General features: G+C 50.8%; 1 protein-coding gene and 1 long non-coding RNA gene across 7 annotated transcripts; one reads left to right on the top strand and one right to left on the bottom strand.

The window, feature by feature from the left end:
• Positions 1 to 20,093: 20,093 nt before the first annotated feature.
• On the bottom strand, positions 20,094 to 26,841 carry LOC140900800 (uncharacterized). The gene is made up of 3 exons (XR_012155719.1): positions 26,763 to 26,841; positions 21,656 to 22,537; positions 20,094 to 20,666 (listed from the first exon to the last, which is right to left on the bottom strand). It is a non-coding gene; the product is annotated as an uncharacterized lncRNA (long non-coding RNA).
• A 124-nt stretch (positions 26,842 to 26,965) lies between these two features.
• On the top strand, positions 26,966 to 46,432 carry SMUG1 (single-strand-selective monofunctional uracil-DNA glycosylase 1). 6 transcript variants are annotated; one of them, XM_073318474.1, is made up of 3 exons: positions 26,966 to 27,020; positions 37,540 to 37,775; positions 43,619 to 46,432. In XM_073318474.1, exons 1-3 carry the CDS (start codon positions 26,972 to 26,974, stop codon positions 44,144 to 44,146), a joined length of 813 nt encoding a protein of 270 aa, XP_073174575.1. In that variant the 5' UTR covers positions 26,966 to 26,971; the 3' UTR covers positions 44,147 to 46,432. The 6 variants fall into 6 exon arrangements, with proteins under 6 accessions (XP_073174575.1, XP_073174573.1, XP_073174576.1 ...); XM_073318472.1 differs by having other exon boundaries at positions 37,540 to 37,826; XM_073318475.1 differs by having other exon boundaries at positions 26,972 to 27,016; positions 37,540 to 37,826.
• Positions 46,433 to 70,818: the final 24,386 nt, after the last annotated feature.

The following is a 70,818-nucleotide window of genomic DNA, read 5'->3' as shown; positions in this document are numbered from 1 at the left end:
AGGCACCCAGCATCGCCTGCCACAGATGAAAATCTCAGCCACGGCAGCCATGTTCTTAATATCAAAAAACCAGGACACGTTTGTGCTGACATTTGTGAATAGACACAGAATAGTGCTGCAAACGGCAAAAAACCCTTCACTTTTCAACTTGCACTCGTGTCACTGCAATTGGCCTCCAAGACTGCGGTGTACTGAAAACTGTGTTAAAATTACACGCCATAAATTCTATAGGGTTTCCTTGGCCTGCTTGGGGCTCACTAGGGAAGTGTGAGATCTGGGTCTTCAAAGCACTAGTCTGCAAAGAGCCAGCCTAGAGCAAGGTAGGGCGAGTTGAGTCTCTCTGCGTCTGGGAGCAGCCTGCTTTGTCTCTCTCTGCTTTTGATTCTTGTGTGTTAAGGTTCTGGATTCTAAACATTAAATAGCGTTACCTCCAGCAAGAGTATTTTATGTTTTTATCTAACTTCGCTGTGCATGAACATAACATATACATAGTGACGGGTATAATTCTTAAAGGGGAGGGTTTTTTCCAGTCATGTGAGTTTACCACAAAATCCTGAATAACTGTAAAGTTATGCTGAAAGATGTTAACAGGGTGGGAGCCCTTGGCTCCCAAGACAACCGCAGGCTTTGTTAAAGTCGATGAGTGGCCAAGCATGCTCTTTTGGGCTCAACAAGAGGAGCAAACCAGCCCCTTTGTGTAGTAAAGACTGAGGCAGACAATGGAGGGACTGCTCGAGGCACTTGGCTGCATGGCAGGTCAGAGCCAGGCTGTGTGGACTGCGGATTTTCCTTGACTAAAAATGCAGGAGACAGGAGATCAGTTGCAGGCTGCGCGTGTGTTGGCAGCCAGAAGCCCAGAGAAACAGTTGTGAGTGGTACCCTTAAAGGAAGCAGAAAGATGGAATTCTTGGGCACAGAGCTCACTGGAGGGGAGAGGTAGATAAGCTGGAGGGTAGGGATAGGGTCCAGAGTGACCTAGGCAAATTGGAGGATTGGGCCAAAAGAAATCTGATGAGGTTCAACAAGGACAAGTGCAGAGTCCTGCTCTTAGGATGGAAGAATCCCATGCACCGCTACAGGCTGGGGACTGACTGGCTAAGTGGCAGTTTTGCAGAAAAGGACCTGGGGATTACAGTGGATGAGAAGCTGGATATGAGTCAGCAGTGTGTCCTCGTTGCCAAGAAGGCTAATGGCATATTGAGCTGCATTAGTAGGAGCACTGCCAGCAGATCGAGGGAAGTGATTATTTCCTTCTATTCGGCATTGGTGAGGCCATATCTGGAGTATTGCGTCCAGTTTTGCCCCCCCGGAAAGGATGTGGACAAATTGGAGAGTCCAGCGGAGGGCAACGAAAATGATCAGGGGGCTGGGGCACATGACTTACGAGGAGATGCTGAGGGAACTGGGGTTATTTACTCTGCAGAAGAGAAGAGTGAGGGGGATTTGACAGCAGCCTTCAACTACCTGAAGGGGGGTTCCAAAGAGGATGGAGCTCGGCTGTTCTCAGTGGTGGCAGATGACAGAACAAGGAGCAATGGTCTCAAGTTGCAGTGGGGGAGGTCTAGGTTGGATATTAGGAAACACTATTTCACTAGGCGGGTGGTGAAGCACTGGGTTACCTAGGGAGGTGGTGGAATTTCTGTCCTTTGAGATTTTTAAGGCCCGGCTTGACAAAGCCCAGGCTGGGAGGATTTAGCTGGAGTTGGTCCTGCAGGGGGTTGGACTAGATGATCTCCTGAGGTCTCTTCCAGCCCTAATCTTCTATGATTCTATGTGGTGAGTTCTGAGCAAGAAAGCTGCTGCTGTTTGTTTCTGTGGTGCTCAGGAAAACTGGACTTTGGTGCACAATATTTTGGAAATAAAAAAAATATCACACTAAAGAATAGCCATGACTCCCATAGTCAATTTCTCCTCCTCATGGAAACAACCCAGCAAAGCCCCAAATATTGGCTAACCACTCAGGCCAAAAGAGGCCACACTTATGAATACGTGAAGCGGTGTAACCTAGTGGCTAGAGGACTGCATTGGCACTCAGAAGACCAGCGTTGTCTGCCATTGGTCGACTGGCTGTCCATGGGCAAGTCACTTGTCTGCTCCGTGCCTCAATTTCCCCAATTATAAAATGTTACTAGCCTCCTCTGTAAATAATTGTAGTAAAGTGCTTTGAGATCTATGGATGGCAAACCCTAGATAAGAGCTAGGCATTGTTATTATTAATTGCTGAGGGCCAAAGAACAGCTTTATTAGCACCTGAGTTCATCTGTTTTTTTCTTCTTCACTCCAGACACTGTTCATCGCACAGAACCCTCCTTCCATCATACGCTTGGCTCCTGGCAAGCCCAGAGCAAATTGGGCTCGGTGCAATGATACAGCTCGGACAAAAATTGTGTGCCTTGGAAAGACCCAAATGTTCTGTCCAATGGACTGAAAAATCAGAACATTTTGTGTGTCCTCAAAAACGTTCCCAGGACATCAGATGAAAAACTGGGACTGGCCCAGTAAAATGGGGATGTCTGGTCTTTTTGGGCCAGTTCCCCAAGTGCAATCATTTGCACCAGTGCAAAGTGAGTGTGAAACACAACTGTTGTGATCTAGTAGGATTCTACTCTGGTGTGCATGACAAACAAGGTGCAGCACGATGGGGAACCTGGCCCTTAATCTTAGCTGGCAGGAGGCACAGGGTTTCCAGGGGGTTTTGAGCTGTCTCTCTGAAGAAGTTTATGATGTCCCAGTCTCATTTGCCTGTGCATGGACTTCTCCCCATGTGACACTGACATTTGCTTTTCACTGACACTGCGGGAGCTTTGGGACACCGGAGCACCCCGGGATTGGGAGGATGCTCTGGAATGGTGTGCAGGGCTGGCTCAACGGCGACGCTGACTAGTAATTCGATAGCGATCTGATCAAATCACCACCGACCACCTTGTAACTGCCATTTCGATCGACCAAGCCAACGGAACCTGCCACCTCCCAGTGCCTGGCCCATATTGTGGCCGCGTGGGTAACTCGGAAGGGGTTGGATCCCAGCAGCTGGGGCCACCCAGCCCAGCTGACTACCAAGATCCACAGGTGGTGCTTTGCCCTAGCTCCTCAAGACTTTGCTTGCCTCCTGCATCTCAGTGCGGGTGGGTTGTTGCCCCTAAGGCTCGAGTCAGGAAAGTAGCTTGAGCAAGTAGTTCTAAAGCTAGTTTCTGGCCAAGGGAGCCACTGCTATGGCCCCCATGTACTCCCCTTCCCAATGGAGCCCCAGGTGAGGCCAAGAGATGGGGTTTGCAGCTGTGAAGAGTCACAAGAGCCTGCTGGGACGGGAGCAGTCAAGCTGATTTCTTAATATCTCTGACCTCCTTCTTGAACATGCTGCAAGCGGAAGAGACTGATGATGTGTGATGCAGGACCCAGCTCACTCTCCCATAGCCAGATTGGCTCTTGCAGGGCGGAAGGAATGTGTATAGAGTAAACGGATGGGATCTATCTATCGAGGTAGCGGGCTGGCCCCAATCGCCATAGGGTCTGAGTGCCTCACAATGGATTTTAGCCTCAACCCCTCTGGGCGAGGCAGAGAACGGTTATCCTCATTGTATAGATAAGGAAACTGAGCCAATTCCCTCTATGACTCAGTATTCAGTGCTCTGAGGTTTTGGGAATCCATAGGATGCATGATCCTGGCACGTACTAGACATTGTCTCTGGGAAGGGCTGCTTGTCTTGCTTCCCAGGACCTCCTGAATTGGGCAGGGAGGCCTTTGGCAGTGTTAAGTCTCATCAGAAGATCATTCTACTCTCCAAGAAGATGCCTCTCCTTCCCCTTGCAACCCCCGCACACTCAAGAGCCTGGAAGAGGCCTAGAGAAAAGCCTGGAAGAGTCTGGCAGGGGTGATAGAAACCAGGCAGATTGGGCGGGACACAGAACATATCACAGCAAGCCTGAGGAGGAGTTCCCTGACATTTGCCAGGAGAATCATCGAGCTGGCCAACTGTCCATCGTGAAGCCAAGAATAGGACAGCAGCCCTGAGTGTGGGGGTGGGGGCTGGTAGAATAAGCATGGGGATTTAGGAGGCCTGAATTCCCCACCCCGCTGTAAACTCACTCAGTGGCCCTGGGCACATTGGTTTACTCCTCAATCAGGCTTCCATCCATTGTGAAAATAGTGGTAAACCACCTGCCTCCCTGCGGGGCTGGTCTCAACACCTGGATGGTGTTTTGAAGCTATAAAGGAATGCAAAAATGCCTGTCACTGTTATTTTCTGATCAGCGGTTTGTCCACAACCCAAGCAGATTTCACCTTTATTATTATTATTTGCAGTGCAGCAGTTCCTGGGAGCCCCAGTCCTGGACCAGGACCCCATCGTGTCAGGCGCTGTACATTATTTATTAGGTGCTGGGACAGGGACACTCACCTCTTGAAGGTGCCTCTGTTGGCTGGGTGTGATGGTGCAAGCTCTCCTGCCCAGGTGCCTCCTGTAAGTTGTTGACCTCACTAAGTGGCTCTTCAGTGGCTCAGGTCACACCCTCTAAAATGGATGAACCCCTTCTGGGGGTAGGAAAGAGTTCAACACAGTCTGCCTTCACCAGGGTCTTCAACCCCATCTCTGGACCCCTTTAAGTGCTGCCCTTCACTTTGGCTTCCCAACAGAGCCTTGTCCCCTTCTTGGGTCTTAGACCGCTGCACTTAGACCACAGTGGGTGGGGGGAGGTACAACCCAGGCCGGCCCACTACTATGGGTCCCAACCCAGGGTCCCTACATACAGCAGCCACATGCAGTTTCCTTCAGTTTGCTGCTGCTCTTCTTTGGGCCCTTTCCCACATAGCCTCTTTCTCTTCACCCTGCCCTCTGGGCTGAAGTTCTCAAATCCTCTTCCTCCTTGCTGAATGCACGTACCACCAGAACCCACCTTCTGGGTCTCTTATTGAGCTCCTGTGACCAGCAATAAGCCCCCTTCCTTGCTCCTCTAGCCCCAGCCAGGAACTGACCTGGTGAGGCCATGCACCTCCTTTTAGAGGAGCCTGCTGGCTCCGATTGGCTGCTTCCACAAGGCCTCTCTAGGCAGGCCTGGAGGACCCACCTTCACTGTTCCTTCCTGGAGCAGGGTGTGGTAGGGCTGTGGGGCCTCCAGCAGGGGGCCTCAAAGGCCCTAGTACACCCCTTTACATACTCCCCTGCCCCTCCTGCCCGCCCGCCGCAGAAATAATTAGGGGTAAGTCTTCTTCCTAAGAACAGAGTCCCCCACTATTCGGGAAAGGATGTCTGTGCTCCCATGTCGGGACCCTGGGCGGTGCCTTATTGTAAAGGCAAAAGGTTGTAGCACCAGATACCACCATGTAATCCACAAGCTGGTGTCTTTCATTGCTTGCATCCAATTCATAGAATATCAGGGTTCGAAGGGACCTCAGGAGGTCATCTAGTCCAACCCCCTGCTCAAAGCAGGACCAATCCCCAGTTTTTGACCCAGATCCCTAAATGGCCCCCTTGAGGTTTGAACTCACAACCCTGGGTTTAGCAGGCCAATGCTCAACCACTGAACTATCCCTCCCCACAGTTCAAGGGAGTGTGGTTCATTAATAGTTCGAATGGGACTCCTAGGAGATAATAGCACAATGCCACCGCGGCCCAGCGACTAGCCAAGCATTCCCTTTCTGTGGGGCAGTACCTGCTTTCGCGTTGCTGGAGCTTCCGGCGCAAGCAGAGGATTGGGTGCTCTGTCCCTCGAAAGTCGTGAGATAGTTCAGCCCCCACGTCTAGGGTGGAAGCGTCACTGTGTAAAATAGAAGGCAGTGAAAAGCCTTGGCACCAGTTGCTACCCCAAAATGTCTTTTATTTTTTGCAATGCCTCCTGCCCCTCCTGTGTCCAGAGTAGAATAGTTGGTGCAGATGTCCTGGTGAGATCTGTCTAATGGTGCGGCTAATGTCCCCAAATGGGGAGTAAACCAAAGCTAACCACTGGCCCGGGCTAAAAAGGTCAATCCTTGTTTTTTTGTTTGCGGGACGGGAGTTTTTTCCAGTGCCTCTGTTTTATTTTGCAGGGGCTGTATTCTCCCATTCCCTTCAAGATAGCTCTGTGGTCTCCTGCAGGCCAAATTTACACATTTCTTTGGGTTCACCATGAGCCCAGCCTTCTCCAGTGATTGCAGAACTGCCGTTACGTGCCATAAACGTGATTGCCAATCTTCACTGAAAACCACTACATCGTTCAGATACGCAGCAGTAGATTGCCTGAGGTGACGACGTACATGACCGTTGAAAGTTGGCCGGTGCCTCATGCAATCCAAAGGGCATAGTTAGAAAATGGAACAGCCCTAATGAGGTGGCAAATGCTGTTTTTCCCCAGGAGTCAGCTGTAAGGGTTTATTTGCCAATACCCCTTGGTCAAATCCAGTGTCGTACTATCCTTCGCTTTCCCAAGCCGATTCAAGAGTTCATCAACTCTTGGCATAAGCGTCAAATTGTGAGGCTGCATTCAAGGCCTGGAAATCCACACAGAACCAGGTTGTGCCATCTGGGCACCAGTACCACTGGACTGCCCCAAGGACATTGGGATTCTTGAATGATGCCCAGTTCTGGCATTGCGTTAACCCCCTGTTATAGTGCTCCTTTGAGTTTCTTTGGAACATGGTAGGTCCTATTTTGGGGCTTTGCAGATGGGTTCATCTGTATGTGATGGACCAGGAGGTGGGTTTGACCTGGCTGAGAGAAGAAGAGATCACCAAAGTACCCAAACAGGTTCCCAGCCTTTCATCGCAGGCGTGGAGGGAAGCTCCCTGCTAGGGTACGTCTGCAGGGCCTAGGCGGTATGGCAGGTCTCGAGCAAAGGCAACGCATGGGGGCGGGGCATGCAGGGTCATGTGCCCCCCCCCGTTTACTGCTTGGCTTGTAGTGAGCATGCTTACTTAGACTGAGCATGCTCAGTAACACTGCTGAAGCCGGCTGCCCTCACTCTGTCGCCCCACTATCAGCAGACACGGGTCGTCTCTGGTCTTGAGGATGTATAAAGAGACACTTCTGTGCTTTCCAAGCCTTTAACAAGTTCACATAGATAATTTGTCTTTCCTTCTTCTTATCCAGGAAATGGGTCTCATAATCCACATTTCCTATTCGTCGTATGACCTTGTAGAGTCCCTGCCACTTGGCCAACAGCTTGCTATCAGTGCGAGGCACCAACAAGAAGACCTGGTCACCTGGATGGTAGACTCTTTCCTTGGCTCCTTTATTCTAATGTTGGGCCTGGGCTTGCTGAGCCTGCCCCAGATTCTCTCCAGTAAACCTTAACATGCAATTTAGTCGTTCACGTACCTGGACCACGTACTGCACTACATTTGGGGCTCAGGAAGCCTGCTCTTCCCATGTCTCCTTGAGCAGGTCCAGGATCTCCCAGGGTTGCTGGACATAAAGAAATTCAAAGGGGAAAACCTGTTGATGCCTACAGCAGCTTTCGTTCCACAAACATAAGATACAGCAGGAGTTGGTTCCAATTGCAGGTGTCCGTGTTTGCAAACTTTTTCAAGATGCTTTTCAGAGTTCAATTAAACCTCTCCGTTTCGGGGTGGTACATGGAGTTCCTGAGGGATTTAACCTTGAGGAGTGCCCAGACCTCCCTTAACAACCAGGACACAGAGTTTGTCCCGTGGTCTGTGAGGATCTCCATGGGCACGGCCACCCGAGAGAAAAGCCACAGCAGTTCCTTTGCTACAGTTTGTGCTGTTACCGAGAGCATGAGGATCACCTCTGGGGATCGTGTGACATTGTTAGTAAGTAGCCCTCTTCCTCCTCGCTGAATGCAAGTACCACAGGAACCCAACTTTTAGGTCTCTTCTTGAGTTCTTGTGACCAGCAACGAATCTGGTCAAGCCCTGCAGCTCCTTTTATCTGAGCCTGCTGGGTTCTGATTGGCTGCTTCCACAAGGCCTCTCTAGGCACACCTAAAGACCCCACCTTCACTGCTCCTTCCTGGGGTGAGGGGATCAGACTGTGGGGCCTCCAGCAGGGAACCTGAAAGGGCCTGGTACACCCCATCACAGGTGTGTTATGGTACTGCCAAGGAGCCCCAGGCATGGAGCTAGAAACTGTACATTATTTATTAAGTGTATAATGGTAGCTCGTAGGAGCCCCAGTCATGGACCAATATCCCATTGTGCTAGGTGCTGCACATTATTTATTAGATGCATTATGGTAGGTCCTAGACCGTGGTGCTGGGGGCTGCACAAACACAGACCACAGAGATGATCCCTGCTCCAAAGAGCTTCCAGTCTAAATAGACAAGTCCTACCAGGTGGGTAATACAAACAAGTGGGCAGAACCAAAACAGTCCTGCGGTGGAGTACAGACTAGCTCTGCACACCATGTTTAACCAGCCAGGACCCACAAGATCTCACCCCTCTCTAGCTGCTAGAGAATGGCAATGTCCTGTCTTACCAAGGTACCGATATGGTCCCGGTAACCGCAGCATCTGAGCCCCTTGCAATCTTCATGGTATTTATCCTCACCACTCCCTGGTGAGGCAAGGCAGGGCTGCCCTCCCCGCAGTACAGAGAGGCTACGGGTCCGGCTGAAGGTGTGATTTCCAGCTCGAGGATATAGGCACACGCGAGCGTGGATCGAGTTGGCACACAGCACTGGCAGCATGTACCTATGATCTCAGATGGGATTGGGCTCAGGGAGCGAACCTGGAGCTGCCCTGTCCACACTGCTATTTTTAGCACCCTGGCTCAAGTGGATCGACCTGAGCTGGGAGTTACACCTCTCGGCTGCAATGCAGGTATACCCTGAGAGACCTGTGTGAGGTCATGCAGCCGCGCCGGTCCTCTGGGCTCCAGACTGGGGCCTAACCATTAGGCCATGCTTTCCTGCATGCAGGACTCGAAGAAGACGGCAGAGGTCATGTTGTGGATTTCAACAGGGGCTTCCCCCACCACACAAGTGGCATCACAGGAAGGAACAAAGCGACTTGTGCATGAAGCAGAGCATCAGCTGAGCAAAGCTGGCTCGTTGGAGGAGGGAATTTTCCTCTCTTCACCCACCCCTGTAGCTGGGACTGAGCACCACTGTGCAGGAGCATTGTCAGGATTTCCACTCCGCTAAAGAAAAGCTGAGTTTGCTGTGCCTGGTGCGGCTGCGCTCCGCAAATTTCCCAGTGAGCGGATTTAAAGCAAACATTGGGCGGACAAATATTCCTTCTTTAGGTTGCCAGGGTTTTGTGGTAGGTCCCAGAAGGCCTCAACCCAGGCACTGCAGTCAACAGAGTGAGAGACCCTCCCTGCCCCACAGTCTAAACAGACAAAGGGTAGGAAGAGAAACTGAGGCACAGGGTGAAGTGGGGAAGTGATTTGCTCAAGGTCACCTAGCAGAGCCAGGAATAGAACCCAAGTGTCCTGAGTCTACTCACTGGGCCACGCTGCCTCTGACAGACATGGTGGGTTTGGCACTCAGCAGAGAATAAATAATGAACTCATCAAATAACACTAAATAACATTAATGGGAGGACAACATTAGCAGCTTTTTTCAACCTCATTCTTTGTAAGGATGCGGAAGAAGCTGAATACCATGTCTGAAAAGCAAAGCATAGAGGGTTGGGAGCATGTGACTGCCTATGTGGGGTGCTGTAGGCTAGGGTTAACTACACACCCAGTGACCATGAGGTCTAGCTCCCACGTCAACTCTTCCCATGACAAGCTGTAATAATGAAGTCTTCCTATTGCATTCACCCATCTTTACAGATAAGATGACCAAGGGCTTGCACCAAATCATATCAAGCAGAGCTAGGAGTAGAATGCAGGTTGCTAATGTAACAGCAAAGTCTCAGTCACGCTGCCTTTCAGAAGGAGCATGCCATACCCGGGTGCTTCTGTAACCCCCTTTTGTAACCTCCATGCTGCTCTCTAGGAGCTAGAGCACATATTGAGGCTTGTGACTGCCCTGCTACCTCCAGAGACCTGGTTCTTTACCTCAAGTGGTTCTTGCTTACATGCATCCCAGTGTCACGCCCAGCGGACAACCCAAACAGGGTGGTTGTTACATTTGGCTGCGCTTCTGGAAACCACTAGACAACACTGCTCCCAGAGCCAGGCACAGAGACCAGCAACAATCCCGATGCCCACTGTCCCACCCCTACTGTCTCACAAACTCATGTGTAACTGACCGCAATTTGTATATTGCATCTTCTCATATGGCCTGATCCAGGAAAAAATAATGGCATGCTGTCCCCTGCCAATTACTGCTGTAGCTAAAGCAGCAGACATCTGTCCTCTGGATTTAATGGTTGTGCATTCAGACTCTGCCATTTGCCCACTGGGCAACGTGGGAGATGCATTTATAAAAGCCAGACTTAGAACCCTGGAATAATGGGTGGGATGATTTTACCGGAATGAATTCGGATGTTCTGCTAATATTTGTTTGTTGCATTTATTATAATAATACCTGAGCTCTTCTCTAGCACCTTTCATCAGTAGATCTCAAAGCACTTTACAAAGATCAATATCATCCCCATTTTAGAGATGGGGAAACTGAGGCACGGAGAGGTGAAGTGACTTGCCTAAGGTTACCCAGCATGCCAATGGCAGAGCCAGGTCTCCTGAGTTCCAGTCCAGTGCTCTCTAATGTTTTTGTTTTGGTTAATGGGCTCTTTCCCTTTAACAACAGGGTGGGGTAGATATTTGTAGCGCACAGAATCATAGAACTGTAGGACTGGAAGGGACCTTGAGACAGAGTCTTCAAAAGGCTAGAACTTGATTTAGTAACCTGATCTTTCTGGAAAACAGACTCATTCTTCAAGGTGGGACATCAGTGCTAGTGGGGACTGGCTACCGCAGGCTGTCACTAAATAATGAGCCATGGACCCTTTCACATGTAGGTCACCAGTTTTTATCCTCCCCAGCATAGCACGGGTTGAAAGTTGTTCCCGTCTAATGGCTGTTTGATGGCCCTGATATGAGATGAGTTTGGTAGGTTCCAGTCTCAGCTCTCACATGACCAGCTCATCACTAGGCTCTGCATTGTACCGTGAGCTCTCTGGGGCAGGGATTCTCTCTGGGCAGCGCTTGGCCCGGTGGGGCCCCATTCTCATTTGGAGCCTCGATTAAGAGCTCCAGTAGTAGAGTCTCCAACCACATTATTTGTGAGAGCTGGCAACATTGTGATTATCACACTCACAAGGGCGAGGAGGTCAAAAGTCAGAAGACAGGCCCCAAACAGGACTTAATATTTTTTTAAAAGCTCCTGAGTTGTGGGCCAATTTCATGAGTTTTGGGGGCGGGGTCTGACTCACGATTTTTGAATGTCTGTAGTGAGCAATACTGCACATGCACACACAGGCACATATGCACAAACGTGCTCACACATATACACATGCATAAACACACAAGTACAAACATACATGCATGAGCACACACATGACCATGCGTGCCCAAACATATGCTAATGCATACATGCACACACAAGCACAAACACATGGTAACACACATGGGCAGGTGTGCACACGTGTAAAAGCACACGCTAATACATGTGCGTGTGTGTGTACACGCACAAGCAAACACATGCACCTGCATGCACAAATATACGTGAACACACGCACGCACGTACGCACGAACACACAGTCGCATGCACGGGCGTGCACGCACAAATGCAAAATCACACACTAATACATGTTTCAGCGTAGCAGCCGTGTTGGTCTGTATCCGCAGAAAGAAAAAGGAGGACTCGTGGCACCTTAGAGACTAACCAATTTCTTTGAGCGTGAGCTTTCGTGAGCTACAGCTCACGTCATCGGACGCATCCCGTGGAAAATACCAATAATACATGTGGGCACACACATGCACCTGCATACACAAACATCCACGAACGTGCACGCGTGGACACTAGTGCACATGTGCATGAACACGCACTAACATGCATGTGCACGCGTGCAAAACCAAACAATAATATGTGCGTGCACACACACACACAGACACACACACACACAGAGGCTCCCTCCCTCGTTCCTCCCTGAGATGCCGCCCTCCCCTCGGAATGAGCCTCTGCATGCCGGGCATTCCAGCCCCACTTCCCTCACTCAAGCGATAGATGGTGCCCTTTGCACAACACACTTTCCCCAGCTCCAACAGGGGACACATCCTTTGGTGCTGAAGCTGAAAACATTAACCCCTTCCTGGACGCTGGCTGGGACAGGGCGGGAGGGGGAGGGGAAGGGGCTGAGCTCCGGCCTCCCTCACAGCTTGCACCAGGTTTAGCAACCTCTTGGATCTTTGTCAATCACAAACCTCAGGTTGTTTCGGTGCCGACCCGGCCAGCCGAGCTTTTTCAAGGGCAGAGATTTATTGGGCGTATTTCTGCTGGCGTTTACAAAGGAGCCGATGGAAGTTTGGTGCCTGAATCCCATTGACTCCTAGCCACTTAGGCCCCCTTTGAAAACTCCAGAATTAGACCCTTGCTGCCGGTGATCAGATCCTGGTTTTTACCCTTCGGCTCCGGCACTTTTTGCAAACATTTATTTCTTTAGATGCATTCATGGTGTCTACAGCAACCTGTAGGGGCATTCATAGGCCAGACAGGACCCCTGTGATCACCTCCTGTATAACACAAACCTTAGGACTGCTCTGAATTAATCCCTGTTTGAATTAGAGCAGAGCTTTTTAGAAAATCAGCCCCTCTTGACTTAAAAATTGCCAGCGATGGAGACCCCACCACAGCTCTTGGGAAGTTGTTCCAATGGTTAATTACCCTCCTGGTTCAAAAAATGGCAGTTTGTTTCCAGTCTGAATTTGTCTAGCTTAAACTTCCAGTCACTGGCCTGATGATGATGATGTGTTCAGAAGTCCCAGCCGAGCCCGGGGCCCCATCATGCTGGGTGCTGCTCGGTGCTGGACTGTGAAACAGCTCCTGTTTGAAGAGCTCACAGTGTAAACTGGCCTATTGCAAATTTACAGTTAAAGCAGGACAGGAAATGGCTTTCCTGAGCTGTGAAAATCTTCAAGATATATTAAAATTGGAAAAAGTACAGAGAAGGGCAGCGGAAATGATTAGGGGTATGAAACTGTAAGAGGAGAGATTAAAAAGACTGGGACTGTTTAGCTTAGAAAAGAGATGACTAAGGGGGGATGTATAGAAGTGTATAAAATCATGAATGGCGTGGAGAGAAAACCTTTTGTAGTGGTAAACACCCATTTTTTCATGCTTTGTGTGTATAAAAAGATCTTCTATACTTTCCACAGGATGCATCCAATGAAGTGAGCTGTAGCTCACGAAAGCTTATGCTCAAATAAATTGGTTAGTCTCTAAGGTGCCACAAGTACTCCTTTTCTTTTTGTGGAGAAAGTGAAGAAGGAAGTGGTATTTTCCCCTTCCGGTAACATAAGAACCAGGGGTCACCCAATGAAATGAATAGGCAGCAGGTTTAAAACAAACAAAATGAAGAACTACTTCACTCAATTCAGTGATAACCTGTGGAACTAATTGCCAGGGGATGTTGTGCAGGCCAAAAGTAAAACTGGGTTTAAAAAACGAGATAAGTCAACAGAGGATAGATCCATCAATGGCTATTAGCCAAGACAGTCAGGGATGCAACCCCATGCTCCGTGTGTCCCTAAAATTCTGACTGCCAGAAGCTGGGGATGAATCACTTGATAAATTGCCCAATTCTCCTTATTCCCTCTAAAGCTTCTGGCACTGGCTACTGTTGGAAGACAGGGTACTGGGCTAGACGAACCATTGGTGTGACAGTATGGCCGTTCTTATGATAAGAAACAAATTTTCATGTCCTGAATTAGATGAAAAGTCAAATCTCGAAATTTTTGCAAACTGAAAATCTGAATTTTTTTTTCAGCTCGGGTCAGTTGAAACGTTTTGTTTTGAGATTTACAAAGGGTTTGTTTCAATTTTGACCTTTCTCTCTTTTCCCCACCTTTTAAAGTCTAAATTTCAAAATGAAAACTCTTTTCAGCTCAAAAATCTTTGCATTTCGACAATTTCCAAATTTCCCCCCCCCCCAATAATTTTTCATGGCAGGAGGTTCATTAAAACCAAACCTATTTGTGAAACAGGGTTGGTTCAAAATGAAGTTACAATAGACTTTCATAGACATCAATAAACTCAAATAACATGCCCCTGTGACTCCTCTGGATGCCAGCAAAGAAGCCCTTGTTCCTCAAACAAGTGCCCACCACATCTTCCCTGTCTCCCTACCCCACTCGCCTTACAGGACTCTTAGCAATCTAGTCAACCCACAGCTCCATGTTGGAAACCCACCTTCCGACCCTTGTGAGTGACTGCCTCAGTCACATGACTTTGTTTCCTGTCCCCAATTAAATGACCTCATCTTTCAAAGTGACTTCCCCAAGCAATTTCTGTCTCTGGGTCTGAGGGCCTGGGGATTGGCTCTTGGAAAATATTCCTGGACACGGAATTTGGTGGCACTATGTATGCAAATAAAATTAACATTGCAATAATACCTCCTAACTCTTATATAGCACTTTACATCTGTAGATCTCAAAGCACTTCACAAAGGAGATCAGTCCCATTATACAGGTGGGGAAGCTGAGCATGGAGCAACAAAGTGATTTACCTATGGTCACCCACTGGGCTGATGGCAGAACCAGGCCTAGAACCCGTAACTTCTGAGTGACAGTCTAGTGCTCCAGCCACTCAGCACTAGTTGCCTCTTCTCATCCCAGAAGGATCAGTGTCCTTAGTCCCATTTTACAGACAAGGAAAGCAAGGCACAGATGGTGTGACTTGACTGACATTTCGCTATGTGCCAGGAAGTGACCCCGGGAGTCCTAGTGCCTATCCACTGCACCACACTGCCTTGAACAAGAAAAGGGACGTTAGCATGAGCCAGCCCCTGCTTCTATTAAACAAACTGGTTGCAAACATTACACAAGCAGCTCTAATGCTGACACAGCCCTGTGCGCCCCTTTGCACCAGGGAGGGGGAAAACCCCAGCGAAAGGGAGCAAACCATTAGCTCCACCCCAGTCCAGAGGGGAAGAAGGATCAGGTCCCACAAAGGTTGTTTTTACCTGGGGAGGGCCTATGCCTCTGCCCAGGTCAAACTCGACCGTCACGGCTGCCGAGGGGTCGGTGTGACATGAATTGGCCAGCTTGGACCCTTCCTGTCCCTCGCTTGTCAGCCTCAGCAGAGAAGCCAGGGACACAGACTAGATCATGGGGTGTGAACCCTCCTCCCTGCCCTAGTGTGTAGGGGGTGTCTGGCACACATCAGGCTGGGTGGGACCAGGGAAGGAACTTGCTGGACCACTGTTGGGGGCCTGGGGTAAACACAGGCCCTAAGGCTCCCAGGCTGGCAATCAGACACCAGGGCACGTGAAACAGATTTTCCTTCCCTCATTGCTTGATGACGGCCTTTTTGCACCCAGCTCCTCACCCTTAGAACCCCATCTGGCCTAGGAGCTATTGTCCACCCACCAGCAATCAGAGGACGGAGAAGGTGGAATTGCTCTGGCAGAGCCCATCTCCTCCTCAACCTTGCCCCAAACCCAGGAAGTTTTGAAATCAGCCAGCATCTCCCTGCCAGCCCCAGGGAGCTGTGTCGGCGTCAGCTGTTCTCCTGATGCTGTATTGATTTCTGGCAGCAGTTCATTTATAACCAGTGGGTAGTTGAACTTTCACCCCGGCATTTCCTCCTGATGTCTCTGGGAATTGCCGGAGTGAGGGCTTTGGGTATTATTTAAAAGGTGCTTACGGGAGGAAAGGACATGGCCTCATTCATAGAAACTGCAACCCTAGGCTGGGGAGATCTGCCAAGGTGGCAGATGGAACTTGCTGTTGGTGACTGGCGTGGAAATGCCGGGCAGCGTGGATGGCTCTGCCGAATGGGGCTGATTTCTTGCCAAACCTTCGCCAGGAATTTCAGGTTTCGTTACAAACCAGGACCTCAGGTGCAAAATCCTTTTGGGCCATCAGCATTTCAAGTGAAATGGCAGCTAATTATTATTAATATTATAATAACATGCAGGTACAGCTGAGATCAGGGCCCTGCACAGACACAGTTCCTGTCCCAAAGGGCTCAGAGTCTGACTGGCCAAAGGGTGGGAAGAGAAATAGACACCCAGAAAGGAGAAGAGACTTGCCCGAGGTCACGCCTGGGAACAGAATGCAGGAGTCCAGACTCTCAGCCCAGCATCCTACTCTTTCATGGATGGGGGAACTGAGGCATCAGGTAGATTAAGTGATTTGCCCCAGGTCTCACAGGGAGTCTGTGGCAGAGCCAGGTTTTGAAGCCAGATCTCCTGTAACACAGGCCAGTGCCTGAACCACAGAAGTGTCCTTCCTCTTTAACTTGGCCACCAGGGCTGTTGACAAACTGGATGTATTACTCTGTAATGAGACCCAGCAAGGGTCACAGGAACTTTGCCCTTGATCACAAGGGTTTTCTCCTGCTCCAGTGCAGAGCCCTCACCACTAGTGGCCATGAATGATCTACCAGAGTAATCCCACTGAACACACCTCTGTTAAATCTAGAGCAGAGCCATTTTCTTTTCTCTGTCTGAGCCATTCTGCATGTCTGCATGACCCTGTTGGGTGTCCTAAGACTGTATAGTCTATCTAGGTCTTGACAATCATTTAAGAACACCTTATTAGATGCCCAAAATAGGCACAATCCCACAATCAAGGAAGAAGGCTGTGCTGGTTAAAAAATTGATGTGGTGTAGAGATAAAGTGAAGGCAGATGGCAAAAAACAATAATAAAAATAATATATAACAAATGGAAGGAAGGTGAAGTTGATAGTAATGAATATAAATTAAAAGTTAAGAATTGTAGAAAATTGATAAGGGAAGCCAAGGGACACAAGGAGAAATCATTGGCAGCAGAGTTAAGGACAATAAGGAGGAGTTTTTAAAAAATATATTCGGAACAAAAAGAACCCTGACAACAGCACTGGTACATTACTAGATTGGAATGGTAGAATTATAAATAATAATGCAGAAAAGACAGAAGGGTTCAATAAATACTTCTGTTCTGCATTTGGGGAAAAAGCAGATGATATAGTCTCATATGGTGATAACACTCTTTCCATTCCACTAGTATCTCTGAAGCATACTAAATACAAGCTACTAAAGTTAGATATTTTTAAATCAGCAGGTCCAGATAACTTGCATTCAACGGTTTTTAAAAAGCTGGCCAAGGAGCTCACTGGACAATTAATAAAAAGAAGAGGAGTACTTGTGGCACCTTAGAGACTAACAAATTTATTTGAGCATAAGCTTTCGTGAGCTACAGCTCACTTCAAGCTTATGCTCAAATAAATTTGTTAGTCTCTAAGGTGCCACAAGTCCTCCTCTTCTTTTTGTGAATACAGACTAACAGGGCTGCTACTCTGAATCCCTGGACAATTAATGTTTATTTTCAATAAGTCTTGGAGCATTGGGATGACTCTAGTAATCAGGCTGACACTGATCCTATGCAAGATAATGGAGTGGCTGATATGGGATTTGATTAATAAAGAACTACAGGAGGGTGATGTGATTAATGCAAATCAACATGGGCTTATGGAAAATAGATCCTGTCAAACTTACTTGGTATCTTTTTTTAATGAGATTACCAGTTTGTTTGGTAAAGGTAATGGTGCTGATGTAATACACTTAAAATTCAGTAAGGCGTTTGACTTGGTGCCGCACAACATTTTGATTAAAAAACTAGAAGAATATAAAATTAACAAGGCACACATTAAATGGATTAAAAACTGGCTAACTGATAGGTCTCAAAATGTAACTGAAAATGTGGAATCGTAATCGAGTGGGTCTATTTCCAGTGGGACCCTGCAGAGATCGGTTTGTGGCCCTACATTACTTAATATCTTTATCAATCACCTGGAAAACAATATAAAATCATCATTGATAAAGTTTGCATACGACACAAAAATAGAGGGTAGGTAAATAATGAAGAGGACAGGTCACTGATTCAGATTAATCTGGATTGCTTGGTAAATGAGGCACTAGCAAACAATATGCATTTTAATACAGCTAAAAGTAAAAGTATATATCTAGGAACAAAGAATGTTAGCCATACCTACAGGTTGGGAGACTATCCTGGGAAGCAGTGACTCTGAAAAAGATTTGGGGGTCATGGTGGACAATGAGCTGAACATGAGCTCCCAGTGTAATGCTGTGGCCAAAAGAGCTAATGTGATCCTTGGATGAATAAACAGAGGAATCGAGCAGGGGTACAGATGTTATTTTACCTATTTAATTAGCACTGATGTGACCACTGCTGGAATCCCGTGGTCAGTTCTGGTGCCTCAATTCAAGAAGGAAGTTGATAAACTGGAGAGGGTTCAGAGAAGAGCCACGAGAATGACTAAAGGATTAGAAAACCTGCCTTATAGTGATAGACTCAGGGCCATGCCTACACTACAAAAGTACTCCAATTTTACAGAAGTCGATTTTTGGGAACAGATTGTATAAAGTTGAGTGCATGCGTCCACCCTAAGCACATTAATTCGGCGGTGTGCGTCCACAGTACCGTGGCAAGCGTTGACATTCCGAGCGGTGCACTGTGGGTAGCTATCCCACAGTCCCCGCTGCCAACTGGAATTCTGGGCTGAGCTCCCAATGCCTGATGGGGTCAAAAATGTGTCGCAGGTGGTTATGGGTAAATGTCATCAGTTAACCCTCCCTCCCTCCGTGAAAACAACGGCAGACAATCATTTCGTGCCCTTTTCCCTGGATTGCCCGAGCAGATGCCATAGCACAGCAAGCATGGAGCCCGTTCAGCTCACCGCAGCAGTTATGACCATTGTAAACACCTCGCACTTTATCGTGCAGTTATGCAAAACCAGCACCTGAAAAACCAGGCAAGGAGGTGACAGCAGTGCGGTGATGAGGACATGAACACAGATTTCTCTAAAACCATGGTCCCCGGAAATTTGGAGATCATGGTGTTACTAGGGCAGGCTCATGCTGTGGAATGCCGATTCTGGGCCCGGGAAACAAGCACAGAGTGGTGGGACCGCATAGTGTTGCAGGTTTGGGATGATTCCCAGTGGTTCCAAAACTTTCGCATGCGTAAGGCCACTTTCATGGAACTTTGTGACTTGCTTTCCCCTGCCCTGAAGCGCAAGAATACCAAGATGAGAGCGGCCCTCACAGTTCACAAGCGAGTGGCAATAGCCCTGTGGAAGCTTGCAATGCCAGACAGCTACCGGTCAGTCGGTTATCAATCTGGAGTGGACAAATCTACTGTGGGGGTTGCTGTGATGCAAGTAGCCAATGCAATCATTGAGCTGCTGCTATCAAAGGTAGTGACTCTGGGAAATGTGCAGGTCATACTAGATGGCTTTGCTGAAATGGGATTCCCTAACTGTGGTGGGGTGACAGACGGAATGCATATCCCTATCTGGGGACTGGACCACTAGGGCAGCCAGTACATAAACCGCAAGGAGTACTTTTCAATGGTGCTGCAAGAACTGGTGGATCACAAGGGACGTTTCACCAACATCAACGTGGGATGGCTGGGAAAGATTCATGACACTCGCGTCTTCAGGAATTCTGGCCTGTTTAAATGGCTGCAGGAAGGGACTTTATTTCCAGACTAGAAAATAACTGTTGGGGATGTTGAAATGCCTATAGTTATCCTTGGGGACCCAGCCTACCCCTTAAAGCCCTGGCTCATGAACAGGCACCCTGGACTGTAGAAAGGAGCTGTTCAACTATAGGCTGAGCAAGTGCAGAATGGTGGTAGAGTGTGCATTTGGACATTTAAAGGGTCGCTGGTGCAGTTTACTGACTCATTCAGACCTCAGCGAAACCAATATTCCCATTGTTATTGCTGCTTGCTGTGTGCTCCACAATCTCTGTGAGAGTAAGGGGGAGACGTTTATGGCGGGGTGGGAGGTTGAGGCAAATCGACTGGTTGCTGAATACGTGCAGCCAGACACCGGGGTGGTTAGAAGAGCATAGCAGGAAGCGCTGTGCATCAGAGATGCTTTGAAAACCAGTTTCATGACTGGGCAGGGTACTGTGTGACACTTCTGTTTGTTTCTCCTTGATGAAAACCCACCCCCTTGGTTGCCTCTAAATTCCCTGTAAGCCACCTGCCCTCCCCGCTTCGATCACAGCTTGCTTGCAAAAGGAAATAAAGTCACTATCGTTTAAAAAACATGTATTCTTTATTAATTGATTATAAAAATAGGGAGATAACTCACAAAGTAGCCCGGGTGGGGTGTGGGAGGAGGGTAGGAGGGAAGGAAAAGGCCACTTCAAAACTTGTTGAATGACGGCCTTTTGTTGCTTGGGCTGTCCACTGGCGTGGAGTGGTTGGGTGCCCAGAGCCTCCCCCCACGCGTTCTTGGGTGTTTGGGTGAGGAGGCCATGGAACTTGGGGAGGAGGGAGCGCGATTAAATAGGGACTGCAGCGGCAGTCTGTGATCCTGCTGCCATTCATGAACCTCCACCGGACACCAGAGCATGTCCGTTTGATCCGGCAGTAGCCCCAGCGTTGCCTCATGCCTCCTCTGATCTTCCTGCCACCACCTCTCCTCATGTTCATCGGCCGCTTTCCTGTACTCTGCTATTTTGTCCCTCCACACATTCTGCTGAGCTCTGTCAGTGCTGGACGACTGCATGAGCTCAGAGAACATTTCATCACGCGTGCGTTTTTTTCGCTGCCTTATCTGAGATAGCCTTTGGGACGGAGGAGGGAGGCTTGAAACATTTGCAGCTGCTAGAGGAAAAAAAGGGAGTGAAGTATTTTAAAAGATACATTTTACAGAACAATGGCTATACTCTTTCATGGTGGACAACACTATTCACATTACATAGCACATGTGATTTTGGTACAAGGTCGCATTTTGCATCTTATATTGAGTGCCTGTGGCTTTGGAGTTAGCGATCACACACGCAGTGCCAGGTAACAGAATTTGGCTTGCAGGCGGTCATGGTAAGCCATAGCCTTTCGGCTTCTGCAGCCTTCATAACAGCAGCCTCCTCCTCTCCCATACCAAGTAAAGCACGTTGAGTTGGCCATTTAGTGCTGCAGTTTTCCTGTTAACGTGCAGCAGCAGAAACCAAACTAACCCCGACCCCCACCCCCACATCCAATTCTCTGGGATGATCGCTTTACCCCTCACCCCACCGCATGGCTGGTATCAGGGAAGATCCCTGCTAGCCAAACGCCAACAGCTCAGCGCCAGTAGCCCCCACTCCCACTGCGTGGCTAACTGCGGGGAGGATTTCTTTTCAGCCACAGGCAAACAGCCCAGTAGGAACAGCCACCTCTGAATGTCCCCTTAATTAAATTCCCCTATTTCAACCAGGTTACCATGAATGATATCACTCTCCTGAGGATAACACAGAGAGATAAAGAACGGATGTTGCTTGAATGCCAGCAAACACCGGGACCATACGCTGCCAGGCTTTGTCATGCAATGATACCAGATTACTTGCTACTAGCATGGCGTGGTAAAGTGTCCTACCATGGGGGACGGAATAAGGCTGCTCTCTCCAGAAACCATCTGCAAAGGCTTTTAGAGTACCTCCAGGAGACCTTCATGGAGATGTCCCTGGAGGATTTGTGCTCCATCCCCATACATTTTAACAGATTTTTCCAGTAGCTGTACTGGCCACGAATGCATCCCAAGTCCGCAGAGCTACTTAATCATTAAAAAACGCTTGCTTTTATAACATATATTATATTTTAAAAGGTACACTCACCAGAGGTCCCTTATCTGGCTTGGTTGGGTTGGGAGGGTTTTTCGGTCAGGGTGATAAAAAGATCCTGGCTGTCGGGAGAACAGTGTGCTGTGTGACCTCCTCAAGCTTGTCCTCCTCCTCATCTTCCCTGTCTGCAAAATCCTCAGGCATGGCGGAGAGTACCCCATCATCGGCGTCCACGGACGGGGTGGGGTAGTGGTGGCGGTCCCCCTTAGAATTGCATGCAGCTCAGCGTAGAAGCAGCATGTCTGGGGCTCTGTCCCGGAGCGTCCGTTTGATTCTTTGGTTTTCTGGTACGCTTGTCTGAGCTCCTTAAGTTTCACGGGGCACTGTGTTGCATCCCTGCTGTAGCTTCTGTCCCTCGTGGCCTTGGAGATTTTTTGAAATGTTTTGGCATTTCGTCTTTTGGAACATAGTTCTGATAGCACGGATTCCTCTCCCCATACAGCAATCAGATCCAGTACCTCCCGTTTGGTCCATGCTGGAGCTCTTTTTCGATTCTGGGACTGCATGGTCACCTGTGCTGATGAGCTCGCCTGGCCAAACAGGAGATGAGATTCAAAAGTTCCCGGGGCTTTTCCTGTACCCCTGGCCAGTTCATCCAAGTTCAGAGTGCTATCCAGAGCGGTCATAATGGTGCACTATGGGATAGCTCCCGGAGGCCAAAACATTCAAATTGCGTTCACACTAATCCTAATTCGAAATGGCGACGTCGATTTCAGCGCTAATCCCCTCATCGAGGAGGAGTACAGAAATCGGTTTTAAGTACCCTTTATGTCGAAAAGAATGGCTTCGTTGTGTGGTTGGGTGCAGGGTTAATTCGATTTAACTCTGCTAAATCTGACATAAACTCGTAGTGTAGACCAGGCCAAGGAGATCAATCTATTTAGTTTAAGAAAGAGATGGTTAAGGGGTGACTTGATCATGGTCTGTAAGTACCTACATGGCGAACAAATATTTAATAATGGGCTCTTCAGTCTAGCAGAGGAAGGTATAACACAATCCAATGGCTGGAAGTTGAAGCTAGACAAATTAATTCTGGAAATAGGGTGCACATTATTAACTGTGAGAGTAATTAGCCATTGGAACAATTTACCAAGAGTCATGGTGGACTCTCCATCACTAACCATTTTTAACTCAAGATGGGATGTTTTTCTAAAAGATCTGTTTTAGGAATTCTTCTGAGGAAGTTCCATGGCCCGTGATATACAGGAGGTCAGCAATGACCACAATGTTCCCTTCTGGCCTAAGATTCTATATGGTGCTCAGCACCATAGTATCTGAACATCTCGAGTTCACTATCATTACCCCCATTTGACAGATGGGGAAGCTGAGGCACAGCAGCTGACCAGCAGTAGAGCTAGAAATATAATGCAGGTATTGTGAGTCCCAGTCCAGGACTCTAGCCACTAGGCCACACTGCCACCCCCACACTGCTGAATGTACTCTCCACGTGGGCCATTAGCTGTGAGCTACTCCGAGTGAATATGCCTCCTTCCAGACTTGAGTCTTGCATTTCACTGCTTTGCACAGCCCCTGTCTGGAGAAAGTCCAGAGCAAGCTGCGGGTGTCTGATGCTTTGAAATGTTTGGATCTTTGGTGAGCCCTCGGCCTGGGCCTTTAAACATCATCTCACTGCTAACAACACACACACACGCACAGAGGGGCAGCTGTGGGGAAGGGGACAAGGCCACTGCTCCAACCCAGCTGATAAGTCCTAAGTGTTGACAGAAGCAATAATTAGATCCAGTCATTTCTGCTCATCGTCAGGTCTGGTGTATTTATGCCAGAACTTTTTATTTTCTTTCTTTTTTTCTAATCAGAGCAGAACATGGAATGGAAAGAGCCAGCAGTGAGTGAAAGTCCCCGGATTCTTGTCTTCCATTAGAAAGGTGATCAAATGGCAGCCCAGAGCTCTACCCACCCCAACTTGTGGGAATCCAGTTATGTATCAAAGTAGTCGCACCGTCAGCCAGTGCAAAGCGAAGCTACAAAACACTTTTCTGTTTTTCAACATGCTCCTAAATTTCCCACGCGTTCAGCTTTTGGGAGCAACTTCCTCACAGTTGGTCTTTGTCCATTGGTGAATGTTGGAGCAAAATCCCTTCAGGCATTTTGGAGTTATGGGGTGAGGGGGAGGTGGGGGCTTGTTCTGTCTTTTTTTTAATCTGGATGGAATTTTCAAAAGTGACTAGCTATTTGTGATGCCTCTGCATATAGGGGTCTGACATTATTATTATTATTATTATTTATTAGGTGTATTTTGGTAGTTCCTAAGAGCCCCCATCACAGTCATGGAGCAGGACCCCATTGTGCTAGGCGTTGTACATTATTTATTAGGGGTATTACGATAGCGCCTAGTAGCCCCAGTCATAGACCACAACCCTGTGGCTTTAGGCACTGTATATTATTTATTAGGGGTATTATGGTAGCACCTAGGAGCCCCAATCATGGAGCAGGGCCCCATTGTGTAGGTGCTCTACAAACACAGAACAAAAAGATGGTCCCTGCCCAGAAGAATTTACAATCTACACTGAGATTAGAGGTGTGCTATGAACCAATGGTTTGGTGACCAAACCGCACTCAAATGGGGGGGGGGGGGAATTCATTTGCTTCAGGCTGCCTAGAAACAAAAACATGTCAAATTTTCCAGTGAAATGAAAAAGTCGATTTTTTTTGTTTCAAGTGAAATGAAACATTTTTAAATCAAGGTTGGATTTTTTTTTATTTTCAACAGATCTGCTCTAGCTCAAAAGGAATTAATTTAGGGCAGTTCTCTGGCCTGTGTTATACCCCAAGTCAGACTAGATGGTCACAATGGCCCCTTCTGGCCTTGGAAACTCTGAATCTACAAAGTGGCAGGGGCGCATTTTGCCCCCATTCACCTGCTTGCTGGTCTAAGTGTGAGATGTAAATCTGCTTCCATCTGTCCTCTGCACAACAAGATCTTGGGGTCCTCAAATAGCTCCCCCCTTTCTTACCCCCTGCCCACTCCCTTCTCAAAGCACGTGGAAATGCAGTATTTGTCTGTGGGGAGATCAGGCCGGTTTAAAGCAGACCTAGCGGTTGGGATCGTTCATCCATTAGGGTGATTTGTGAATTTTTAACTCCTGTTTTAAATTGGTTTTCACCTAAGGAATAATTAGACTGGGTCATTTTCATGGGATAATTGAATAAGGATCATTCTGCCTGGACTTGGTTCTTTGAACCACAGTGAATCTCCCAGCCCCTGGTGAGACTGCCTGCTTTTCCCGGTCTCATTGACCGAAAGGGAAGCATAGATTGTGCATAGCAACTCTGGATTCTGCTGGGTGAGGGTCAAGTGTGATTCAGGGATTCAGATATATCTGAGGCTTCAGAAAAAGGAGCAAGAAACTTCATACCAGGGAATTAGGGCCAGATTTTCAAAAAATCTCCAGGCCAAATTTCCAAGCCTTTAGTACCTCTTTCTATTATTTATTACTGTACTATGGTAGCACCTAGGAGCCTCAGTCATGCACCAGACCCCTTTGTGCCATACAAACACAGAACAACCCTATAATCAGCCACAATCCAGGACAGATAACTCTTGTGATTTTAGCATGAATCTCAAAACATTTGCTGTTTTTCTTCAGGCTTCAGATCATGGAGCCAGATTACTGGTCATGTTTTCAAGTTTGTAATAAAGACTCATAACCCAGAGGAAAAAACAAAAAGAAACAAAACAACCCAACCACCACCACCACCACAGATGAATTATTGCATTGTAACACCTCATAATTTTTAAATCAGTCTCATGATTTGCTGGGGCTGGCCATGATGTATTATTGTTTATTTAGATTTAAAATAATAAAAAGCCAATGCTTAAGCCTCCCTAACACATCCTTGATTGTACAATAAAACACCAGCAGCATTAAAGTTATAATTTAAACAGGAACTCAAACACCAACACATCTTCTTAGTTGTGGGAACCATATTCTGAGCCCTCTCTATAAATCCTAGCATACACATCTAACTGTATACAGTACACATCTTTTGTGTTTCTGTGTGTGTGTGTGTGTGTGTGTGTGTGTATGTGTGTGTGTGTGGGGGGTTGTACAGTGTCTGGAACAAGGGGGTCCTGTGCTGCTGCAATACAAATGATAGCAATAATATATCCTGTAGGTGGCTTGGAAAAATCTCACCTAGGATGTCTAAGATGTCCCCCTTTTTAGTCTTTATGAGATTATAGAGTAACAAATGGAAGGACATTTTCAGTGTGACTGACCCCAACTGTTAAAATTAATCATGAATTAATCAGGTCTTGCAAAATCACAAGACTAGCTTAAAAAAGCACAAGATTTTTATCAAAAACGATTGATTTGGGGTTCTTTTTTTTTTGCCTTCTCGTTGCTGAGCCTTTAGGCTCACACCAGGGTCATGTTTTTGAGCTTTTCTCAGCATAGAATCATACAATCATAGAAGATTAGGATTGGAAGAGACCTCAGGAGGTTATCTAGTCCAACCCCCGCCTCAAAGCAGGACCAACCCCAACTAAATCATCCCAGCCAGGGCTACCACCTCCCTCGGTAACCCATTCCAATGCTTCACCACCCTCCTAGTGAAATAGTGTTTCCTAATATCCAGCCTAGACCTCCCCCACTGCAACTGCATTATGTGGCATAGAAACTTGCTCTTCTTTCTCATGTAATTCTATGACTTCAGAAGTTGGGTCTTTTAAAAAAGCAATCTACATCAAACATTGTGAGACTTGTGATAAAATTGTGAGAATGGGCAAAACTGGGTTTTCTTTAAGAAAAAAGTATCTGGTTCTATTGTTCAACTAACTGCCTATGTCCCTATAACACTAACCTAGCCACAACCCTGTGTGTCCCTACAATACACACATACAATCCTGTGTCCTTAAAACAAGCACACACACACCTGTATGTGCATATAACCCCCCCGTGTCCTCATAACACACACGCCTGTGTATCCCTGTGACACTCACACCCCTGTGTCCCTATACCCCCCCCGCATGTCCCTACAACACACACACAACACCTGTGTCCTTATAACATACCCACCCACCTATTTGTCCTTATAACACACCCACACACCCCCAGCAGTGTGTCCCCTTAACACTCACAAACACACACACGCCAAGTGACGCTGCTGTAGTAGGGAACAAGGCATCCACAGGCTTTTGCCCCCCCGGAACTACATCTCCCAGCATCCCCCGTGGCTCTCAGGAGCCTGCTGGGAGCTGTAGTGCGAGGGTGGAAGGGCTGCAGCTGAGTGTCAAGGGGGCTTGGAAGGCGGAAGGACTACAACTCCCAGAGACCATGGCGAGGGCACATGGGAAGCTGGTCACTAAGGGGGAGATCCCTGAGCTTGGAGGAGGCAGGTAAGGGGCGGGCGAGGGGGGGCGGCGCTGAGCCCTGGGGCCTGTAGGGTGAGGCAGGAGGGAAGAGCTGGATGCTGCCCCGGGGGGTGGGGGTGGGGGTGAAGAAAGGGAGGTGGGGGAAAGAGAATGCAGCTCCCCCTTTGTCTGCCTTCTCCCCCCCTGCTATGGGGGGGCTGGGAGGGGGAGTGAAGGGGGGGAGCAAAGACGGGGGGACCTGGGGGAGTGAAGAAGGGGGAGAGAAGGGGGCTGGGAGGGGGAGCGAAGAAGGAGGAAGTGGAGGGGGGAGCTGGGGAGGGGGCTGGGAGGGGGAATGAAGGAGGAAGCCGTGGGGGTGCTGGGAGGGGGAGTGAAGATGGGGTAGAGAAGGGGGTGCTTGGAGGGGGAGTGAAGAAGGAGGAAGCGGAGGGGGGAGTTGGGAGACAGAAGCTGGGAGGGGGAATTAAGAAGGGGAGAGAAGAGAGGAAGTTTGTTTTCTCCCCCCCCCCCCCCCCTTCAGTGGGGAGGTGGAGCACCCTCTCTGGCACAGCTCTCTGGAGCTGCCCCTCCCTGAGTGTGATGCCCTGGCCTAGCTTGCGGCCTGGGCCAGGCTCCTTGATGTGACTCACCCTGCTCCCCTCCCGCAAGTCATCCCTGTCTGCATCATTCCGTTTCTCATGGCGTGAACCCAGCATGCTCGGCTTTATCAGCAGCACAGAAATCTGGGGGCAGCAAATGGGCAGGAGACCAACGCGCAAAGTGACCTGCAGATAATAGGGGGGCAAATTCAGCCTTGAGCCCCGCCCCTGTGGAGCGGGCAGACACACCACAGATACAAAGGAATGGGGGTTTCATGAGCCCCGACAGCCACACTGCTCCATTAAGATGAGTTTCTCTTCCTTTTGGCTGCTTGGCCCTGCCCTAGTAGTTTTATATACATAACCAAGTCTCAATCGCTGCACGGACAGCGTGGGATCAGAACCAGAAAGCCTCTCCAAGAGTCTTGAGGAGGGATCCCTGGCATGGAAAAATTTGAGAATTGCCCTACTATGCTCAGCCCAATTCAGTGGGGCCGAGCCAGTGGTACCATCTCTGATTGTTCCGGTGGACACATTGCTAAGTTGACAAGGCCTTGGGCTATTTCCAGGCAGCAAAAAATCAAGATTGTGCTGGGGTTAGAGCGGGGGATTTGGCACCAGACAACCTGGCTTCCACCGGTTGTGCCTCTGGCTGGCTGTGTGACCTTCGGCAAGACGGTTAGGTCTGTGTTTTTGAAATTGGCTGCTGATTTTGGATGCCCAGATTGTGACACCTTGGGCCTGCTCTTTGAGAAGAGTGGAGAGCCCACAGCTCCTGTGGATTTCAGCTGAGCCTTTGGCTGCTTAGCCCCTTGTGGTGTAAAATTGGGCACCTGAAATCAAGGGTCTTTGTTTAAAATGTTGGCCATCTGTGAAAGGGAAGCAAAGACTGCACCATAGCTGGGCCAACGGATATAGTTTGACGGGTGAGTATTTTCACAGATAGAAAGTGCCGCATTTGGTTCTCTGTGATAGGACGTGATTTGCATGGATGAAAATGTTCATGAGTCCCAAATGTTTCCCCAATTTTAGCTCTGCTACAGATGGAATTTACAAGATCTTTCCATCTCTGTTCCCTTTGTACAAAACGACCCGTGCTGGTTGGGATTCATCCGTGCAGTGTCTAGATTGGCTAGAGGTGGTGCCCTAGAGCAACTCGGGGTTCTTCCCCTGCAGCGCTTGGGACAGGGAGTAAGAGGTCAGGACTGGGTATTGAATTAGAATCTCTAGTGTGTTGCGGTAGGGACTAGCAGAGAATTAAGGGTGGATTTGAACCCAGGGCTGGAAAAGGGATCCAGAGGAGGCCTGCTGCGGATCCAGGCAGCTCCCACTCCTCTCCATCCCAGCAGCGAGAGTGCAGACACACGCCAAACCATGTTCCCTCTCAGCCTTAGGCCTGCTGATCCAGCTGCCGTTACAGGGTCTCCATGACAGGCCCTCAGACATTCCACACTTCGGTGTCGGCCTTGCCCCAGGATGAGGACACACATAATGTAGGCCCTGAAGGCTCTGTGCGTGCCCCCGGCCCCTTCCCTGCCCCCATTTTACTGGTGAAGACCTGGTGTAGTGAGCAGAGCATCCCATTCCACCTACATAGGGGGCTGTAGGATGATGCCAAGGACCCAGGCAAAATGGGGTGTGATGCCATTGACTTAGGGGTGGTGGTGCCGTCTGATGCCTTTTGTGATATTGGAGCTCCCAATGGTAGGCAACAGTCTGGCTTTAGCCAGGAGTTCGGTTGGGGGGCAGTTTTTACACTCCTCCCTGCTTGCCCCTATGCCTAGGGAATCTTCTTTTCATCTATGCTCCCCAGACCCCTGACAGAGGGGAACTTCATCTTCATAGCCCATTAGCAGGGGGTCAAGGACCCAAGGAAGGAGCCCTTTAGTGCTCCTTGTGCTGATGGGGTTTGCGATGTGGCTTCCTGTCCCCCCAAGGAACTGAACCAGCAGCTGCCCCGTCACTCCCCACTGAGCAGCACTCCCATGGTTGTGTCATTGTGGGCCCTGCCTGGGTTTGCACCAGTGACCTGGAGATGAAAGGTTCAGGGACCCATTCCCAGTGCACTTTGTTGGTTTGAGTGGTGCCCCTGTCAGATGTTTAAGGCTGGCCCATCAAGTAATCTGATCTGCTGGTAGTGACCCCTCTGGGCCTGTTTTGCAATCTAGGCCAGGTCAGAGGAGCTGCATTGCAGCCGATGTCAACAGCCCTTAGGCCTTGGACAAACTAGTTTTGCAAAGACTAAGCAGGGCAGAGGCCAGCTGCCTCAGGGGTTGGGGCCTTTGGCAGCTAGGTCAACAGTTCAGATCAGTCCTGTTGAGATGAAGAGCTGTTAGCACTGAATGATGGTGAGTTTGGTAGGTCTCAACATTATTTGTATTATAGTAGCATGTAGACCACCCATCTATGTTCCCCATTATGCTGGAGGCTGCACGGATCCATGGTGAGATATCACTGCCCCAAAGAGCTCCTAGCCTATGGGCACAGAGAAAGGAAGGGACTGGACCTAAGTTGGTGGCATAGCTGGGAATAGAACCCAGGTGTCCTGGATCCCTGGGCAGTGCCCTGCTCTTGGGCCATGCTACCTCAGCCTAGCTTCACTAGACAGATGTACAAGGCATAAAACCCATCATGAAACTTGTCCCCAGTTGGGCAGTCCCAGCAGAGCGGCCTTGGCTGGATGGGCCATGGAGACTCAGCCCCCATCCCAGCTGAGATGTGGGAGGGGATTCTGCACTTGTTGCCTTGGCCTGGGTGTTTGGGGGAAGCAGATTCCAGGGGTTATTTGCTGACACCCTATTTTGCACTCTGTAACATGAGCATCCAACCTAGGAGTGCTTTGCCGGCTCAACCAATTAGGGAAGCCGAACCACACCATGTGATTTGGCTGATCAATCGTAGTCAAACTAGTCCAGCTAGAATATTGAGGGATGGGCTTGCAGGGGACCAGGTGGCACTAAGGAAAATCCAGTTATTTGGAGGAAGCTTTGATTGGCTGGCAGCTGCAGGGAACGAGGCAGAGTTATTCATTGCAACCTATTTGCTCAGCTGCAATCTGAGGATGGGGAAGGGGGGCTGACCTAGCTGTACCTGCTTTGTGAATATCTGGGCAACTTCATTCTCCCGCTGTGTCCATCGGGCCCCTAAATTCACTCAGATGGGGAAGTGAGCATGCAATTTAGTGACGAAAGCAGAGGACTGGGAGTCAGGACTCCTGGGTTCTAACCCTGGCTGCGGCAGGGGAATGAGGTCTAGTGGGTGGGCGGGCTGGCTGGGAGTCGGGTAAAGATCCAGTTAATGGATTTTCCACAATGATGTAGCTCAGGTGCGAGCCAGCACCTGGGAGCCACCGATTTAGGAGAGGTGGCCTGAGCTTTCTGTAGTGTGGCTACTTTTCTGATTTATTTATTGCTGTAGCACCTGGGAGCCCCAGTCACATGCCGGGAGCCCCAGTCACGGGCCAGGACCCCCTGCACTAGGCGCTGTGCAAACAGAACAATAAAATGTTCTCTGCCCCAAGGAGCTGCCCATCTGAGTAGTAGGCAAGAGTCACCAAGTGCAGATGGACGGGGATCCCACAGAAGGAAATAGCGAGACTCTCATGCACTGCTCATCCTGTGATAGGATCCGAAAGCTGCATGCAGGAATTAGTGGGTGAGATTGGCTGATGCTACAGAGGAGGGTAGAGTTTCAGGCCAGAAGGGTCCATTAGAGCCTCTCTGTCACAGGCCATTCAATGTCACCAGTGACTCCTGTTTTGAGCCCAATGGCAATAGGTAGATGAAACCATTTTTGCCCTCAGGGGATGTGTGGCCATGAAAGTGCGGGGCACTTGGCCAAGCTGCGACGTTCGCTGCCGTGTGGCAGTGTCCACCCGGGACGTTCCTGTGTGGCAAGCTGGGGCCCTGGAGATTCACACCCTGGCTGGCCGTGCAGTAACTCACCCAAGTAGACAGATCCTAAATCCTTGTGCACCACAGGCAGAGAACGGGAGAGACTGAAATGCCACTGATGCCTGAGGCCCCTGTAGTGGCAGGGAGCTGATTTGGTGGGATATGCCCAGGTGATCCCAACAGGTGAGCCATGCCCCATGCTGCAAAGCAAGGCGAACCCCTCCCCCCCCAAGGTCCCAACCAATCTGAGCAGGGGTGGGTGGGAATTCCTTCTTGACACCCCATCAATAATGGTCCCTTCTGGCCTTCAAATCTATGACCCAAATGGGTGGGAGCTTCCTCCGCCACTGGACAGCAGAAATAATGTCCTGTACCCAAACCATGTGACTTAGCTGACCAGTGGTAACAAAGTCAGCCCAACTGGAATATTGTGGGACAGGGGCTTGCAGGGAACTGGGAGGGACTAAGGAAAATCTAGTCTTTGGAGGAAGCTGGGACTGGCTGTCTCGAGAGTCTCCAAAGCCCGTCAAATCTAGACCATCCCCATCCCCTGCTGGGGAAGTGGCTTGTGACTGATGCTCTGTGGGGAACCTGTTCCGCTAACCTTGTGTCCCATCCCCTTCCTATGTTAGAAGTTGAAGGCATCCCCTTTTCCAGCAGGTGGGATGGTGCTAATGCATCGTCTAGGAGCATGGCATTCCTAGGTGGTTTTCATCTGGGGCAGATGGCTTTATACCCTGCGCAACTGGCAAGGATATTACATTTCAGTGCAAGCAGAGCGTTTGATGATGGGACAACCCCTTCCCCCCTGCACTGAGGGTTTGAGGTTCTCCGGATTAGGAGGAGGTCGGGTGGCAGGATACCCCCATGAGGGCAGAATCAATTCTTTGCTCTGTTTTTTGAGCTCATGATTAATGATATTACCCAGACTGAGATCAGGGCCCTGCTGTGCTTGGGTGCTGGACAGATACAGAGACAGTTCCTGTCCCAAAGACCTCACAGTCTAAATAGACCAGAGATGTGAGGAGAAACCGAGGCCCAGCTCGAGGAGGTGACTTTACCACAGTAACACAGCAGGTCAGTAGCAGAGCCGGGAACAGAACCCAGCTGTCCTAAGACCCAGGCCAGTGCAGCCACTGCACCCATTGCTGCTCGATCACTTATTAATAACAGCAACGAATTCTGTGCGCTTATAGGACAGCACATTTTCATCCCTTGACCTCAAAGTGTGTTACAAAGGAAGGTCCATGGTCATTATCCCTATTTTACTGGTGGGGAAACTGAGGCGCAGATTGAGGAAGTGACTTACTCACAATTGCACAGAGAATCAGTGTTGGGGTCAGAATAGTGCCCAGTCTCCTGCTCTTACTGGCAGACACCACCTCCCCTCTGTGAGCTGGGCATAGAACCTAGAAGCCCTAACACTCAGCCCCCCTGCTTTACCCACTAGACACTACTGCCCTCACGGAGCCAGGGATCGAACCCAGGAGTTCTGCTGGATCACACTTTTCCAGCAAATTGTTTCTCCTCCCAGTGGACAACACAAATGTTTTGAACAGGAGAGTCACGAATGTCCCATTTGCAAACACCCTGCTCTCTGCAACAGGCCATCATCGGGGGGTAAAATCAGTGATGCTTTTGGCCTTCCTATTTTGCCACATGCCCGGTGCTTGGCCAGATGCTGGTGAGGAACATGTACTCCACAGTCTAGGCGCTCTCTAGGCTGGGGTGTGGCTCCCACTCCAACAACCGGCATAGCTGCACCAGTGCAGTTTGCTCTGGGAGAGCTCATGCCTGCTTCGGGGTCAGCTGCATCAGGCCGAGTGCCTTCGCCTGTCTGCTCCAGGGCTGGAGTGGTCTAAGCCCTAGTCAGCTGAATTTGGCACTCTTCAGGGGTGACTTGATCCCAGTCGACAGGGGATCCAGGTCTAGCAGGCAAATGTCTAACACAGGGGTGGGCAAACTTTTTGGTTTAGCAGGGCCACATCCGAGTTGTGAAACTCTATGGAGGGCTGGGTAGGGAAGGCTGTGCCTCCCCAAACAGCCTGGCCCCCTGCCCCCTATCTGCCCCCTCCCACTGACCACCCCCCTCAGAACTCCCGACCTATCCAACCCCCCTGCTCCTTATCCCCTGACCGCCCCCTCCCGGGACCCCCCCAACTGCTCCCCCCAGAACCTCCCCATCCAACCCCACTGCTCCCTGTCCCCTGACTGCCCTGACCCCTATCCAACCCCCGCTCCCTGACAGGCCCTCTGGAACTCCAATGCCTATCTCACCCCCCCTGCTCCCTGTCCCCTGACTGCCCCCCAGAACCTCCTGCCCCTTATCCAACCTGCTGCTCGGAGCGGCAGTACTAGCAGCCGGGAGCCAGCCATGCTGCCTGCTTGGCGGCATGGCTGCAGGGGAGGGGCTGGGGGCTAGCCTCCCTGCCTTAGGTAGGTGCTCAAAGGCCTGGCAGGACGGTCCCGTGGGCTGTAGTTTGCCCATCTCTGGTCTAACAAGACCCAGTGATGGAAGTTGAAGCTGGATACATTGAGACTGGAACTAAGGTGCATGTTATTAGCAGTGAGGGTAATTAACCATCAAAGCGATTTACCAAGGGGCGTGGTGGGTTCTCCATCACCGGCAATTTCTAAATCAAGGTTGGACGTTGTTCTAAAAGATCCGCTCTAGTTCTAACAGGAATGATTGTGGGGAAGTTCAGTGGCCTCTGTTATGCAGAGGTCAGGCTAGAGGATCATTGGCCCTTCCGGTCTTGGGATCTATGAAAAATATTCCTGAATCAGAGCTTAAACCCTGACTAACTCTTGTTTGCAGACTGCTTAGAAATCCTCAAGTGGAAGAGGGGGTGGAAAACAACCTACTATTGTGGGGGTGTTGTGTCAGTCTCTTTGGAAGCATCACCTGTTGGCCCTGCTTCAGGTAGGATGGAGGACCAGCTGAGATCTCCTGGGACACAGCATCCGGTCCCTGCTGTCTCAGCAACCCCATCAGATAAGCCCATTCAGAAATTTAGCAAGCTCCCTCTTCACACTAGTTAGGTCCTTTGCCCCCCACTGTCCTAAGGAGACTGGTCCTGAACTGCCCTCCTTTGATGGTTAGTTCTCTGGCCTGTACTATACAGGAGGTCAGATGAGGTGATCACAGTGGTCCCTTCTGGCCTTAGAATCTCTGGATCTGGGAACAAAGCCGCCTCATTTCCACCAGTTTGATGAAAGGGGTTGAAAATGTTATTACAATCTAAGCAAAGAAAATTTCATTCCGCCCCCCACACTTCCTGACGGTTCAAGATCAAGTATTGTCTCTCCATGGCTCGAAACGCACACAAAGCATCAGTTATACAGGCCTAGCATTGTTTGCATTGATCCATTTTTTACTCTGAAAGTAAACGTGCTCATTTTTGATTCCGTTAAGGGGCTGCCGCACTGCAAAGGCTGAGAAATGCTGGCCTAGTGGCTGGGACAGTGGATTAGGGATCAGCAGACCTGCGTGCTCTGGGGTTGCCAGGCATATGGTTTTCGAAAAGGGACCCTGTAGGCTCCAGTCAGCACAGCTGGCCGGGCCGCTAAAAGTCTGGCTGGCCACAGCGGCCGGCTCTGTGCGGCTCCCAGAAGCGGCTGGCGTGTCCCTCCAGCTCCTAGATGGAGGGGCAGCCAGGGGGGCGCCATGTGGTGCTCCTGCCTGCAGTCCAGGCACCACCCTGAGCACTGGCTCCGCAGCTCCCATTGGCTGGGAACCATGGCCAATGGGAACTGTGGGGGAGGCCCCTGCGAATGGGGGCAGTGCATGGGGGGCCCCCTGGTCACCTCTGCGCCTAGGAGCTAGAGGGACATGTCACTGCTTCCTGGGAGCTGCCTTAGGTAGGTGCTGCCCAGAGCCCACACCCCGAATGCCCTCCGTGCCTTAGCCCTGAGACCTCTCCGACACCCAAACTCCCTTCCAGAGCCTGCACCCCCTCCCTCAGGGCTCAACCCCCAGCCCTGGGCCCCCTCCTGCACTCCAAACCCCTCGGCCCCAGCCTGGAACCCAAACCCTTCATCCCTGGCCCCACCCCAGAGCCTGCACCCTCAGCCCAGAGCCCCCTCCCACACTCCAAACCCCTCAGCCCCAACCTGGAACTCCCTCCTGCACCCCAAGCCCCTCAGTCCCACCCCACAGCCCTAGCCGGAGCTCTCAGACCCTCCTGCACCCCTGCCCCAGCCTGGTGAAAATGAGTGAATGAGCGAGAGTGGGAGAGAGCGAGCGATGGAGGGAGAGGGCAGGGGCGGGGCCTTAGAGAAGGGGCAGGGCAAGGATGTTCAGTTTTCTGCAATCAGAAAGTTGGCAACCCTAAGCTCGGCCTGCTTGCTGATTGTGGGCAATTCACTTCCCCTGTCTGTGCTTAGTTTCTCCTGCTGTCCCTTGTCTGTTTAAACTGAAAGCTCTCTGGTTGGGGATTGTCTTTTTGTTCTCTGTTTGGATAGCTCCCAGCACATTCATCTGATGGGCTCCTAGGTGCTATTGTAATACACCTAATAAACGTACAGCGCCTAGCACAGTGTGGTCCTGGCCTAGATGCTGTCATAATGCACCTAAATATATTGTACAGTACCTAACATAATGGGGTCCTGGCTCATAACTGGGGCTCTGAGATGCTACTGTAATACACCTAATAAATATTGTACAGTGCCTAGAGCACAGGGGTCCTGGCCCATGACTGAGGCTCCCAGGCGCGGCTGTAATACACATAATAATAATAATAATAATGGGGTCCTGATCTTTGTTGTGTGCTACCGTAATTGAGTGATAATGCTCCTTGCAAGCGCCTGATGGTTGGGCTCTTGGAAGGTTAATTTTCTCCTCCCTCACGTGCGGAAGTGCGAATCTGGGTTTTGTAGGTTGTGTGTGTGTGTGTTTAATCACAGCACAAAGCATTTATAGATTATTTACAGTAATGGTTTGTATCTGAGCGAATGCTTTACTAATTACAGTAATAAAAAAGGCTATAAAAAGCACATTCCCCGTGGAGGGATCTATGTGGAGGCCTTTCTTGGTTCACTTGTAACCAGGGCTACAATGAAATCACTCATCTGAGTTACAGCACAGAAAGAATTCTGGTACAAAATAGGCTGCCTGGGGACGTAGGATTGGGATACGAGGCCTTTCTCCTCTAGGGGGCGACGGCTCCGATCTGGCCCCAGAGTGGGGGGACTGGCTGGTTCAGAGGAGATGGGGTAATGGGATATGGAGCCTATTTCCTCTAGGGGGCACCAGTTCCAATCTGGCCCCAGGCTGCTGGTGGGGGGCGGAGGGATGGCTTGGGAGATCAGGGAATGGAATATGGGGCTTTTTTCCTTGGGGCACGGGGGAAGAGGATGGACTGGTTGTGTTCCAGATGCAGGGTTGGGGGATTGACTAGCTCAAGGGGGTGGGTAATGGGATATGGGGCCTTTCCTGTTGGGAATACTGGCTCCTATCTGCCTCAGGGTCAAGGGACTGGTTGGTTTAGGAGAGACTGGGGAATGGGATATGGGGCCTTTCACCTGTAGGGTCCCCAGTTCCAATCCAGGTCATTGGCATCAGATGCTTGAGGGTGCTCAGTATAGAGCACATGTTAAAATCTGGCCCAGGTCAGGACCCGGCTGGCTCAAGGGGACGGTGCTGCCTTTCACCTTGAGGTTGTAGGTTTGAATCAGGTTCCTGGCCAGGAGGACTGGGTAGCTTGGGCTGGAGTCTTTGACCCTGAGGGCGCCAGCTCCCATCTGCCTGGGTCAGCGGGGATGACCCATCCACAGCGGCCTCTGTCAGGCAAGTTTGCTTGGTCTTGTGCTGACTCGGAGTGGGACCAAGCTGTGCGTGTGCCCAAAGCTGCCACTATAGCTGGTCCTCTGTTGGCAACCCCAGCAATGACCCAGCTCCCCTCTTCACCCTGGCAGCAGGCGCTTGGAGCTGTACAAGCCCTGTGGATAAGCAAGGGGTTGGGGAGGGAATCTGTTCCCCCACAAGGGATCTTGAAAATGGCCCCCAAACGTCACACGTCTCCCCCACCTCTCCTGCCGGGTGGTTCTTACTAGCTAGTGTTTGTTTGGCAGGAGATGGCAGCATGATGGAGCAGCTGCATGTGCCCCTCGGTGCCACCGCTGTGGGTCCGGCCTTCCCCCAGGGGGATGTCCTGGCCACCCAGTTCCTGGAGGCCGAGCTGGAGCAGAATGTGCGTCTCAGGGAGCTCTCCTTCCTCGACCCCGTCCGCTACATCTACAACCCTCTGGAATACGCCTGGGAGCCCCACGAGGACTACGTGAGGAGATATTGCCGTTCCCCCAAAGAGGTGCTTTTCCTCGGCATGAACCCCGGCCCCTTCGGGATGGCACAGACCGGGGTAAGGCAGCCTGCCCCACAGGGTGCACCTGGGCAAGGGGGGCGAACGGGAAGGTGAGGATTGGGAGCAACGACTGTGGGCAACGTCCCAGCCCCATTGGGCATTTGCCCCTTGATTTCAGTGGGGCCAGGATCTCGCCCCGGGTTGTTATGGGCCCTAGAGCCCCTTAAGGCTTTAGGCAAGACCAGTCTCTCCACATTCAAACTGGAATCTTGTGGGCAGGGGGAGAATTGGGACGTGTCTTGAGTTGCATGGTGGGTGCATTGGAAGTGCCCATGAGATGCTCCTGTACCTACTGACCACAGCCAGTGTTGGGTGATTGCTCGGGGGGGGGGGGGGGGGGGATGAGACCTCGCACATTTGCACCAATGGGCCAGATCCCCAGTGGGTCTCAATCGGCCATAGCTCCATGGAAATCAATGGGGCCAGACCCCCACGAGTGTCAATCAGCCGTAGCTCCATGGAGTCAAATAACATTAGTATGTGCATTATAGCAGAGCCTAGAAGCCCCAACCAAGATCTGGATGTACGCCCGGTGCTGCGCGTACGCATAACGGGAGGCCGTCCCTGCTCCATGGAGCTCATGATCTACATATATAAAGAGCGGGAGGGGAAACTGAGGCATGGAGGGGGACTTGCCCAAGGTCACATGGCAGAGCTGGGAATAGAACCCAGGTGTCCTGGTCAGGTGCTGTACCCTTTGGACCATGACACATTTTGACGATATACCTCTAGTCCCACACTGGGATAGCCCGGAGCAGTAGCCCAGAAGCTTGCTTTGTTCAGTGGCTGCAGCTGGGAGCCGTGAGCCGCTTGATTGATACGATGCAGCTGGTTAATATTAATGGCATTAATTCGGGGAGTAATTAGGTGCCTGCACTGCAGCAGGATCTCCCGCTCGTTAATGCTCATCTGCCCAAAGAGCTGCAGCTCCCTCAAGTGTTGCTTGTATAGCAGGCTCTAACATCCTGGTTCCCTGTGCCCAGGCGGGACCAGTGTTCCCTGCCGCCTCCCCTAATGTTTGACTGGTCGGGGGCCGTGCAGATCCACTCCTGCTTTGATGCCATGCCAGGAAGCGGAGGCCACATTTCAGAGCAGAGTGGAAAGCTGCTGTCAGAGTCCAGGGCTTGCGAAGATATTGCAAAGCGCGAGTGCATGCAGTTTCTGGTCTAAAGAGCTCTCAATCTAAATGCAGCCACCTCTGGGGTGGGATGCAGCAGCTGTTTAACAGCAGCACTTTAGGAAAGGAAGTGAAGAAGGACCCTTTGTCCATACGAAGCTGCAGGGAGGGATTTTAAGGTAACAAGAATAATGGAGTTTGACCAGGAAAACCATGTCTCAGGAGCATCATGGGTAACACCTTAGCCCTGCTGTCACCCAGGGGTCTGTCCAGCCAGCTCCCTCCCAGTCCCAGCTCTAGGGCCTGATCCGGCCTGTATGACACTCAGGATCTCAGTGGGTATTTAAATAGAAGGGTGGCCAGTTTATCCAAGTGACTGGCAGAGGGGGAGAGGCAGCACCCTGTGACTACTTCCTCCCCCCCCCCCACTTACCCATAGTTGAATCCATTTGCAGAGGGCCAGAAAATGGGAGAGGAGCCCATGTCTCGCTCACTGGATGATGTGAGGGGACGGGAGAGCAAGATGGAGACCCCCTCCCCAGAGCCTCTTCTCCCCTCCCGGTGCCTGACAGCTGCTCCATCACTGATCCCCTCTGACAGCCCCTGGTCCTGGGGTCAGAGGTCAAAGGATCAGCTAAACAAATCATTCAATAATGCGCTTTAATTTATATTGGGGGGTTGGGGAGGGGGATGTCTCCCGCCAAGTTGCATTTGTCCAGCTGCTAATTGGCAGATCTGGCAAGCAGGGGTGAGGGGAGGCATTATCTTGACATTAGACCCAGGGGCAATCGATAGACTGGGGAGGGCGGGGGGGGGGGTGTTTTGTGGGGGCTGCAGAGGGCGAGATTGGCTTCTCCTGAAATACGGTTACAGATCAGGGCAGCGCAGGGCCAGGACCGCGAGGGCCGCTGCGGCAGGACCCCAGCACTGGGAGAGGGTGGGACCCCATGGTATTTTGTATCAATTAAACTTGGGGGCGGGGGGGTTGACGAATAATGCAGCAGCCGGCTTCATTTGGCCGTGGTGTCTTTGTCCATGGTTCCTTTCTGGGGGCCAGCAGGGTTGGGAGTCTGTGGGTGGTGGCAGCAGATCTGTAGCCAGGGTGAGTGCTGGGGACTGTGGGTTAGGATCCTTCCACCCCCTTGTGATGCCATTGCCCCTGTCTATTGCACTCAGCCCTTGTTCCCAGCTTTCCCAATCCCCCTTCTGCCTCCAGAAACCACATCTGGGCATCTTCCCTCGACTCCATCTTCTTCCCTTCCGATCCCCTGCCATGCTAGCCCCTCCCCGGTGTGGCTTCCCCTGTCCGGCTCTCGGGGCAGCCTCCTTTTAACAAGGAGTCTGTGTGCACTTCAGGGGTGAGGAAGCATGGCACAGTGGTTAGGGCACCAGCCTAGGATGCAGGAGATGTGGGGTCAAATCCTTCTTCTGCTACAGACTTCCCTGTGTGAGCTTGGGCAAGTCCCTTAGCCTCAGTTGCCCAGATGCGGATAATAGTCCTGCCAGGGGGCTGTGTGTGTAAATACATCTGAAATTTTGAGGCGCTCAGAGGCTGTGGTGATGGAGGCCTGAGATAGATAGCAACTCTCATGCTCCAGGGAGAAGGCTGGTTGTAGGAGTCAGGAAGGTTTTGTTTTTCCTACCACGCCAGGGCCAGATCCACAGCTCCCAGTGTGATGCTCCTACCCAGATCCTCCAAAGAGCTCAGCTCCTGACATGCCGCGTACTTGAAGATCTCGCACTTGTTAGCTCTGGGCCTCCCCCGGGGGCCAACTCGGGGTCAGATCCCGTACTGTCCGCCCCAGTCTCCTCCTTCCCCTTCCTCCACCCAACGTAGATGCTTCCAGCCTTTGTGCTCCTTCTCTGCTCCCTTTCCAAATAACCTCCATCCCATGGGCTGTGTGTGTGTGTGTCAGGGAGCAGAGCCACCATGCCCCTCGCGGGTGACCAGATGGCAGTGGGCTGAGTGCAGCCTCTGACCTCCAGGGTGCAGGTCTGGCCTGGTGGCCCGTGTGAAATGAACTGAGGGCCGAGGTGGCTGCACCATCTAATGCACCATGCTAGTGGGCACTGACTGGCCGCCTCCTTGCCCATCTCAGCAGAGTCAAAGGTTGGACTGGGCTTTAACTGCCCTCCGGCCACAGGTGGACGGCAGCCGCAGCCCACGAATGGTGAGTCTGTGTGCGTAGCTTGCTCCGCTGCTATCTGAGCTGTGCACTCCAGCCCCCAGAGCTGGCTGCCTGGCGGCCACTAAATTCTCATTAAGGAGAAAATAACCAGGATCCTCTACAGAACCCTGCACCAGCAGAGACCAGCAAGTGCCTTGTATGGGGAAATCGTGGCCTCTTGTGTCTCCTCTCACACCCCCCCACACTCCGCTGCTCTGCTAACATAGCCCACCCAGTCTCTCTTCTCTGCAGCTGGGTCCCCGCTGACCCCCATCCTTCATGGCCTAGCATGTCACCCCTCAATGCGGGCGGCATGAGGGGGGAAGCTCTACGGCTCCAATATGGTAACAGTTCCCCCCGTTTCCCCTCTGATCTCTGCCTGCAAATCTCTCTCTTCCCCGCACTCATCTCCAGCCAGATGCAGCCTCTACAGGCTCTTTCCTGCCCCATTGGCCTGACGCTGATGGGCTGCTCCCTGCAGGGAGCCGGGTGCTCAGTCCCAACGGTCCTAAGGCAGCTTCTCTGTGTCAGGTCCCATCCAGCAGAGAGCATTTGGGTTCCTTTTGGGTGAGTGTATGGGGTGGGGGATATGATGGGGGGCGGGGGGTGGCATCTCTGCTGAGGCTGCTGGCAAGGGGGACCGGCTGGGATGGAGGCCCCTGGCAGTGGATTTTTAGAGTTCCAGTGGCTACAGATCCGCTGCCCCTCCCCACAACTCCCATCGGCCTGAGCAGCTGCAAATGAACCCGCCAGGATCTGGAGTGCGGCTCCCGGGTCCCGAGCTGCCTCCTCCTGGGACCCTGGACTGAATCCGAACCTGGTCGGGTCCCAGTGGTGGAATGCTCTGCATCCCAATGGCACTCCCCAGGCCGGCACAGCCCCTCCATGCCCCACTTCATTAGCCTTTCAGCTAGCTGCAAAGGGTCCAGGTTGTTGTTGGCCCCAGGTGACATAAGTTTGCTGGCAGCTGCCTGGGAGTCTCCACTTAAGAGCTCTTGAGGACTGGCACAGAGGGAGGCAGGGGGCTGCAGGTCAGGATTGAGTGGCATAGGCAGAACTGGGGGGAGCCCAAGGCTGGAATAGCATGAGGCTGTGGATTGGGATTGTGGGGCACCAGGAGAGTGGGGGCGGGAGGGAGGAAGCCCAGAGCTGGGGTAGCAGGAGGCTGCAGATTGGGATTGAGGGGCACTGGCAGAGCGGGGGGAGAGGTGGGGAAGCCCAGAGCTGGGGTAGCAGGGGGCTGCGGGTCAGGATTTAGGGGCATCGGTAGAGCTGAGTGTGATTCTCACTCTCTCCCCATCTGGCCCATCAGTAAACAGCCTGCATTATTATTTTGGGGGGTGGTCCTGGGGGAGGGTGCCCCTGGTGGTGAGGGGGTGGGGGGCTACCAGCAGATTGAGGTTCAGTGGGGAGAGATAAATCCTGCCCTGTGGGATTGACTCCTGTTACCTCCTTATTGGGAGTGGGGTAATTGTACCAAGTCTCCCCTCCCCAGTCCTGCTCTGGGGGCCTGCATGGGGGGCTCTCGGGCAAGTGGGGCACCCAGTCAGTCCCAGGCATTGGCCTGTGTCTGTGTTAGGACGGAGAAGGGTGAAGCAATGTCTCCTCCCTGCCCCTTTTGCGGTGGCATCAATTCTCTGTGGCTGTTGTACAGCGGGATCCTAATGCCAGCTTGTTAGAGATGGGGCCACTTCCTACCAGGGAGTGCTTCCTTCCTCTGCCTGGCTGCATAACTGGTGGTGGTGAGGGGGGGGAGGGGGGGCAGAGAAGAGCCCTGGCTGCTTGCTCAGGCCTGGCAGGGATGGCTCTGGGGATGGGACCATGCAGATCTTCCATGGGGGGCTGTTTGCTGGGGCAGAGGGTTTGCGGGTGGGGGCTTGGTTGTCTCTGCTTTTTCTGACCAAGTGGGTAAAGGGGAGAGGGGTTAGATAAAGGGGGCTGGGAGTCAGGGCTCCTGTGTTCAGTTCCCAGCTCTCAGAGGAGACTGGGGTCCGGTGGTTAGAGCAGGGGTGGGGAATTTTGAGCCAGGAATCCTGGGCTCCATTCCAAGGACTAGAATAAAATAAGTGTTGTTTTTAGACAATGTTTGTATAGCAGGAGTGGCCAGAGGCCCAGATCCAGAATGGGGACTCAACCATCCCAGCATGCTGGCCACTGCACAGACTGAGAGATAGCCCTCCCCAAAGAGCTTGCACTCTGAATAGACAAAGGGTGGGAGGGGAAACTGAGGCACAGAGCAGGGGGAATGATTTGCCCTAGGTTATCCAGCAGGCCAATGGCAGAGACGGGACCAGCACACAACTCTCCTAACGTGATGCTTTAGCCACTAGGCCACACTGCCTCCCATGGTGTCTACCTCCTTTGGCTTCCCTGGGGCTCTTGGCTTTAGCCCATCAATGGCTGTGGCTCCGGCTCCGTGGCTCCGGCTCCGTGGCTCCCCCGATGGAGGAGGTGGGGTTTTGCTGGTCAGGCTCCTCTCTGACCCTGCTCTTGTTCCCCCACAGGTGCCCTTTGGGGAGGTGCGCCACGTCCGGGAGTGGCTGCAGATCCGCGGGCAGGTGTCTAAGCCAGCCCAGGAGCACCCCAAGAGACCTGTCCTGGGGCTGGAGTGCCCTCAGACAGAGGTGAGCGGTGCCCGCTTCTGGGGCCTCTTCCGCTCACTGTGCCCTGAGCCTGAGGCCTTCTTCCGCCGCTGCTTCGTCCACAACCACTGCCCGCTGCTCTTCATGAGCCAGAGCGGCAAGAACCTGACGCCAGCCGACCTGCCGGCCGCCCAGCGTGAGCGCCTGCTGCAGGTCTGCGACGATGGGCTGGCCCAGGCCGTGCGCTTGCTCAGTGTTGCCATGGTGATCGGCGTGGGCCGCTTCGCCGAGCAGCGGGCCCGCAAGGCCCTGGCCTCGGCTGGCCTCCAGGTCCGGGTGGAAGGCCTGATGCACCCCTCGCCCCGCAACCCCCTGGCCAACAGGGGCTGGGAGGCCATTGCCAAGGCCAGGCTAGAGGAGCTGTGTGTCCTGCCCCTGCTGATGGGCTGAGCCTGGGGCAGGGAGGGCACCCCCTGCTGAAGACACTCACTGGGTCTCATTCATGGCTGATGCTCCTGGCCACCTAGGACATACAGTTCTATTGCCGTAGCCGCTGACTAACGGATAACAGGAGTCCTGTCCTGAAGGCTGGGGCTTCCTGCACCAACACTACCTCCCCATACCACCACCTGGGATCTTGTTACCCCACATCTACATCCCCCATAGAGGACTGCAGAGGGGTGGCCTTGGGTTCTGCTCTCAACTGGTGTCTGATGGAGACAAGGACTGTAGCCTTCAGATCCTCACAGGGTGGGGGTTTGGTTCAGGCCTGTCTTCAGTTCTGCCACCTGCTGTGGCTGGGACCAGTCCTGGTTGGAAGGGCAAGTCAGATCCTTCCACCCCCGCCTTGTTAGAAACCAGTTTGGTTCCCATGCCGCTCGGCCCCCTTAACACTGAGATGAGCTGGTGTTTGACATCAGGAGGCAGCTTGGAGTTCTGACCAATTTACACCAGCCCAGATCCACCCTCTGGTGTCCTGTTGTGATGGGATCCCTGGGGTACGACCTGAAACTGTGGGACTGCTGTGCCCCCTTAACCATGTTTTGCCAAACCCCTCCAGGGGCTGTTATCATTCAGCACCAGCATGCAGGGACACACTCAGCTAAGTTGCATGAATGGTCTCCAAGCCACTCCTGAACTATGCAGAGTGAAACACCAGCACATCTCCCAAGCCCTCAGCCTTGCACCCCAGAAATATACTGTTTTACACTGCTCAAGACCTATTCTTGAACCGTGCAAGCTCATTAATTAGTTTACCCCTTCGTCAAAGGATAGGGGACATTCACCAGCCTTTGTAATCTGAGCAGATTCCCCAAGCACTTTAGACAAACTCATTGCTAAGGATAAAATATTAAAATAAAATCTATCTTCCTATAGTTAATAAACTTGCGTGATTATCAGTGTTTAGGCCCAGAGGTCAAAGTGGGTTACATAAGAAATAAAAATAGACTTGCAGTATAAATTCTAACTTGAACAGACAAAGAAAGATTTACATCAAACAGTTTTTCTTACCCCCCTGGATGTTGCAGGTAGGTTACAGTTCTTAATACACAGGCTGGATCTCTCTGTCAGCCTGGGACAAGTCTCCTCAGTTCAAAGCCTTTGTCTTCCCAGCATTCTTATTTCTTTCAGTGTAGGTAGGGGAGGAGAGAGGACAAATGATGATATCACTGTCCTTTTTTTAATACTTTCTTCCAGGTGCTAGAAAGATCCTTGCTGTGACATGGGGGTTAGGCAGCTCCCATTGGGTATGTGGCCTCTCTGAGGAGTCTCAGAGAGTGAATTCTTCTTGATGGCTCCATCAACACATGTCTGGCTGGTCCTGATGTAAATCTGTCTTGTCAGTTGTTCCTTTGTTGCCGCTGAAAGGCCAGCAGTGGGCGTTTCCCACTTACCACGTATCTCAGTTGTGATGTTGCCCCCCGTAATGCTTTATGGAAATATGCTTATGAATGTATTTGTGACATAACAGGAATATGTTTTATGCTACATATTCCATGTAACGTATCTCTGCAAAGGTTATGATCTACTGAATATATTCATCCTATTTGTATGCATGTATCACTTTTATATTCGAAGTTATGCATATTGGTTGTGTACTTGTTTGATTTTAAGTAGCCTTAGTAAGGCATTTGGTCAGCTTCTTAAGAAAGGAATTTGCAAGTTAAGTGCCCAATCAAGAAACACTTAATGGACAATGGAACCTTGGAAGACCGCAATCTACATAAGAAGTCTACCTGGGGATGTTCAAAGTAGCATGTGAACAATGGCTGCCACCTGTAAAGTTCTGAGTCATGCATAGACATGTGACTTGCCTATGTGACTCCAAAACTCCAGCTTGCAGCTGGATTCTGCATAGGAGAGAGGAGTGGGTCTCCACCCACAAGACAGAGTCTATTTAAGCCCCTGGGAGACCCCTCCATTTTGTCTTCAGCTGGCTCAAGAGAGAGTCTCTTCACCCCCAAGTATACCTGAACGAAACTGGAACAAAGGACAGTAACTACAGGGGGTGTGAGTGATTGCTGGACCCAGACTAGAAGGAGACTAGTCTGTAAAAGAATCTTACTGGAACATCTCTGAAGGTGAGATTTCATCTGCAATCACTTTCCTACTGTATTAGGCTTAGACTTGCATGTTTTATTTTATTTTGCGTGGTAATTCACTTTCTTCTGTCTGTTATTACATGGAACCACTTAAATCCTACTTTTTATATTTAATAAAATCACTTTTTACTTATTTATTAACCCAGAGTATGTATTAATACCTGGCGGGAGGAGGGGGGTGCAAACAGCTGTACATATCTCTCTATCAGTGTTATAGAAGGTGAACAATTTCTGAGTTTACCCTGTATAAGCTTTATACAGGGTAAAACGGATTTATTGGGGGTTTGGACCCCATTGGGAGCTGGGCATTTGGGTGTTGGAAACAGGAACACTTCTTAAGCTGTTTTCAGTTAAGCCTGCAGCTTTTGGGGGACGTTGTTCAGACCTGGGTCTATGTTTGTAGCAGGCTAGCGTGTCTGGCTCGAATGAGGCAGGGCACTGAAGTTCCAAGCTGGCTGGGAAAATGGGCTCAGAGGTAGTCTAGGCACATCAGTTGGCAGTTCCCAAGGGGTGTTCTGTGATCCAACCCGTCACATCAGTATTGATCATAGAGCAATACTTCACAACTTCCTATACAATGATCGTACATACAGTTCAGCATGGTAGTAATGTTCAGTGGCTTAAGACTCTTTAAGTGATACCTCACAAGACAGACTTTGTACCAAACATATAATCATATCACAGTGGTGAATATGGGTGTTCCAGGGTGCTACAGAGTGTCACACCTGTCCAGCACCCTCTTTTGACCTTGCCAGCCCAGCCCAGAATGTGGTCATGGCCTGACGTCCAGCACCAGACATGTGCTGATCATTGACTGGATGCCGAATCCAGTTTGGCACTTGTCCGCCAATCCTAGGTCTTGGGTGTCATCGTTACCCACTGATGAGTGTGTGTTACAGGGTCTTCTCTGTGCTGATACACAATGGATGTGAGTTGTTACAGCCCGTTCCCCTGTAGAGACTTGGCTCAAGCTGTAGTGGCTTACACTGTTAGCTCTGGGGGTCCCTGATTCAATCCCTCATGCGTTGGTCAAGAGGGTGGCTATCATCTTAGCATTCCCAGATGCAGCCCTGTGTTGCTGGGTTTGAAGTCTGAGTGAGAGTGAGACTAAATGCACTCTAATCTTTTGGAGTCTGTACATCAAAGATTTTTGAGATACAGGGTTTGGGTTCTGGGCTGCTTCTGTTTTTGTTGGATTTTTAGAGAGGCAATAAAATTAATAAAAAGAAAAAAGTCAGGGTAAAAGCGAAGCGCACTAAAATGCGAAATTGGCAAAAAACAAAAACAGCCAACTCCCTCCAGGGCTAATCCTTCAGGCAGAAATGGGCAAAACAAAGGATAGAAAAACTCTTTCATGGAAGGATATCTCAATGATTATGGTGCTAGCCTGGTACATGGAAGAGCTAGGTTCAGTGCTCTGCCACAGACTCCCTGTGTGACATTGAGTTAGTCACTTAGCCTCTTTGTGCCTCAGTTTCCCCATCTGTGCAATAGGGGTAATAGCACTGCTATGCTTTAAAGGGGTGTGTGTGAGGATAAATGCATTGAAGATTGTGAGGTGCTCAGATGTTATGGTAATGAGGGGCCACATAAGTACTGTAGATGGAGCTGAATTTCCCAAATTTAATAGGAATTGGAGATTCCAAACGCAGCCTAAAAAGTTCTTTTTTCAACCTTTTCTGTGGCAAAATTCCCCTTGACTTCATAGCATCATAGAAGGTTAGGGCTGGAAGAGCCCTCAGGAGGTCATATAGTACAACCCCCTGCTCAAAGCAGGACCAACTCCAACTAAATCATCCCAGCAGGGGTTTGTCAAGCCGGGCCTTAAAAACTTCTGTCATAAATATAAAGGGAAGGGTAACCACCTTTCTGTATACAGTGCTATAAAATCCCTCCTGGCCAGAGGCAACATCCTGTTACCTGTAAAGGGTTAAGAAGCTCAGCTAACCTGGCTGGCACCTGACCCAAAGGACCAATAAGGGGACAAGATACTTTCAGATCTTGGGGGGGGAAGGCTTTTGTTTTGTGCTCTTTGTTTACCTGGTTGTTCTCTCTTGGGACTGAGAGGCCAGACAGAAATCCATCTTCTCCAACCCATCCTAATCCAAGTCTCCAATATTGCAACCAGTATAGGTAAACCAGGCAAGGCGGATTAGTTTATCTTTTGTTTTATGTGAATTTTCCCTGTGTTAAGAGGGAGGTTTATTCCTGTTTTCTGTAACTTTAAGGTTTTGCCCAGAGGGGGATCCTCTGTGTTTTGAATCTGAATATCCTGTAAAGTATTTTCCATCCTGATTTTACAGAGTTGATTTTTTACCTTTCTTTTTTTTAATAAAACCCTTCTTTTAAGAACCTTGATTTTTCCATTGTTCCAAGATCCAGGGTTTTGGGTCTTTGGTGATTTTGTAACCAATTGGTTAGGATATAATTCTCAAGCCTTCCCAGGAAAGGGGGTGTGTAGGGCTTGTGGGGATATTTTGGGGGAAGACTTCTCCAAGTGGGCTCTTTCCCTGTTCTTTGTTTAAAATGCTTGGTGGTGGCAGCATACGGTTCAAGGACAAGGCAAAGTTTGCATCTTGGGGAAGTTTTTAACCTAAGCTGGTAAGAATAAGCTTAGGGGGTCTTTCATACGGATCCCCACATCTGTACCCTGACGACCTCTTATGATGGAGATTCCACCACTTCCCTAGGTAACCTATTCCAGTGCTTCACCACCCTCCTAGTGAAATAGTGTTTCCTAATATCCAACCTAGACCTCCCCCACTGCCACTTAAGACCATTGCTCCTTGTTCTGTCACCTACCACCACTGAGAACAGCTGAGCTCCATCCTCTTTGGAACCCCCCTTCAGGTAGCTGAAGGCTGCTATCAAATCCTCCCTCATTTTTCTCTTCTGCAGACTAAATAACCCCAGCACCCTCAGCCTCTCCTCGTAAGTCATGTGCCCCAGCCCCCTAATCATTTTTGTTGCCTTCTGCTGGACTTTCTCCAATTTGTCCACATCCTTTCCATAGTGGGGGGCCAAAAACTGGATGCAAGACTCCAGATGTGGCCTCACCAGTGCTGAATAGAGGGGAATAATCACTCCCCTCGATCTGCTGGCAATGCTGCTACTAATGCAGCCCAATATGCCATTAACCTTCTTGGCAACAAGGGCACACTGCTGACTCATATCCAGCTTCTCATCCACTGTAACCCCAGGTCCTTTTCTGCAGAACTGCTGCCTAGCCACTTGGTCCCTAGTCTGTAGCGGTGCATGGGATTCTTCCGTCCTAAGTGCGGGACTCTGCACTTGTCCTTGTTGAACCTCATCAGATTTCTTTTGGCTCAATCCTCCAGTTTGTCTAGGTCACTCTGGACCCTTCCCTACCCTCCAGCATATCTACGTCTCCCCTCAGTTTAGTGTCATCTGCGAACTTGCTAAGGATGCAATCCATCCCATCCTCCAGATCATTAATGAAGATGTTGAACAAAACCGGCCCCAGGACCGACCCCTGGGGCACTCCACTTGGGGTCGGTCCTGGGGCCCTTTTTGTAGACTTTGCTGGGGTGCTAACAGCAAAGGTGGATTTGACGCCCTTAGAAGTGGTCTGAAAGCGGGGGAAAATAGGGTGGTGCCCCTTCCCCCTTGTTTTGGCAGATGACGCAGGTTTTTATTTTAAAATAAGTCTTATTCCCTGCTTGTTAGTGCATTAACAAGTCAGTTCTTGCCTGTACTCCTGTTCCTCCCGGAAGTCTCTGTGGCAGGTTGGGGAGCTGTGTGACTCCAGACATGCCACACATGTGAAACCTTGATTGATTGGGAGGGGAAGCAGTTTTGCTTTTTTTAATGCACCTTTAATTTTTTTGGTTTGCTTTTCTCCAGACTTATTTAGCTCAAACGCCCAAGGAGTGTTTGGGAGAAAAGATGTGTCTGTTAAAGACAGGTTTCAGAGGAGCAGCCATGTTAGTCTGTATCTGCACAAAGAACAGGAGGACTTGTGGCACCTTAGAGACTAACAAATTTATTGGAGCATAAGCTTTCATGGGCTACAGCCCACTTCATCGAATGCATAGAATGGAACATATAGTAAGAAGATATATATACATACAAAGAAGGTGGAAGTTGCCATACAAACTGTAAGAGGCTAATTAATTAAGATGAGATGTTAAAGATGCCATTCATAAAGCTCCCAATTCACCTCTCCAAGTCATAAAATCATAGAATATCAGGGTTGGAAGGGACCTCAGGAGGTCATCTAGTTCACCCCCCTGCTCAAAGCAAGACCAATCCCCAACTAAATCAAAAGGAATGATCACACTGGACATCTGGAGATAGCCAGCAGAGGTGGGTGTCTGTGTGTATGGGGGAAACACATTCAGTCCTTTATAGGGGCAAAGGCCTGTTTTATTTCCCATTCCAAGTCTCCTTTTAAAGGAAGCAGAGACAGTTCCTTGCACTCAGGTTCCCCGCCCTCATTTCTCCCAAGTCAGCGTGCAATACATGAAAGATCTCCACTGGGGAAATTTGTATCCTCTACTTCCTTGACCTGTGTGTATGCCGGGGGGAGAGGGAAAGTATAATTTTCTGGAGAAAGGTGCCCTCCACGCCTTCCCCCACCCGTTGCCTTTGAAGGATTAGCTGCGAGCTGCACATGAGCCGGCTGCGGTGCAGATCGGAGGTTTATTCCAATCCAGGAGTGTAAACATCTCTCCACTTAATAACATTTTCCAAGCTGTAATGTTGCAAATAACTCAGTGCTAAGTGCCGCTGCGCCTCTGTCTCTGGACCTTTAAGTGCTGTCAAGGCCCGGTGATGGATGGCCCGAAGCGGAGTGGACAAAAGCAATCTGCACTATCCTGCTAACTTAATTCGCAGCCGGGGATCTGCTGGCGCAGCCGCTTAAGGATTCACATAACTTGTGGGATGCCGGATGCTTCTCCACACTGCCTGGGGTGTCAAATCAAACTTGGGGCTTTTGCTCAAAGGGGACTGGGGGACTTGGGACAGGCATGGCTTGCTGAACAGAGCCAAGTCCCATTCTGGGAGTCTGACACCCCCTCGCTAGCCCCCCGCAGTGGTAGAGGAAGCTTCCTCTGTTAAGCTACCTTTCTCTGTATGTGGCTTGTGGGTAGGGCACCAGATTGGACCTCAGGGCACATTGGTTCTATTCCTGGTTGTGACCTTGGGTAAGTTCCTTCCCCGTTCGGTGCCTCAGTTTCCCTTGCAGCCATTTGTCTGTTCAGACTGTGAGTTCTTTGGAGCAGGGACCACCTCTCATTCTGTGTCTGTGCCGTGCCTGGTGCGACGGTAGGTGGGACTTTCATACTAATAAAGAATAGCTCAGTTCAGTGTGTGGCCTTTTAGTGCCTGGGAATTTGTGATAAGGATACCTGCACTACTGGGAACTGACCCCAAGCTGGCCAGCTGCTTTTACACATCTAATGAGGCTGCTCGCCTTGGGCTAGCTTTATATCCTTACAGTGTAATCTAGTGACAAAGCACTGTTGGAGGGGTGACCCGATGACCCAGAGATGAGGAATACGTGGAATTATGTGAGCCACCACCCCTGCTAAAATGGGGCAAATCTCACTCACTCCGTCTCTGTCCCTGCCCCTTGCCAGCAGGCTGTGATGTTGCAAACACAGGCTGATTATGCACGTGGGATCGGACAGAAAGTGGATTGCAGGCCCCTTGGGTGATCCAACCTGTGCATGGGGTGAGGCTGGGGTCCTGTGGAAAAAATAGCGATGTGATCATGTAATTAGAGACTGTATCGTAATTGAAATACATGAGGGGGGTGCATGGAGGTTGGACATGTGGGATGTGGGTGTAGAACTGGTGCTGCGAGGTTGTTGATGTCCGAGCAGCAATTTGGACCTTGCTGTCATTAGAAGGTTAAACTCATGCAGGCACCCGCCTACGCTGCACTTGCATATGCTGCGGCCTGGCCTTGCCTAGGATGTAAAGTTGGGATGGGAGAGCGGCAAGCCTGTGAGCTAACTCCATCTAATTAAGACCTAAAACTCAAGTCAAGACAAGACAAATTGTACTGGAGCATCTGCTAAGTGGGTTGAGTTAGAGCCTCGGGGGCATGCATTTCTCTTCAGGCAGAGTTACATGTGTTTAACTTAAGGTGTGATGTGAAACTCGCCCCGAAGGTGGTGTACACATTCTTATTTTGGTTTAACCCAGTGTTATGGCAGGAGTCACCAGGTGGCGCTGTTGCGCAGTCTTGCCAGTTCTTTTTTCTTCATATGGGAGCTGTGTTCAGTCTTGGAAGACGTGCCACCTTGTTGTTCTGTGATGCACAGTTCTTTAGGGGCTGCTGTTGCAAGTTGCAGGCACATCGGCTAACCTTCCCTAGCTAGATGCAATTGCTGGGGCAGAGCTTTTCCCTGGGAACTGAGCAGAGGGGATTGGCTGCCTGCCACTCAGGGCCACCTCTGCTCCCAGACTGGTGCATATCGTATTGCTAAGCAAATTACACTGAGAAAATACCCAGTCTCCGTGTCACTGATTTCTTCCCCAACAGAAAACTGACCGGCAGGCTCCCCACATCTGCTGTATCACCCGGCTCAGGGACAATGCCAGCCTTAATAGCTGTAAACTAAACTCAGGCTTGACAAAGCCCTGGCTGGGATGATTTAACTGGGAATTGGTCCTGCTTTGAGCAGGGGGTTGGACTAGATGACCTTCTGGGGTCCCTTCCAACCCTGATATTCTATGATTCTATGATTCTATGAAACCACAGTACCTCAGTCTTAAACCAAAATGGTACTCTTCACCTTTTGCCCTGGTTTAACTACATTGGTGCCAGTTTGTGTAGAGCCCTGCCCTTGAACAACTTTGCACCTGGAAGCATGGAAATACCTGAGCATTACATGCTGAGGTATTTGTGCAGGATGACCCAATCCCCCTTTCTTTGTGCTGTCTCACCTCTGTCTCCGCTCCCTGGATGGGGCAGCTATGTCTGGGCATTCCAGGTGCTGGGTTCAAAGGCGCATGCACACATTTGTTGTTTGCACATAATCTGCCGTCGAGGGGCTGCCTTCTCTGAAATGGGATCCAGGCAGGAACGCAGCTGCCGAGAGCAAATGTTCTCAATATTTTATTACAATGCCACCCACTTAACTGCGGAGCTGGGAGTCTGTTTAACGCTAACAACCCTATTCATCAGCTAAACAAATACAGCCAGAATTGAGATGGCTGGAAACAAATGAACCTGCCTGACAGCAGGAGCATGAGTCACCTTTGGTGCAAATCTTCCCAGCCTGCCCGAGGCAGGCTACCAGTGTGATGAGCTGGATGGGCTCTGGCAGTCTGGAAACTCTCCCTGAAGTGGAGGAGGTTGAGGATAGTTTGTGGCATTAACACTTCCAGATCAACCAGTGAGACAGCAGCTCATCGCTGGAAGATCAGGATATGTTGGGTACGATCATCCAGGCTGGGAAGCAGGGTTACGTGGACAGGTCTAGTTCATCCCTTGGCAACTAGGGGAGTATGGGTCCAAAGCTACCCTTGAAGAGCAGAGGTGTGGCTCTCCCAGAAGCCAGTGCCAGCCTCTGAAGTGGCACTGAGAGCCAGGGTAACTGCCCCTCTCTGCGTTGGGCTCTCAGTCCTTCCACGCTGCAGATGTTTGCTCCCAATGCAACATGTAAAAGGGCACAATTGTCTGGCAGAGGCTGTGCCAGGGAAGCCCATGCAGCGATACCTGGGGCTCTGCCTGACACAAGCTCGCGCTGCCAGTGCCTTGCATTTGTGGGCATAGTATGGATAGTTTGAAGGGGAGAAAACCCTAAAGAAGCTCATTTAACCCCATGTTTGCCAGAGTCCCTCCCCCTGCAGGCCCAAAGTTTTTGTGGGTCATCAGTGGGGCCACATGCATGGCTCTTTCAGAGCATGGGGGTACTGGGGGACGGTGGATCCGGCACCCACACAGCAGGCAGAGGATGGGCAGTACCATGATACCACCCGCCCACCTCATCCATCATTGAGCCTCAGACTCCTCTAGGTGTAAGGGGAGTGCGCCTCTGGGGTCAGTCCCTCCTAGCCTCCCCCATGAGCCCATTGTGCTGGGGAGTTGTGGGATGTGGTCATCTGTCTGTGTGGGGACTGAGACCCAGCAAACTCATTGCATGAGAACCACCAATTGAGGCCAGGCATGTACTGCTGCCCTGGAGCTGAAAGGCCTTGTATCCTATTCCCTAATGCCCCTGAGCCAGAAGTCCCTCGAACTAGGGCTGGCTTTTAAGCCGGGCTCTAGAAGGAAAAGGCTCCATTTCCTATACCCAGCTCCCTCCAGTCGTCTAAGCCCAGTGACCCGAGCCCAGCTCAGAGCCGGCAGCACCCTCGAGACAGAAGCCCAGTATCCCATTCCCTGACTTGGGCCTGGATTGGAACTGGTGCCACCTGTAGAATAAAGGCCCCATATCCCATTCTCCTAACCCCCTCTCAGCCAGCCAGTCCCCCCCGGACTAGATTGGAGCAAGCGTCCCTAGAGGGGGAAGGCCGGGAGGTCCCAAGGCGTAGGCCATCTCTCGGTCTGGCTTGTCTGGCCAAGGCACGAAGCTGCAGAACAGTCTAGGGCCCCCATCTCCACCCCGAGGTGGAGCAAGGCCCTGCAGGTCCTCTAGTTCCCAGCCCCACGACAGGGCTGAGTGCCGACCGTCATGGTCAGGCTCTAGCCTGGGCTTGGGGAGGCTCAAACTGCCAGCAATCAAACACCTACCGGGGCTGGGTGGGGCTCAGGCCGCCAGCAAGGCAATTCCAGTCTATGGAGCTGGTGTGGGCCTGGGCTTATGGAGGCTCAGGCTACCTGCAATTAAACCCAGTCTCAGGGGCTGGCTTTAGCCGGCGCGGGGCTCCGGCCACCAGCAAAGCGACAGTCTAGGAGGGAGCTGGTACAGGAGGCTCCTTCTCCTGAGCGGGAGCTTCCCTGTGACTTGTAGGGAGTCGGCGGCCCCGGGTTGGGGTGGCCGGGGGACGCGGGCCCACCCTACTCCACCACATCTCAGCCCAGGGCCCTTGCAGAGGCAGGATTGGTTGCCCCTGTGTCGGATCCAGCTGCAACACGCCGACTGAGCCACACTGCTGAGCCAGCTGCTTCGTGGTTGCCCCTGGGCCACTTCCTGCCTCCCCGGGGTTCCAGGGCACTGTGGCCGGCAGTCCGGGCCACTCCTCAGCGGGGTCTCCCACTTCTGTGGCTAGGGGACCGCCGGGTGTAGGCTCCCCTCCCGGGCCTGGTAGTACAGCAGGAGCATCCTTCTCCTCCGTGGATTCCACCCCAGCTGAGCTGCAGGGCCTTTGTCTTATACTTCCGGCCCCGCCCCGGTGCTTCTGGCTGGGGGTGGGTGGGAGGGAGGGCAGGCTAGGCTCTGCCCACCAAGGGGCATGTAGTGAGCCCTCGCTTTCCCTAGAGGGGAAAGGCCACAGCCATACCTCACTCTGTGGCTCCTGAGCCAGCCAGTTCCCCCTGGAGCCGGATCAAAACCAGTGGCTTCAAATTTCTTTCCCCAACACCCTATGAGCCAGCCTGTCCCCCTGGGGCCAGATCAGAACCAGTGCTTCCTAGAACAGAAAGGTCCTGTGCTCTTTTCCCTGATCCCTCCTCATTCATGACCCAGCCAGTCCCCTCTGACCCCGGTACCAATTGCAGCTGGTCCATCCTGCAGGCCGAGCTTGTTTGCCTGTCCTCTCCATTGCTCCCAGGGTTGGGCGGTTGGCACCACGGATCCATTGTCCTGAGGATGGATCCCCTGGCCTGGCTGCTCGCTCTGAGCCGAACAGTTCCCCGTCTGGGCCGTGGCAGAGGATGGCTCCCTCCTCCGACTCATTCTCTCTGCTCCAGTGCAGAAGCGCGGAGCTGCCCTCTCCCTCGGTGCATATGGGGTAGCACAGTATAGGGGAAGTGGCAGGGGGCAGGGATTGCGGGTGGGGATGGGGGTGAGGAGGGGGTCCTGGGTTGTGTGGAGGGGGTACACACAGTGCTCTTCCAAGTTCATGACAACCCATGTAACCAGATCCGTGGTCTAATCACACACGTGGTACGGGTCCGTACACCCCGACACACAGGTAGCACGTGCACAGCACTCCCATATACCCATGCTCAAATATGCAGACAGTCACGGGGGAATATTGGCTAGCGGTCAGAGTGCAGGGCTGGGGTCTGTTCCAGGCTCAGCCACTGACTTGCTGGGTGGCCTGCAGCTGGGTGAGATTTCAGGAGCGCAATCTGGTTAGTTTGTCAAAAGAAGATTGCAAAGTCACTTGATCACAGCGTGAAGGACCTTCACGGGGAGAAGCCACCAGATACTGAAGGGTTCTTTGAACTAGCAGCGAACGGCCGAACAAGCGCCAACGGCTGGAAGTTGAAGCCAGACCAAGTCAAATGAGACACGTTTATCAGTGAGACAGCTCAGCCATGGGCACAAAGGGAAGTGGTGGCTTCTCTGTCTCTTGATGAGTTCAGATCTATATTGGAAAAGCTGCTTTAGCCAGACACAAGCTATTGGGTAAGGGGGTGGTTTAATGTCCTCTGTTATACAGGTCAGGCTGAATGAGCTAGCAGTCCCTTCTGGCTTTACACACTACGAATCTATCAGGTCTCTGGCCTGATGGGTGGGAGTTCAGGCTAGATCAGGGCTTCTCAGCTTTTTCCAGAGTGTGACCCCATCATCTTCCAGCATAAAATAGTTCTGGGACCACTAGACACCTAGCCATAATGACAGGGACTTGGACCCCCTAACACCTGCCCCCAACCCCCAGGCTGAGAACCCCTAGCCTACATGAGCAGAACGGGCCCATGTAGCCTTAAAAATCTCTGAAAGCCATGTACGGCAACATTTGGTCTCTGAAGCTTTGTCTCTTTGACTTTGGGGGCGTCCTGCCCACTGCACAAAGGACCCTGATTTCCAGAGGTGTTGAGACCCCCACAGCCCCAAACAAAATCACTGGGACCTACAACGGGTGGGGGGGCTTGGTCACTCTGAGACTCAGGCCTGGGGTATCTGAAATCGGGGGTCCCCCAAATAATAGGCCACATGGGGAGAGATTTTCCAAAGGAGCCTGTGGGCATTAGGAGCCCTGATCCCATTGAAACTCAGCCTATCTATGGTGCTTATATGGTCCCCCATCACCATAGCATCTGGGCAACTCAATCTTTCCGGCCTCATAGCACAGCCCCTTTCCCCAGTTACAGAGAGGACCTGAGGCCTAGAATCTCAAAGATAGTGAACTGCCTAATGCCCATTGATTCAATCATTTCAGTGAAGTTAGATGGCTAAATACCCATGAGGCTCTGGGCCTAAGGGTATGTCTACACTGTAAAGCTGGATCTGTGGGATCCAGGCTTGTGACTCTGACTCCCACCCCCTCCCTAGCAGGGTCCTAACTACTAGGTGCTTGCTGAGCTGAATCAGACCGATTTGGGTGTGGCTGGGCAGGGGGCTTGATTTCCAGCCAGTCAGAGGCCAGGCTTAGCGTGCAGTGTAGGGATACCCAAAGGATATGTCTACACAGCAAAACAGCCCCTTCGGCAGCGAGACTTAGAGCCTGGGTCAGCTGACTCAGGCTCATGCTACAGTGCTAAAAAAAGCTATGGAGACAATCCTGCTTGGGCTGGACTGCAGGCTCTGTATCCTGGTGATGGTCTCAGAGCCTGAGAATCTACACTGCTGTTTTTGGCACCATAGAGCTCCAATCAATGGAGCCTGAGTCAGAGACTCGCTACTGGAGATTTTTTTTTTGCTGTGTAGTCGTACTCAAAGTTCTATGGCAAATTTGCATCGTAGGAGAGACTTGAACCCAGGTCTTTCCGCTACATGGGGCCCTAACCATTGGACCATCCTGCCTTTCTGGGCCAGTCAGCTGCCTCAACTATTTGAGGGATAGCTCAGTGGTTTGAGCATTGGCCTGCGAAACCCCAGGGTTGTGAGTTCTCTCCTTGAGGGGGCCATTTAGGGATCTGGGGCAAAAATTGGGGATTGGTCCTGCTTGGAGCTGGGGGTTGGACTAGATGACCTCCTGAGGTCCCTTCCAACCCTGATATTCTAAATGCCAGTCCTGAGCCTTTCCCTGTCTCTGCCACAGCTGCCCCATCTGCACAATGGGGTTATTCCTCCAGTCCCTACCTCTGGCCTCGAGGGGTGGGTGGCTGTAAACCCCTTGGAGGTGGATGCAGAGAATTACTGAGATGAAATGCAGAGGATTATTCTTGTGGCGCTTTCATGCTTGACACTGTGTCCTGCAGATGTGCACGCATGATCCATACACACACACGCAGCCAGAGGACCCCCCCGCCCCCACCCTCTGGCAGAAGCACCCAACCCTCACAGGAGGCATTTAATAGGCTAGTCATGACGCCAGATGATGGATCACCCAGCGGGTACATTATGACTCCTTAAGCTTGGCTGCTTCCTTTGCATTTTGTCTGTTGCCAGCGCCGAGATTGGTGGTAACGGTCCCTGCATCGGGGAGGAGGTTAGGGAGGAATGCCTCTGTTGGGGGTGGGGGGGATTGTCAGTGTTGATCAAAAAGCCCCTAGAAAACAGAGCCGGCTCCTGATGGAGGGAGAGAGGCTTAAGCTTCAGCCTCTGTCCTGTCCTATTCCCCCTGCCCCTGCACTCCCCTTCCCCTTCTTGTCTGCACGGATTTCTCTCTCCACTGTTTGAAGTCATTACCTCCTCCCCTGCCCCATCTCAGCCTCTCATCTCATGTGACATTAACCGGAAACTTGAGACGTGACTCTGAAAGGACTAGATGGGTGGGGAGAGGGGGTGGAAGCCATCAGAGCGCTCATGGGGAGACTCGAGAGGGGCAAATGGCTTCGCAGATCCCTAGATCAAAGATCAGGTGCAGCAAGAGTGTCTCTTGCTTTCTGCATTTGGAGGTGCACATTGCCCCCTGGGCCTGAGTGCTTTAGCCAATATTCGGGGCCTTGCCGGTTGTTCCCATTAAGGGGAGAAATGGATTATACGAGTTAGGTCTATTCCTGGTGCAATTCTGTCTATTTACAAAGAATGTGCAGAGAGTCCTGGGCCTGAAACGCAGCAGGAACAAACAGCAGCAGGCAGTTGGCTTGCTCAGAAATCCCCAAGCCTGCATCTCCAGGTGGTCCTATGCTCCAAGGAGCTCTGTCCTTCCGCTGTCTGTCAGGGCCAGGCTCATGACGGTGTCTCTCCATTTCTGTTGGCTTTCTCCGCTTCCTGCCTCTCTCCCACACAGCTGGCCACACTGTCCCTCAGCCCCTGCATTTGCAACCAGGGAACCTCTCTCAGCCCACACCATTTAGCTTCTGATCAGGCCTCGCCAGGCAGCCCTTTGCCTAGGGCAGTGGCTTCTATTGTTTCTAGCTATCACTGTGTACATGGGGCTTAACTGCTTTTGCCCGTCTTCTTCTGTCCTATGGCAATAGTGAAACTGTAAAAGCAATGTTGCAACTACAGGTGGATCTTTAGGTCTCTTATCCAGTCCAGAGCAGAGGGCGTAGCCATGTGAATGGCTGCGACACCTCCAGGAGGAGCATAGATTGGACAATCGTCCGTGATATGTCCAACAGTTTGCACCGTGCCACTGTCGCAGTTCGGCAATTCCCTCCCTGCTCACGCTCTCCCCTGTTACATGCATGAGCACAACAGATGCCATCAAATTGGCACCCGAATGTCCTGGAAAGGCCTCCTAGTCAGCAAAGCAACAGCAAAAATGGCCCCTTCTGCTAGTTAGCCAGAATGAAGGGTGTTTAGCACACTCATGGGCATTAACCAGATCTGGGACTGTCTAGAGAACAGAGACCCACTTGATGGCCGCCATTAGCACCCTGCAGCAGAAACACACAAATTCTTTTCAGGTGTCCCTCATTCCAGAGGTGACACCCGGCTCCAGGGGTTGCTTCAGCCGGTTGCAAATGCCAGCCAAACTTTTGCAAAATTCAGAATTTTGAACCAGATGCTCAAAGGTTGGGCTCAGTCTGATGTAAGGTTTTGGTTTGGGCCTTGGAAATTAAAATCCAGCAGAAGCCTGTTCAAGGAGCACAACAGACCAACGGAGGCAGGTTCCGAGTCCCAGATGAAGGAATGGGGCCCAAAGGGCAATTTTTTTTTTTTTGCAGCTAAAAGGGGTGCATTGTTTAGTAAGTGCTTTAAGGCCTAGATCATCAAAGGTATTAAGGGGCCTAATTCCCACTGAAATCAAAGGTAGTTAGGTGCCTAAAGACATTTGAGACTCTGGGCGTCGTCTGCTAAAGGAGAAAAGCATTTCCTCCCATTCCAACAGCCCAGCCTGGGACAAGGGAATCAACGTATCTTGGTTCTCTTGCTAATCTGGGGAGTGACCTTGGGCAAGTTGCTTTCTGCCTTGTCTATGGAGACTGTAAGCTCTTCAGAGCAGGCCTTGTCTGATGTTCTGACTGCAGCCTGGCACAACAGGGCTGAGAGCAGGGTTGGTTGGCTGCTGTCATGTGAATAATAACAGGGGTAAGCCCGGCACCCTAAAATTTGACCTACAGCACCCTTGCTATGTCAGTTTTGCAAACTCTGCTCCATGGATCATTTCAGCTGGGATTGCCCCTGTCCAGATGGTGACTCTGTTTGCAGGGATCGCGGCTGGAGGCCAGCTTCTTCGGGGCTTGGCTGCCATTTCTCTAGCTCTCGCCACCACGAATTGCCTACGCTGTTTCCCCCTTCCACGTCCTTCTGTTCATCTCAAGGCGACAGACTTCACATTAATGGTTATGCCACCAAGGCACGATGCTTTCCCCAGAGCCGGAGGAACAAAACGTCTCTCTCCGCCGCATGAAATTTACATCCTCATTAATGGGAGCAGCTTGGATTGGATCGTTAGTGCCGGCGTGTCCGTCTGCCGATTGGAGCGGGTGCGGTGCTTCCCGAGCAGTGCCCTCGCTTCGGGTCCTGGAGGGAAACTCACTCACCATCCTGTTTCTCTGCCTCTGAGGCTCTTCCTAACCTGCCCCTCCCAAAGCCGGGAGCTGCTGCAGCTCTGAGAAGTGCTTTCTGGCCTGTGTTAGCTGGCGGCAGTTCTCCTGTGATTAGAAGGCAGCGAAAGAGGCCCATGGGACGGCCCTGGAGACACCGTCCCTTTAGCCACACAGTAAAACCAGCCCAGGCAGTGATGGTGCATGCTTGCTTCCCTCCCATATGCATACAGAGCATCCCCTGCCTGCTGGGACCCTGATCCGGACTCAGGGACTCTCTTTAAGGAGATGAGAGGAGTTTGGAGGAGTTCCTTAGCCCATCTCTTGCTCCTTTTCCCTCAGCAGTGTGGTCCAATGACTGGGGCCCTAGACTGGTGTTCAGGAAACTTGGGTGATATTCCTGCCCCTGGGCTGTTGAGTGACCTAGGGCAAGTTCCTTCCCCTCTCTGGAAAAAAAGGAGTACTTGTGGCACTTTAGAGACTAACCAATTTATTTGAGCATAAGCTTTCGTGAGCTACAGCTCACTTCATCGGATGCATACTGTGGAAAGTGTAGAAGATCTTTTTATATACACAAAGCATGAAAAAATACCTCCCCCCACCCCACTCTCCTGCTGCTAATAGCTTATCTAAAGTGATCACTCTCCTTACAATGTATATGATAATCAAGTTGGGCCATTTCCAGCACAAATCCAGGTTTTCTCACCTTCCCTTCCCCCCCCCCCCCACAAACCAACTCTCCTGCTGGTAATAGCTTATCTAAAGTGACCACTCTCCTTACAATGTGTATGATAATCAAGGTGGGCCATTTCCAGCACAAATCCAGGGTTTAACAAGAACGTCTGGGGGTGGGGGTAGGAAAAAACAAGGGGAAATAGGTTACCTTGCATAATGACTTATTCACTCCCAGTCTCTATGGTCACATAAACACCACCCTATACCAGAAACCTACTGACCGCTATTCCTACCTACATGCCTCCAGCTTTCACCCTGACCACACCACACAATCCATTGTCTGCAGCCAAGCTCTACGATACAACCGCATTTGCTCCAACCCCTCAGACAGAGACAAACACCTACAAGATCTCTATCAAGCATTCTTACAATTACAGTACCCACCTGTGGAAGTGAAGAAACAGATTGATAGAGCCAGAAGAGTTCCCAGAAGTCTCCTACTACAGGACAGGCCTAACAAAGAAAATAACAGAACGCCACTAGCCATCACCTTCAGCCCCCAACTAAAACCCCTCCAACGCATTATTAAGGATCTACAACCTATCCTGAAGGATGACCCATCACTCTCACAAATCTTGGCAGACAGGCCAGTCCTTGCCTACAGACAGCCCCCCAACCTGAAGCAAATACTTACCAGCAACCACATACCACACAACAGAACCACTAACCCAGGAACCTATCCTTGCAACAAAGCCCGTTGCCAACTGTGCCCACATATCTATTCAGGGGACACCATCACAGGGCCTAATAACATCAGCCACACTATCAGAGGCTCGTTCACCTACACATCCACCAATGTGATATATGCCATCATGTGCCAGCAATGCCCCTCTGCCATGTACATTGGTCAAACTGGACAGTCTCTACGTAAAAGAATAAATGGACACAAATCAGATGTCAAGAATTGTAACATTCATAAACCAGTCGGAGAACACTTCAATCTCTCTGGTCACGCGATTACAGACATGAAAGTTGTGATATTACAACAAAAAAACTTCAAATCCAGACTCCAGTGAGAAACTGTTGAATTGGAATTCATTTGCAAATTTGATACAATTAACTTAGGCTTGAATAGAGACTGGGAGTGGCTAAGTCATTATGCAAGGTAACCTATTTCCCCTTGTTTTTTCCTACCCCCCCCAACCCCTTCAGGCGTTCTTGTTAAACCCTGGATTTGTGCTGGAAATGGCCCACCTTGATTATCATACACATTGTAAGGAGAGTGGTCACTTTAGGTAAGCTATTAGCAGCAGGAGAGTGGGGTGGGGGGAGGTATTTTTTCATGCTTTGTGTGTATATAAAAAGATCTTCTGTACTTTCCACGGTATGCATCCGATGAAGTGAGCTGTAGCTCACGAAAGCTCATGCTCAAATAAATTGGTTAGTCTCTAAGGTGCCACAAGTCCTCCTTTTCTTTTTGTGAATACAGACTAACACGGCTGTTACTCTGATCCCCTCTCTGGATCTTTTTCCCCTCCCACCCTGTATCTGTGTAAATCATCATTTGGGGCAGGCACTGTGCCTCATTAAGTTTGTACAGCCCCTAGCACAATGGGCCCTGAGCTTGGTGCTTCTGTAACATGACTAATATCTGCCGCATGTACAAATCGCCCACAACATGTAGACCTCGTAAGGCACCACTCCTCACCTCATTGCTGGGAGATCGGGGGGTGGATTGTGTGGCGGGACCCCGATGCCCCTAGGAACTGGGCTGAGACCCACCCAACTTATTTCACTCAGGCCACTCGAGAGCCTTACGATGCCGTTGCACCACCAATTACCTTTGCTGGATCCGGTCTGATGCTCCCGGGGTGAACAGCTCCCTAGCCCAGCCTTCCCAATCTCCCCGCGAACCAGCCAGTCCCCTTTGCCACCGTTGCACCACTCCTATAACTAGTTCACACATCTGCTGGGCTTGTTATTGGAGTGGAGGAGTGGGTGCTCGTTCCCTGGCTCTGAGTGGAAATATTTTAGCCTCCAAATTTATGGACTAGACAAATTATTGTTTTTAAGCATCACCTCCCAATTTTGGAGAATAATTAGATCCCTGCATCAGGTCGCTGAAATGTAATAGCAGGGCCTGTTTATTGCAAGCTACAGTTTATCAGGGGAAATTGTTTTCTTGCAGAAGGTAATTTTGCTCCATGCACTGTGAGTTGTAAAGTGATTAATGCTCACAATTGGGACTGTCTGTGAGGATCTACACTCCCAGCCCTGCACAGGCAGGGGAGGCCAGGTTGGGGGAAGCTGGGCTGACCCTTTGATGGGAGTTCTCAGCACAAACTAATTGGGACCGCTCAGCATCAGTGCCCATTGAAATTGACTAGGTTAGGTGAATTGTCTTTTAAAAGTCATCTAGCCCCCCTCTTGTTGTAGGTGTCTTTTTTTAAACAGGGATTCAGAGTCATTCAATGAGAATCCCCTTTCAGGGTAGGAAATTCCCAGCCACTGAAGCCACCAAATCTATATTTATTTATGGATTCAAATTTATCCTGGGCTCCTTAAAATAGATAAATATAAAGGGCTGGCCAAAAATACTGCCTCAGCCTCCTCTCCTCACCAGCTAGAGGAAGACGACAGGCTACACAGAATGCCTGTGTGGTTAAAAAATCCAGGATCAAGTGGAGGAGAGTTCCAAAGTCCATCCCAGTATCCCCCTCTTGTTATATCGAAGGAGAAACTTGAAGGATTTGTGCTGATCTTACTTGCAGCGGTATGGCTTAGGGAGAGAGGGGAGTTCTCAGAGACTAAAGCCCAAATCATGTCGGGCTTTATAGGTCAAGTCAAATCCAAGCTTTTGGATTCCGTTTAGAAGATACACTACATTACGGTGTCTGAGTCAAATGATTGGTGCCATCGGTTTTAATATTTGAATTTATGTAACTGTATCACAGGCTGCTGATCTGACCTCCTAGACTCCAGAGCTGTTGCAAAAAGCGTTAATTGTCATGGAGGGGTTTCAAAACATTTTTGTTTGAGTTGAAAATTCCCATGAAAAGTTTTCAGTTTTTCATCGAAAAAATGAAACCTGAAACATTTTTTGGATTCTGAACTGTTTTAGGTTAAAAAAATAATAATCAGCCTTTGGTAACTATATTTGGTTCTTGTGCGCTATTTTCAGTAAGACCATTTCAGGTTTCAGTCAAAATGTGTTGATTTTTGGTAAAATTTTGGTTTTTGATAAAAATTAGTGTTCTCAGTAAAAAAAAATCTGTTTTTTTATTTCTGTTTTTTAGAAAATTTCATCAGATATGAAATGTTCCCATAAAACTGTCCCCCCCCCCCTTTTTCTTTTCTTTTTTTTTCTTCTTCTTCCAAAAAAGCTATTTTTCATTGAAATTTTGTTTTAATGGGAAAATGTCAACCCGCTGGCCTAGATGCCCACTAGATCCTGAGTAACTGCTCCTCTGAGCCCCTCATGCTCTCGTTGAGGGCACACACTTAGGTGTCAGGTCTCTAGTGACCATCTTTCTCAGGGCAGAGTCCATTGACTCTCTCTCTAAACCAGGAATTTAGGCTGCAATTTAGGCTGTGATCCTCTCAGTGGGTCTGACTTCATTTAAGCACCTGCCATCCTGTTCTCTCAGGGGCAATGACAGGGTTAACCAGCGACCAGCCTTCCTAAAGCAAAGTACAATTGTAATCAGAACAAAAGCATTACAGAGAAACCAGATCCTGGAAACAGTAAATAGCTCAGGTGGAGGTCGAGGCTTACCAGGGTCTTCCTCCTATAGATCTGGGCAGATTTCAAAGCACTTCAGATCATCTCTTGGGGTGTGTCCCTCTCTGCGTCTCACACAGGCATGAGGGACAAGTTCCATTTGCAGCTAGCCCCACACCTACCAAACTTGCTCCCCCTGTGGCAGGCAGACCTCCCACCCCAGGCAGGTCTGATCCCATCAGTGCCCACTCTGCTGAGCAAAGGGACGCTCCATGCAGCATACTTGAAAGTTGGACAGACCTGGGCTGTTTCGGCCCAGAACAGGGTTCTGAAGCAGAGAACACTCTGACACTCTGCTAAAGCCAGAGGAGGGAGTCCCTCCAGGGGCAGCCCAAGGAGAAGCAATTGGTGGGCATGAGTTGATCAGTAGATGGGCATGTAAGTCGACTTCTACCCCTGGATTAGTGTCAGAACAGGGTAGCTGGGTGACCCCATCTAGCAGGCCTGGGAGACCAAGCCCCTGAAACATGCAGGGCATCTTTGGGGATCAGCTGTATCCCCCCCTGTTGCAGTGACCCTGCCAGCCCCTGGGGGCTCACTTCATGCTCCCCCTAACTCCTGGGGTGGGGAACAGGCTCTGCCCTGGCTCTGGGTTTGTAAAGCCCTCCTGCCCACTGTTGTCTGGCTGGTGTCTGTGAGCCTATCTGGAAGCCCCGGGGACAGAGCAAGAGGGGTCGCTCGGGGCTGGATCCCAGCACCTGGTAGGCCATGGCTTCATCTGTCCAAACAGCCTCCCTGTCCAGTGAGACACAGTGGGGAGTGGGAGGATGGTTTGCTGGGTCTGTGTATGCAGCTGTGTGAGTTACACTGCAGGTGGGAGTGCCTTTGTGTGTGTGTGTGTGTGTGTGTGTTTGTGAGAGTGTTGTGTGTTTCTGTGCTTGTGCAATGTTGTGTGGATCTCTAAGCGTATGTTGTGTATTCTGTGTGTGTTGTGTATTTTTCTGTTGTGCATCTCTGACAGCGTGTTGTGTATTCTATCTGAGAGTTGTGTATTTTTCTCTGTGTGAATGTGTGTTGCGTGTCTGAGTGTGTGGTGTGAGTTTAAGACCGAGGGAGGCAGCATTAAAAGGAAAAAAAGAACTTGTGACTTAAAGAAAAGAAAAATTCACTTGCTGGGAAGAAAAATGTCCCCAGTCAGACAGGATGCGTTGCTATTTGGGAATTTCGATTACCAGTTAGTGGCTATCAACTTTACGGCTCGCGCACTGGCCTGCAGCTACTCTGCAATCCAATTAAATAACATTTAAATGCATAACAATCCAGTGAACATCCAATGATGATGAAAATTGTGAGCTAGCAAAGTGTAATCCTCTGCCAGCCCTGGGTTTTGTGCACCTCAGCGATTCCGGCAGCAATTTCTCAGCGAGGGAACGTGACAGCTTTTATAGTCCAGCGTTGTTGTTGGTTTTTATTTTGGGGGGGTGGGGGTGGCAGGGGCACGTAGCTTTGAAGATCATCTGGTGCTTTGCTAATTACTTTGGAAAAGCTGGCATATTGGATTCTTTTCTAAAATTGTCCATTTATTCTTTCTGCTTTCTATCCCTATACTCACCAATCTATCTGTCGGTCTGTGCACGCACGTCACACACCAAACTTGACAGATGACCAGAAATGATCCCATCCAACATTGTGGGATTTGGATAAATTGGACCCAGATCTGATATGCTGAATCTTGTATTGCAAACTCTAAGCACCCCATTGGGGCTTCAAAACACATCCACTTACCCCCTTCCACCCCCACTCCACTTCCAGCACACTCCTCAGGAGCATGCCCTAGCTACTGGGGTTATATGGGATGGTCCATTGTCATTCATAGCTAGTCGTTCATGATGACAATGGTTTGTCATTATAGCCTGGTAGTCCGGGTACTTGCTAGGGCTATGGGAGGCCCAAGTTCAAGTCTGTGGTTCCTTGGCTCTTCAATTAGTTATAAAAAGCAGAACAGCTGCAAGAAGAGAGATTTCTACTGTGGAACATCCCTAGTTCAGGAAGTCTCCTGCAATGTGGGAGACCCAAGTGCAAATCTCTCCTCTACAGCAGGCAGAGGGGGGAATTAAACTGGGATGTCCTATATCTGAAGTGTACGAAGGAGGCAGCCCCAGCTCTGGCCATGGGGTAGATCACTGCTGTGATGTTGCACTCCATGTGTTTATGGAGATATGCTTCGGAGTGTAAATATCATGGAACTGGACTTTGCCATATGCAAAAGGTTCAGCTCCCCCCTGGTGTTAGAGTCCTTCTGCACAGCCATGGGCAGGTATATCGATGTGGATACTGCGGCTGGGGCTGGCCACCCGACTCCAAGCCCACTGGACCCCCGGGTCCAAGCTCAGGTGGCCAGCCTGGGCCACCGCCCAGGCTGCAGCACCACGCTGCTATTATTAGTGCGCTCGCGTGAGCTAGCACAAGTCTACCTATCTGGGCCATCGCTCCCAGCTGCAGTGTAGACATCCCCCAAGGCGGGTGGGCCGCTGCCCTCTGCTGGCTGGAATTGGCACTGCTCAGCTGTGTGCCATAGGCCCTGCAGTGCCCACGTGCTGATGGGAGTTCTGTGAGGAACGAGGGCCTGCAGCTGCAGCTGCCCAGTCGTCAGGCAGCCAGTGAGTGTGCCTGGGCCGCAGCACAACCGCCTGACAGGCTAAGGCCAGGGGGATTGCTCTTACGCCCAGCAGCTGCAGGGGATCGGGGGCCGCTCAGTGCACATGCCTGGGGATTCTCTCTCTCGGCTCACCCTGCTCCAAGCCTTGCTCCTGCCTTGCCCCAGCCTAGACCCTGCCCTGCAGCCAGCCATCTTCTAGTCTCTGCCTTGGAACCAGGCATTTGGGCTCTGGCATTTGGACTCCAACCATTAGGCATGACCGTCTATGACCCGGTCTCCGGACAAATTCTCCCTTGGCTCAGGGGCCTGGGCTTTGAAAGAAGATCTCTGGCTAAAGTTACAAGGCTGGAGGATGGGCAGGAGCCGAACTGCACCTAACACCGAGGCACAGGTTGCCAATGAGGCTGAGCCCAGCAAGGGTGGCTCTTGACTGTGTGTGTGAGTGGGGATGGCATCAGCTTTCCCATGATCTCCCTGCCTATCTCCGATTCTGAAAGGACCCGGCTCCTCTCATCTCCACCCCCCCCAACTCCACCCCGAAGAGTACACTAGACCAGCTATTGCCCTGGAGCCCTAGTGACAATATAACAAACTTGCAGCCACTCAGAACTTCTCAGTAGTAAGGAGAGAAACTAGATCCTCCTGCTCCAAAAGGTAAGGGTGAATCCCCATCAGCGCATTGCACTACAGGGCCTAGGGCACATAGCTGAACAGAGCCGATTCCATCCAGCAGAGAGCAGCAGTGCACCCACACTACTCAGTTCCTTACGGAACAAGCCACTGGGTAATCCAGGATGAGGAGGGTCATTATTGGAAGCTTTGAGCTGGGGAGCAGATAGGAGAGGGGGAATGTCCCACTCAGACCCCCACCAGGCACTGCGGGAGAGGATGGCTCAGCCCCCTGCAGCGCCAACGGTAGCCTCTCATCTTGCAGGGCTGTGTTATTTTACACCCCAGTTGGCAGATTTACACCACTTGAATTAAGTCTCTGCTAGCACAAACTCCACTGGGGCAGTGAGTGTGGTTCTGCTCCAAAGGCACTGGCTGGGGTGGGGGGAACAGGGCAAGATCTCAGTTTCCCCCTGGGCTGATTTATTTCCCCTGCCTCCCATCACCCTTTGGGGCAGAGAAGCCCCAGGACTAGACTAGCTTTTCCTTTGCAAGGGGCCTGTCTTTCTCTGTGCAGCCAGATCAGTTTCACTCTGGCCACAGCACAGAGCACTGGGGTCCCTGGGACTCAGGCTGTTCAGCACAGGGCTCTGTTTTCTTCCACTGAGTCCCACATGGGATTGACTCAGTAGTGGAGACATAGGAACAAGTGCTGCCCGCCCAGCTATTTAGGGGAGTGGGCTGTGGGGGCGAGGAGCGCTGGCAGGTCAGGAGCAACATTTACAGCTGGTCAGAGACTAAATCAAAGGGGTTTTTTCCGAGGAGCAGAAACACATTCAGGGGATATTTTTATTGCAGTGCAAGCAGCCTAGTGAGGCAGAATGCCTGGCCCGCTGGCTAGGAAACCTGAGTTCTTTTTCCGGCTCAAATGGCTTCGGCTCTCGGTGCCTCAGTTTCCCCTCACACCCCCTGTGTCTCTTCAGACTCTGAGCTCTGCAGAGTAGGGACTGCCTCTTGCTCTGTATCTGTGCAGTGCCTGGCACAAGTGAGGTTTTTTGCAGGAGTGGGTGGGTGAGATTCTGTGGCCTGCATTGTGCAGGAGGTCGGACTAGATGATCATAATGGTCCCTTCTGACCTTAATATCTATGAATCTATGAATGGGGGCTCTGATCTCCGTTGCATCCTCAAGTTCCTACAGTAATGTAATAACAACAATCGTTTTTCGGGGGAGGGCAATTAGATTTGATTCTTTCAGGCATGTTTGGTGATATTATTGTATAAGTTTGTTCCCTTATTGTGATTTATTCTCTACCATCACTGTTATTTATGACTCCACAGCCTTTAATTGCTTGATTATTCCTTTATTAGGATATATTAATAATGAATAATAATAGCTCTCCCCGCGCGGCCCAATCCTCAGCGGAGTTGGAGGGGATTGTGCAATCTTCAGTTCCCAGGGTGGCCCAATGCAGAGCAGCATTGGGTGCAGGCGGGGCTGGACTGCAGGATCGGGCCTAACGTTACCCCCGCCAGACCTGGTTGGGAAATTTTTGGGGGAACAACTTTCCGCCAGCAAAGGTTGTTTTGACAAAACCACAATTTCTCACGAAATCGTATCGGTTTTGACCCACATTCCCACTGGGGTACGAAACTTCAAAGTGAGGGGGGAAAAAATAGTGTCAGCAGGATTTCGAAATATTCCCCCCCTGGGGTTTTCCTGGAGTGTCTGTTTCACGGGAAATTTGCGAAGTATTTTCTGTTTGGGACAGAAATCATATGGTGGAAAGTTGAACTTTCCAGTAAAATGGACATTCCTCGTTTGGACCAATCCAGATCCCCACCCCATGCATCCCCCCCCAACAGCCAGACAAGGAGACCCCTTTATGTGCCCCCAATTCCCCTTCCCACAACTCCCAGTGCTCCCCCCGTCTCCGTGGATTTGTGCT

The sequence above is a fragment of the Lepidochelys kempii genome, chromosome 20, assembly GCF_965140265.1.
Source record: "Lepidochelys kempii isolate rLepKem1 chromosome 20, rLepKem1.hap2, whole genome shotgun sequence".
NCBI classification, from domain to species: Eukaryota; Metazoa; Chordata; order Testudines; family Cheloniidae; genus Lepidochelys; species Lepidochelys kempii.
The sequence above is the reverse complement of the archived record's forward strand: the minus strand, read 5'-3'. Positions and strand labels throughout refer to the sequence as shown.

Coding starts and splice junctions, on each gene's coding strand:
- SMUG1 (XM_073318472.1), top strand. CDS start 26,972: ATGGGAAGCTGGTCACTAAGGGGGAGATCCCTGAGCTTGGAGGAGGCA. Junction 27,021..37,539: donor CCTGAGCTTGGAGGAGGCAG/GTAAGGGGCGGG, acceptor TTTGTTTGGCAG/GAGATGGCAGCATGATGGAG. Junction 37,827..43,618: donor TCGGGATGGCACAGACCGGG/GTAAGGCAGCCT, acceptor GTTCCCCCACAG/GTGCCCTTTGGGGAGGTGCG.